Here is a 72,089-nt window from a genome sequence, read left to right on the forward strand (position 1 = left end):
GTTAATATACTTGGGTAGTGAGACCTATTGCTTCCTCCTGCAGCATGGGAGATGGCTGGTGCTGAGCATCTCAGAAAAAGGTCTGGAGGCTGGGCTTCAGATAGTGAATATCTCCTATTTGGGAGAATATCTCCTATTTATATACATATGAATTTCCCATACATTAAGGTTGGTGTGCTCTTGTTGAATTGAGTCAATTCCCAGGGCTGGGAAATGACTTAAAGATGTAAAACCTTTTAGTTAGGAAAAAAAAAAGGCTGAGAGTCCTGATCTCTGACAAGCAGTGCTACTGAGAGTGAAGTCTGCACTGTGCTGCCTATGTGGGTACAAGAGTCCTCACCTGGCATGGAGAACAGCAGTTGCTTGGAAGTGCCCAAGACTGGACTGGTTTCTTGTTTGGGGCAACCATACCTTTATGGTATGGTTTGGGGCAACCTTGGTACATTCCTACAGATGTATCAGCATTAGGAAGGGAAGCGGTGGTAATAATTAGCTGAAATAAGCCTCTTCTGGGCTGATAACCTCACCCACAATGCTAAACAGATAACCTTAATATTTCACTAAATATTGAAGCTATCTTCCACTCTCATGCTAATTCTCTCCAGAGCAGGGGGAGCAACTAATCAGAGTTGCAGCAATCAGTCAGGTTTTCCTTGACAGATGATGAATTTAATTATCTTACAGTTCACTTCACCTTCTCATTAGCTGCTGTGATGTTTATTCTGGGAGGCTTTTCTCCCTGAGGTAGTCCAAGGGTTTTAATTTCAGACAGGAGTTTACCAAGTTGTGTGTCTGGACTATTCTCCAGATTTCAAGGGTTTCTATGAAACCCTGGTTATCTTGATCAGGCTTTATCAGTCTCAGTTCCTTTCAGGGGGAAAGGAACTTGGATGAAAATAGCTTTGCATTTATTAGTGATTTGATTAAGCTGCTTGATTTAAAAGCAAAAGCTTTACCTGACTTGTCCAGAATGCTCCACTGTATCTCCTCTCCAGCAAAATGTCTAAACCTCATTCTAACTGAGCAGTTCATGATCTGCAGCTACAAGAAGGCAGTGATAAGGCAGGTGGTTGGTGGAACAGCTGCTGAGTGCATTGTTGCTGCAATGGCTCTTGTTCAGGTTCTGTGAAACCTCAGGTTTTGCCATGCCATGTTCAACACGTGCTGGTGGATCCCCACTGGCACAACTGTGCATAACTGGGAATTCAGAACACTTTCCTAGTGCAGTAGGAAGCTCTCTTTCACTCAACAGCCACTTAGCAGATTAACATTGGCTTAGACCTCATGCTTTAGAAGCAGTGATTTATAAATCAGTGTGAAAAGCTTGGCATGACTCTTTCAGGCCTCAGAAAGCTGAGAGGTTACTCTCTGGATGCTTTTCTGCCTGGTCACACCTGGTTAGAGCTGATGTTAACTTACCTTGATTCAATACTTGCAGTTACTTGAGCACATCTTAATAATATTTTCATATCTGGATTGCCAAAAATCTGCACCTTACAATCTCAAGGCCTGCAAATAATATAAAAATGATGCTGTGGGTTTTTTTTAATCTCTACTGTCAATCTACCTATTTCCTTTGAAAATACAAGAATTATTTTTATTGTTACAGGCAGGGCCCAGGGAATATGCAATTGATTAGTCAAACCTCATGGTCCTGCTGCTGCAGAGATTCATGTGGCTGTGGCTGACTTTGATTCCCTGATAACTGTCTCATGCTTCTGTCCCCTAATGCAGCTGATAACATTAAGTCATGCAGTTAATCAAGCAAAAGAAATTGCTTCTCCTTATCCAAAGAGTTGATGACTTTATTTGACAGGAAGCGACTCTAACAGAATGAGACAAGGATAAGTAGATGAGATAAGAAACATCCACAGGATTCAAAGTGCAGTGGAGTAAGTGCTTTTAAGGGCTTCAAATTTGGAATAGAAAATCATACTGAATAATCTGTTGATAAAAACAGCCCTCTGGCTGGCCCTTTGCTAGTGCATTTTTCTGTATTAAGAAGCTAAAGATCAAGAATAAATTAAGTGCAGGTGAAGTTACATTAAGCAGTTAATTTAAATGTGGTGTGAGCTCAGGTAGTCAGCAGACTGCTCAGGTGCTGGAGTACAGCACAGGGCACGGTGACTCCATAGAGGAGGCAGCTGGCAAAGGAGTGTAAAGTCCCATGTTAGCTGTGTGTGCATGGGCTTCCACATATTGATTCCAGCAGTGATAATGGGGAAATAAAACATAATTCACTGCTGCATGAAAAGATAGGTCTTCACAGACATGCACCTGGGTAATGGTTATCCTGATAAAATCAACTACAGGAGGGAGCATAATCATAAAATAGTTTGGATTGGAAAGAATCCTTAAAGGTCATCTAGTCCAACCCCTCCTGTGATGAGCAGGGACATCTTCAACTCGATCAGGTTGCTCAAAGCCTTGACCTTGAATGTTTCTAGGGATGGGACATTTACCACCTCTCTGGGAAACCAGGGACAGTTTTCACCACTCATAATAAAAAAATTTCTTCTTTATGTTGAAATCTCTCCTCTTTTATTTTATAACTAGTAGCTCTTGTCATATTGCAACAGGTCCTGTTTAAATGTTTGTTCCCATCTTATAAACCCTCTTTAAGTATTCAAAGCCTGAAGATAATCCCTTCTTCTTTTCTTGCCACCCTATTATAACAGTGATCTGTGCAAAATCAAGTTGACTATTACATTATTCCTACTAAAACAGACCAAATCTGTTTATGAGTATCCTTGTAGGATTTGCTGCAAGTAGATGCCCAAGTACTGCATGGCTTTCAGGGCTTTTGAGTTTAATTTGCATCCTCCCTATTACCTACCTACTTTGCTATATTAAACTCCTTTCTCTGACATACAGCTTCTACTTTACTGGAGAATGGCAGCAGGTAGAATGGGGCACACTCCCTACAAGGAAGGAATGAGTGTGCTCTTCTTAGACTTTAAAAGGTGATCCCATAAGAATCCTTACATGGGTGGCAGGAAGGTGGGTTACTGTGCCTGGTTTACATGAGTCAGGCCCCAGTCTGACCTCTGCTGTGCTCTCATGAATTTATGACAACCCGGACTCAGTGAAATGGTTCTAAGGTTTTGCTAGCAAGAATTCAGTAATCTCTCCCAGTGGGAGCAGAAGTGTTGCACAGGAGTTTGCCTCCTGCACCAGGGCTGTTTGAAGTTTATCTGTCTTTTAAAGGTCTGTTGTTTTTTTTCTCTGAGTTATGTGCAGGCAAATAAAAAAAGGCAAGAAATAGTGTGTTTTCAACAGATGGTGGGGTTCTTTGGAGTCCCTCAGGGAAGTGGAGAGAAAGAAATCACATTCCTTTTATGCATGCAGCACCACAGAAGGTGTAAAAACGTACAAGTGTTTTACATGCCCAGGATCATCTTTTTCTTTGGATTTCAGTGAACGTTATTGCTAGTGCTAAAAGTTAATGAAGATTGTGTGGAATAAAGGGCTGCAGGCTAACTATGGGCTAAAATATTGATAAATTAGATACTTAGGGGAAATTGCATAGCATTTTTTTCTGGCAGATGTTTATATATCTTCATCTCCATTTAGAGATTCTCTTACTTGCAGTCAGCTGATAAAGCCATTGCACGCCAGTCTGGAGTAACCAGCAGAGCTATTGTAAAAGCCACCAATTTAGGGATAATCTACTTGGTTTTACTTGGTGGTATAACTCTGGTCAAGGAAAGACAGACTTTTACCTCATGAAAAAAATATCCTGCTAGAGAAAAGAGTGCATATAATGCCCCATAGTTGGTGAGATACTAGTGAAATTATTGGATTTGAGTATCTGAAGCCTTGAATGGCAAGTTGTAGATTCAGCTGCTAAAGAGGCAGAAACAAGAACCATGAAATGCTTCTCATTAATGTGATCAAGTACCACACCAACGTGCATTGGGCCTCCAGCTTTTTTACATGTGTGGATGCCTCTGATAACTGTTGCTGTTTGGTTGTCAAATGCTTCTTAAAGCAAGAAGAAATGAGAATTTATCACAGCGTGTGACACCGTCAGCAGCTGGAACTGCTCAGTGCTGTGGGTGTCATGCAGGATGTTATGCCAGCATCCCAGAATTTATTACCCATCTTTTGTCACATGTTGCAAGTCAATCAAAGATGAGCTGGCACCATGTGAAATGGTGTGGACAGGTGATCTATTCAGCATGTATTAAAGTTGTGTGGGACTGATGGTCTGGCTGAACATCATACTCTGAATTTGCATGAGTTCCAGTTTGTTTAGTGAGAGATTGGTGTCTGCACTCTGTCATGTCTTATGTCCTCCTTGAAGGATTACCAGGCCCCACATTACCTTACTTGACAACCTGTGTTTCACTCTCTGCTGTGTTTGTTTTCTAACAAATTTCTTTCGTTTAGCCCACAATAAGCTCACGGTAAAATTGATGGCTTTGAAGCTCTCCAAGGTCAAGTGTTACTCTCTTCCATTGATGTTTCAGGCTCATCTCTCTCATTTGCTGCAAAAAGCAGTATATGATAATGGTTACCATTGGGAGTAACTAAGGGAAAAAAAAAAAGCAAACCACAGAAGGACATTGTAACAGTCTTTAGCTAGAAATGTGACAGGTCCTTGTGAAAAATTTTGCTGTGTTTGTAAATGTTCACGTTCTTCTTGCAGTTTCTCACTCCATGTTCACAGTGGCTTTCCAAGCCCTAGAGATGAGCCAAGGAACAGCAAATCCAGCCAGCTGCTGTGTCCCACAGAGTTTCTCCCAAAATCATTCCTCCCAGGCAGACTTGAAATGACTTTGATGCTGGGATTGTTACTGTTTGCCTGGTGGCAGGGACCTTTTATGCCCTTTCATTTCCAGTTCTGTTCAACTGCAAAAATGGCAAGGTTCAAATAATTGTATTGTTATGTTTTGTGGGGGGGCTGCTGTCTTGCTCCTGGGCAGTGAGCTCCTCATTTTAAAATTTGGATTATGCCCAGCATTCAAGGTAAGTGCTGCCTTTATCCAAATACAGTGGTTTAAGGGGCTTCCTGTGGGCAGTGTTCACTCCCTCCCTGTTGGACTGATCAAAGACTTTTCTTTCCTGGTATGAGTCCACTAATGTCACCCTCAAACGTTCTGACCTGGAGAACATAGAAATGACTGAAGGATTAGCTGGCTCTTATGCTGTGACTGTGATACACTTTGTCATCCTTCCTTTGCTGGTTGACTTCAGCCAAAAAGGCACAAGGGAGAAATTTGAAGCTTGCATAAAACACATCTTGGTGTTTCAGCACAACTCCTGGGTAGTGCTGGTTATAATTTTTGCAGTATTTGCTAGAAATGCTTTCATAATATTCTATGTTAACCATCTGATGTAGCAAATGGATGGTCACATTATTTAACTGATGCATAAAGAAAGTATTCATTGTCAATTCCCAGGGAAAACCATAATTTACTGCTAAAAATAGTAGTGTGACACCTCATGACTTACCAACTGGATCTAGGTCAGGGTGCATTACAGTGACTTCCAATGTGCTGCCTTTTAATTTTAGAGTCATAATCTATTTTTAGCCCTAGGAGAGTTTTGCAAACAGGAGGCTATGTTGCACTGTATCCACTGGGTAAATATATTAATAATAGAGAAAAATATCTTGTAACCAGATAGTTAGGAATTTACTTCAGAGTACCCAGCCTGGTCATCAGCTTGCTAAGAACTGTACCCCCCAGTCTGTGGGAATTCAGGGACAGTTTGAGAGAATTAAAAAAAAAAGGGAAAATACCTAGATAATAGGATATTATTAATATTAAATTTATTTATTGCAAAAAAAATATACATACCATGATAACAAGTTATCCTATATAATATCACAAATCCATCTATTCACATGCTATTTGGTGACTAAGTGGCTTTCTGTCCTCTGTCCAGGGAAAGACTCAGATAATTCATTTTCCTGAATCTTCCATCCACCATATTTATTAAGATAACTAAGGTGAAACTCAGTGTTGGCTTTTACAGTGACTACTCATACTTGTAAAGCTTTTACTGAGAGCATTGTTGTGTTAGTTATACTACCCTTTGCATCTCTGAAGGTTGTTGTATAGTATTTCTTTTATTACATAGCACACTGAAGCTAAGGCAGGTATCATCACACCCCTGTGCTAGGCCATCTGTCTGCTGCAGATTGTGTGTAACAAGCATTCAGTAAACTGCTAAACCAGCACAAGTCTCAAGCAAACCCTAAGAAAAGAAGAGGGGGAAAGGATGAATGTCAACCATACAACAGAGAGGAGGGGATCTCACCAGGTCAGCTCCATGTTCTAGGAGCAAAGCAATGGCTGCTCACCTGACAGACTTGGAGGTCATCTCTTTAAGGAAGGATGCTGGTCCAAAGGAGCTGACTCCATTCTCTGTCTGTCATTCCAGTCAAAACCATTCCTGCTCTTTGCTGTTAGCATTGCTGCCATTGTGCTGCTGCTGGGTCTTTCCATCTGAGGAGTAAGAATTCAGTCTAGATGCAACCTCTAACATATACAAATGCTTTTTGCTGTCATACAGATTCCAGACACAGAACAGAAATTTTCAAAGGGTTTTAGTCAAAACACCATCCTGAGGACACCTTTCAGCTCCAGTAAGTCTCCTGAAGATTGGTTTGCTTGAGGGTGATTGCATGGGCATTGATATAAGAAGCATCAGGATGAGTGAAAAATTAATACTAAATTGTTCCAGGAGTGGTGAAATTAGTGAACCCTGTCACTTCTGTATTGATTTATTTATCCTCACATCCATGCAGTACTCCCTAGTTATATATTGGTGTTTCTTAGACCCCTCTGTACAACATGAGCTCTCTCTATCTCCTCACATATCTCGTATTCCCTCTTTCTCCCTGTGCCCAGTCATACAACCTTTATATCCACCATCCATTTTGGTGAAATGAGGTGAATAGCTCTGACCCTCATTACCAGTGCCTTTCAAAGTGGGGGGCATTTGAGTCCTTCCTGGCCAGAGACTGTTCACAAAACAGGTATGACTTTAACATTTCTGAAACCACTATGTCTTCATTATTTAAATCGAAACTGGCCAGCAGGCTTAAAACTTATTAGAGTGGACAAACAGGCAGGCAGCCCAAGTACATTGACTTCACTGTCTTTGGAAAGAAGGCTAAAAATAATAGTATATTTATTTCTGGAAGAATGAAATTGGGTTTGATCTACCAATCTCTTTAACTAATAAGTGTAATGGAAATGAGGTTATACTCTCTGATTTATTGCTTCTGGTGGTTGTTAATTATTGGGTTTTTCTTTTGAGTAATTAAAGATTTTTTTCCTGCTCTAAGTGAGTGCACTAATCTCATTAATCTGAAGTTTTAATAATATATTCTTATCTTGGAACCCGTACGAAAATGCTACTTTTCCTTATGAATGTTCATTTTCAATGTAAGGCCATGAAGCTAATCTTACAAAGACTTCTTTGAAGCTTTCCATCTTTCTGTGAGTGTTTCAGTCCTCTTTATGACTTGGCTCTTCATTTGCATTGCAGTTCTGCCTTCCTCCCTTTTTCTCCTTTACAGACCTGGACTCCAGCAGAATCAGTCATGGCTAATTTTAAGCACACAGCTACAAAATGAAAACTGTATTTTTTTTTTTAACCACAGACTTCGGTTTCCCTAAGAAACCCTAAAAGGGAGGCACAGGAAGTTGTGGTGATGTAGGGTGGTAGCCCACTTTACTCTTTAGGCAGTTTTCTGCCATGGTGGAGCTGCTGTGTGTCCCTGTTGACATCGGTGTGCAGTCCAATAGCAGCAGAATGATGGCTTTTAAAAATAGGACTCCTTGCCATTATGTATACTTGTCAGTGTGTCACAAATGTCGTAAGGTCAGATTTGCTTTTCCCACCATTCTTCTTTTCTGGTTATTGCCTTCATCAAAAGAATAATCAAAATCAGAAGAATTTTGTTGGTGTGAGACTTCACCCTTGCAGTGACAGGAAAAGGAGTAAAACCTCTTGACTCTTTTGTGGTGGCTGTGGCTCCCTTAGGACAGCAGATTTGCATTCATACAGTGGCATTTGCAATGTGAATTATGGGGCTGAGGCTGAGCTCTGCAGAGCGTGGTGCTGAGTTTCTAATGCTCCTGTTATGAGGCATTTGACCTTTCCAAGGATAGAAACCTCAGCTGCCTGCAGCACTGCAGGACTGGACACAGGGCTTGGTGCTTCCCCCCCTCCCCTTTGCAGAGCACGGGTGCCTTCTGCTCAGGCTGCTGAGGTCCCCCCCAGCTGAGTGACCCCAGGTGTTCTTGTCCCTGGGGATCAGCACAGCTACAAAGAAAAGCAACGAATTCAACAGCTCGGAAAGATTGTTTTGACAGAAAACAAAGCCAAGCAAATCCTCTTCCCATGAAACTCAGACACACTGAGAAGCAATGTAAGGAGAAAACAGGGAGAAAGAACAAAATAAAGTTTGGCTTGGTCAAACCAATTGACTGAATTATTCAAGTTCCTCTTGTCAGCCTGCTCGGCTCTCCCCAAATTTGATTGCTGAAGTCTGTCACATAGAATCTCTGCAAAGTGCATGTCAGAGGGTTCTGGTGAGACTTTGGGAATGCTGCAGGGAAATCAAGCTGCCTCTACAACTTTCAGTACAATCCATGGCTGTGCTTGGCATTAGGAATGATCCTTGGTGCCCATAGAGCTTGTGCAGTGAGGGGCTGTGCTCATTCCCAGTGGTTTCCAGGTCACAGTATGCTGGGCTCTCAGCTGGCTGCATCCCCTAATGTTCATGAAGCAGGAGCTGTGCACAGAGTGGGTACTGGGGGCTGCACCTTCCTCATGCAGGTCACTGAGAGCATGAGGGGTCCCCCATGACCCCCGTCCACGTCAAAGTTTATTCAGCTGAAAAACTGGAATAGTAAAAGCTTAAACTTTGGGCTAAACCACCATCCGAGTCCAAGGAAGGCTTCTTTATTAGTTGTAGTAAACAAAAAATGTGTTTCTAAGGCTTTGTAATGAACCTTTTCACAAAGAGGAAAACAGTTTCTGTGGTCTCCTTGCAAAAGTTCTGCAAAATGTTTGCATGCTGTGTCTTGAATGGGCTAATATTTATTATCCTTTAATAAATCCTGTAGAGACTCTTCTAGGGCTGGCAGCAGGAGTGTCCAGCTCTGAGGAAGTGCCTGCAGGTACCATTTCCATGGCAACTCACCCTTCAACTAAAAAAAAAATTCCTTAAAAAAGGAGCAATCACCTGCTTGAGAAATGGGAACGACAGTTTAGGAATATCCCTTTTTGAAACAAAAAGAGGCAGGTTTCCAGAAGAGGGGAAAGAAAATATCTTTGCTGATTTCAACAGCTAATAAGGAAATCTCTTTTATAGCAAAAAAATCTATTCAGAACCAATACCAGCCCTCCAATTCTTAATGCCAGGATGTGGGTGATGTTCATCAGCCCCATTGAAGTATGTGATAGAGAATCCAGGAAATGAAGATACATTAGAAATTTGATCCTGTGGCAGAAAGTTCTGTGGAAAAGCATGTGCTCAAGTGTATTTATACTTTCCAGAGAAAAAACCAACTTTCTTTAAGGGCATTCTAACAAGCCGGGTCGTAGCAAAGAAATCAAATGTGTAATTACTCTGCATGCTGTCAGGCTGCCAAGATTAACAAGTTTTCCTAGGAAAAACTGAAAAATCAATGTGAAAGAAGGAACAAGATAAGTTTTAACAGTAAAAAAACCCCAAACCCTAAGATTTTCTCACGTGTCCATAACTTGATACTATTTTCCACAGAGAGTTTGCAGAGCTATCCAATGTGTCAGCACCTGAAGAGATGTAAATGTAGGTAAGCTGCTGAGCTGGGCTTCAGGGTTGGTGGGTGATGATTACACGGTGATATCCGCAGGAGTGAGCTAGAGAATATAAATCTGACTCTGTGTCATATGGAAACTCTTTGGAAAGTCCAGAATTTTGAATATTCTCCACCTTTTTTTAGATTAAAAGAATGACTTTTTTTCCAAAATGCCAATGTTGAAAATACCACATGATATCAGCCTTTATGTTAATAAAACTCTTCTTGGTGGATAGAAATCTTTGTTTTTAAACTTTTGATCAATTCTAGATGGTTTACCAGAATTATGGGACTAACTTAAAAATTCCCAAATTTAGAAACAAATGATGTTTTCTGGGTTTAATACCCGGTTATTGCTCTGGTAGTGGACATTCTCAAGGTTGTCTTCAGGATCAGAGGTGACAGTCATTGGGGCAAAAAGAAGACTTCTGCCAGTGCTGAGACATGGAATCAATATTGAAAATCATGCAGTATGTGATGCAGTCCTGGGAGCCGATGTTTTAATTTGTACCTGGCTGTGGCAGAATGGTTTTTTTTATCTTTGCAAATAAGTTGGAGTTGTACTTTGCACTTGTTTTGATTTATACATCATAAGGTTATGAATAATCAAGAACCATATGAATAACCAAATATCAAGAAGAAAAATCAAGAAAAACACACAATTGCTGCCAGACCTCAGTCCCAATATTACCCTATGAAGTAACTGGGAAATTTGCTATTGGTTTAAATAAAAATCACATTTTCACAAGCCCAGCTATAGTCACTGAGCATTATTGATTTTAAGCAATTTTAAAACTGGGCCAATAAAACACATGGCATGTTACCAGAACTATTCCTTGAGTACTAAAAAGCATTGGCATCTCTCAAACAGAATTACTGCTTTTGAAAAAGCAGAGAGATAAGAATGTAACCCTGCAAATTTAGCACTTTGAAAAGAATGGTTTCTTGAATAAGAATATTGTAAAACCTTTCAAAGAGAAGAATACTGCTTGGAGGATGATGTTGCATAAGGTGTCTGAGATAAAGATTTTACTGTTTTTCATATTCCCATAAAGTTTTTCTGCAATGGAAGATGTTTTTCTTTGTATCTCCTTTGTTATGAACGTGCTTTGCATGAAGAGATAAGAGCTACCTTTGCCTAAGCCTCATGGTCTGATTTGGATGCAGAGTTTGTATTGCTCTCCAGTTTTATTCAACCTGGGAGGAACATATCAGTGTTTTATTCCAGAAGAGTTGATGAATTTTCAAGTTCTCTCAGACATTAGAGAGATCTAATAATTTTAGCCCATGACTGAAAGAAATAGCAAATTTTATCTGCTTTAATATTTAAATATCTTCCAGTGTCACGACCCAGACTCTGATTTGCTTTTCAAAACAAATTAAAACTTTCCAAACTAAATTTTAAAAATTTTTTCAAATGCAATAATGACTATTTTTTTTGCTTTGCTTCAGCAAAACTGCTACGTGTTCTTTGCATTTCCAACTACCTTTTGAAGTGAATAGGAATTCTGTACAAGTTTCTTTTTTTAAGCCTGATTCTTCCAGTCCTACAATAGAGAAGTGTGTTCAGGGAGGTACATAGCCCAACAAGTCAGTGGTGTAAGGATGCTCTGTGCAGGAGTTTTATTACATTATGGATGTTTGGGGTTTAGTCCTCACATTGGACAAATATTTTGATTATCTTAAATGCAGCCACAAGAAGGTCTGGTGCTTCAGCAAAACTGGTGGTCCTACCAACAATTTTGCCTTTTGTTCTGTTTCTCTGTATGAAGTTCATGTTCCCAGCCTTTCACTGTGAGTAATTGTAAGGTTATTGTGTGAGTAATTGTAAGGTTATTGTTAGCTTTTCTTAACTGAAAGTGTTATCTTTAAAATAACATGGTTACTTAAGAGATTGCTATAGAACCATCCTTAAAGCTGAGAAGTACATACAAAGAGTGGTTGATGCAGAGTTATGCCTTGGAATTGTGAGTCAAAGAAATGAAGCCATTGCCATAGAGAATGTTTAATTTTTCCTGTGAGTCACGGAAGGTAATGCAAGTATTAGTCCCCAGCCTACAGTTATGTCACTCACTTTACAGTAGGTGTGACTGATACAAACAAAACAGACTCCTGAAGAGATTTTCGTAGGATAATGCAAAGAGTTGGGATGGAACTGATACAAACAACATGATCCATCCAAGCAGGTCTGCACAGTGCTGGGCTCTGGATACCACTGCCCACGCCACTGCTTTCTTTAGGAGCTTAGAGTAATAATTGTTCAGGCTAATAAGGCCTTTAGAAAAATAAGTGTTTATTTAAATCCAGTCCAATCAGGAAACTACTGATCTGTGTATTTAACTTTAATGATATGTTTAAAAAACATTAATTTTAATGGGACTGTAAGATGAGGTTTTAAATAGACTTTTAAATGCTTTCTGAAAGAGTGAAACCTCACTGTTTTAAAAGCTTCTGTGTGAGCTCAAAGCCAGCTTATTGCAGAAACATTTATCCCAGCACATTTATGCTTGGAAATACCTTCCACTGCTGCATGATTGTCAGCTGAAAATTGTGATAACAGAATCTTGCTGATTACACAGCAACTTTCAATTTATTACTTAAAAGTGGTGGACTCCCTCGTGTTTTATTAACCTAAGAGTTTTCCCAGCAAGAACTGAATTCAACCAGAGACATCATTACAACTTTCAACGTAATGATCAGGAGGGCTATCGAGTGTATCCCTTGAAACACTTTTACTTATTAGTCAACTAATCTGCATAAGGAACCACTTGGCAGCTGAATATAAACCACTATGGAAACCATTCTGCCCCTATTTTTGTGAAATTATCTTAAATCTTCGAGTCACAATTGAGAGTTCTCCTTCAGCTTTAACTAAATAAGTTTTCAGTGAGAGATGTGAAGGACAAGGGGTTTTGACTAACTGCAAACCTGGGAACAAAGTGACAGGCAGGAAGATAGAAACCTAAGGACTAAAGCCAAGATACAATTTAATTATAGATGCACTGAGTGATTTGGAGAGATAAACTTCGTGTGACCCTGGGAAGAGGAATGTTGCTGAATGCTCACTACTTCAAGTGAAGCCACTGGAGCATTCAGTACTTCAAACAAGAGTTCTCTTTAGGGCTAAAATGCAAATTTGTATCTCTTTAGTGAAGTCTGAACATACAGTTGAATTATCTGCACCTCATTTTTGTGGAGTCGTTTGGGTTTATAATGAAATAGTACACTGTGACTGATGTATTATTGCTGATTATGGCAGTGGAAGGGGGAAGTACCTTTGAGTACTTAAATCCCCTGAAATCCCAGGTTCTCCTTTGCTGAAGTGGATTGCTGTGGCTGTGGAATATTTGGCCAGCTGCATCAGAAAAACCTGGTCCTGCTGTTTGTGTTTCAGACAGGATCAGCTGAAGATGCTGAAGAACAACCGTGGGAAGACTCATGAATAATGTCAAATTTTCCTTCTGCATCTCCTTGTCTCATTTCTATTCCCTATCCACCTTCTTTGGAGGAATGTGAATCCCCACTTTGGGAATACTGCAAGTAAAGAACCATCTTTTATAATTAATAATTTACCTTAAAAGGTGGAAAAGACTAAGGAAGCAGTTTATAGATATTAATAACTTTCATATTTGGAGTTCTGTACATCTGTAGATTAAGAGATACTATTTATTACTTTTCCTTTGTAGAAGTCTGGGTATTTTATATAATCTCAGATTAACACTTGTCAATACAATTTTTCTCTGTGGTTCCCAACACCATGAAACACTTTAGTGATGTTACTGTTTATTACATTTAAAAAAACCTTTAAAAGAAGAGACATTAAGTCAATTTTGATGCAGCAATTCTGCACCCATTATTCAATTGTCTGAAATCCAACAAAAAAGTTTAGCATGATTTTATAAGATCTGGACTGTAGCAAGGACTTTTTTTTTCTTTTATCAAAAAATACTGGTACAAAGGCTTCATCATACCCAGAAATGTTGTTAAAGACTGAACCAAACAATCCTATGTATTGTATTTAGCTCTGGAACCCAAGGAAAATGTCTTTTTATGTGCCCTGGATAGACAATACATACTTTTGCTTTTTTCCCAAACAGGTCATGTATCTGCACTGTATTGTGTGCTTGCTGTGAACTCATCTGTGCCCTAGTATTTTTTCACAGAGTACTTGCACCTTGATTGCTTCAAGTGAATTAAAGTCTTTGAAATTTCACTTCTTTAGATAGGTCAGACTTATGGTATTGATCCCTTCTATACAGGAAGGCAAACATGCAGTTTCCAATCTCTGTGGCCTCTGGGACCACTTGGCAGTTTTTTAAACTATCCCTGCATGGAAGAGCAGCTGAATGCTGTTCCCTGAAACAGAAAGACTTCGTTCTCAGCTCTTAAGCTCTTGTTTCAACACAGGTGTAATTGCATTGGCATTGAAATAATTGTTTCTGACTTGTCCCAAGGTGCTGGGGATATCCAGCCTTTCAGTTTTAATTTAGAAGAGACTATGGGAAAATCTCATGCTGGATGCTCTCAGCTGCAGCCATCAGTACACAAAATTTTGCTGTACTGCTACTTTTGATGTTGGATGACAGAAGATGTCCTCTGAGGGGATTTGATAGGAGAATAGGAACTCCAGATAAGAAGGCAGAGTATCTCTGAGTCACTTATGTATGTCTTTGTCTCCTAATAAAGGACACATTAAGCCAGCCCTGGTTGTTTGCGTGCTTGTTGAGGTGACTGAAAGCTGTATGAATCTCATGGCAGTGACTGCAGCTCAGGTTGGTGGACCTCAGATAGGTGAAGTACTTGTTGGGATGAGATGTAACTCTACTGGACTCTGTAGACACTTCAACATGTCCAGGAAAGGTGTGGGTGAGGGTGGAGATCCTGCACAAACTGTTCTGTTATTGAATCATACTGGAAGGGAGCTCCTTGAAGGCAGGTGCACTGTATTCAGTGCATTATAACCTTACTGTGAGCTCCTTGCTGTCCTGGATTTTCTTTCCTCCAGCTTTCAGGAGCTCTGAATATATCAGCTGAGTTGCTCTTGGGTTTTATTTTTTTCTAATCTCTTTCAGACAGAGATTTCCCATACGTACATGGGGAAAATGCCAAGCTGGAGGCAGCAAGAATTTATAATCCTTTCAAGAATATGGACACCAGTCTTTAAAATATCTGTAAGTTATGTCATGAGCATTTTTTTGGAATCAAAGACAATTCCTATACAGAGTTTAAGTAGATTTCACACACCATGTAGTAGTGATGTTGCTGTTGCTGTTTGTCTGTTTTTAGCTAAGAAGGTCCTTGGGGACAAAGGCATGGGTTTTCCTCATTTGTTTGCTTCAGGAAATAATATGAAATGGTTATTCTTCTGCTTGTGTATCATGGAGGAGCCTTTTTCAGAGGTGTGATAACAGATCATATATTCAGAGCTTAATCAAGGCTGTTTCTCTGCTAGCCCACATAAAGGTAACTACTTAGCAAGCCTACTTATGTTCCATGCACCTCAGAGATCATGCAGTAATAAAAATAACTAAAGTAAATAACAAAAAAAATGGTTGTTCCTCTTCCCTTGTTTCAGGATAGCATATGCTTCAGGTGATATTTGGGCATGTCTGTAAGGACCAGCTCAGTTACCTGCCACCATCTGCTTCTGAAAATGAGCTATAGAGCTTATATGTGTATTTGTGATTAATGCTAATGTTTTTATTAAGCCTTAGCATTGTGACAATTATTTTAGTTTTGTTTAAATAATTCTTGTCAGTACTAGAAGGGAGGCTTAGACTAGATATTAGGAAGAATTTCTTTGCTGATAGAGTGGTTAAGCAGTGGAATGGGCTGCCTAGGGAGGTTGTGGGGTCACCACCCCTGAAGGTATTTAAAAACTTTGGAGAAGAGCCACCTCAGGATATGCTCTACTGTGTATGGTGATATAGATATAGATAAATAAATTGTATTTTAATGGGGAGGGATGTTAACGATTGGACATGGTGATCTTAGAGGTCTTTTCCAACCAGAAAAATTCTGTGAAGATTCTGTTCTGTAAAATGACTTTTATAGACTACAGCATGAACAAAGATTTTTGTTAGAAGTCTGAAGTCCACTGTGATCTTCAAGAAAAAAGAGCAGCCACCTCCCAAGTCACTGCTGAAGATTTCGTCCTGGGAACAAGTGTTGGAAGCTGGTCACCACCTGGGCTCTTGGAGGTAACATACAGCAGAAAGTCCTTTAAAACACAAGCACTTCATTCTTTCAGTGAAATGAGTGATCTTATTTAAACTTGATTTTCATGCCTATATATTGGTTGCTCCTATGCATTGATTCCTCTACTTAACTGCAAAGTTTTGATTGCTTCTGTTCAGACTGCAATTTATTCCATCTTCATAGAGAGCATTATGGCAGGACTCTGCAGTTTCTGGTGCCAGGATGGCAATCCACAGAAGGAAAAGGCCTTCTAGGTCCTTCAGGTTTCTTCCAAAAAAAATCTTCTTGAAATCTAATATCTTTCTTCCTTAGGAGCTTTAGGAGTCAGTTGTAGTGAACTGGAATAAGTTGTAAGATATGTGTGTGAACCTATTCCAAGAGTAACTCTTGCAATGCTCGTCATGATAAGTCTAGTAAGAAAAAATTAGTGTCCTTTTGGGAGAGATTAACATCTTTCCAGTAATTTTGCTTAATGACTGTGACCTTTTATGCCTAATGCTTCCTGGATTTTAGTGAAATAGCAGGGATTTGCTACAGACCTTTTTTTTTTTCCTATGCAGTAAACAGAAGAGCATTGGTGGAAACAAATTGCTAGACAGATTGCTGACCTCAGAGCAATATCTCTGCAAACAGAGGGCAGGACATGGTCTGGTAGTCTGTGTTGTCAGATCACTGTAGAAAGCAGATATGCAGATGACAGTGTTGTCTCAGAAGACATTAGAAAACAAGAGGCAGAGGTATCCTAGAGGGTTAAGAGCAATTGTCGTAGCTATACCAGGGCATGCAACATAACTGTGAGTCTCAAGAGAGTCCAGCACATCTGTTGTAAATGTGCAACAGTCAGGAAGATGATAGGTAGCATATGAATCAGACTTTGCAATATGTCTGTGGATGTTAATGACAAATCAATTCAAACCTCATGAGCTCCAGGACATGTTTTCTTTTGCCTAGTTTCAAGAAATCAAGATAATTTTCATGCAAAAGCCACGTGTCATATAATTTCTTTTACTAAGTAGGTCCAGATAGGAAACTTGTAGTATTTTTCTTTGTTAATAAGGTGTACTACCCAGTGAAGCCTGTGTTGCTACAGTTAAGGGCAGTGGTATCTTGACTCACTGTGCAGGGCAGATCTGTTTCCAACCGGTCTTTCACCTGAAAAACAAAACAGTGGAGCAGAAACAGAAAAGTCAGGAGTGAAGTTTAGGTATTTTAATGGTCTCTAGCCATTCTGCAAATTGGTGGATCTGCTCTAGTCTGAGTGTATTATACACCTTTGGGTGTTCTAATGGTACCCTGACAGCATGCCTGGGTTGGACAGCGAGTCCAAGTTTGTGTGTTTATAGTACAGGCAAATATAGCTGAAATGAATAAGCCCTTAAAGAAGCAGGGGGAACGCAGAGACCTTCTGGTCTGCATAAGTAAGGCTCCAGCACAAATCTGCTCATCGGTGAACCTGAATGGGGAAGGAAATTTTCTTTGACAGCTCAGGAACAGAAACTGGCAGCATAGCATGTGTAAATAGGCCAGGACAGAGGACAGATCTGTTGTGTAAGCTGATTAGGTTTTTGTATGTCCAAGTAATAGTAATGGAGAAGGGTTACAAATGTTCTTAACACCTTGACAGCATCCTCAGGTCTTCTGTGGAGAAACACACACAGCTGCTGTTTTCTTCATTAGTAACAAGCTTGGTTAATGCCTTTGCTTCATCACTGCTGTGTACCAATTACTGGGTAGGCAGTGTGGGCAGCACTGCAGAGACAATTTGCACTGTGACTGTATGAAGAGTCACAGCTTGTACAGGAGCTCAGATAAGGCAAGCATGCTAGAGTGATGAGTTGGGCTGCAAAATCCATCTCTGTGTGGTCAGGGAGTCACTGAGGGCTGTGTCACCAGTCACATGAACTGGGCAGGTATGTTCAGTGCCATTCTGTAAGCTTCTCTATCTCCTCTGGTCTGCCACAGTCATTATGATTTTGCTGTCATGTTCTTTTATATACACACACATAGGTTTTGTTTTGTTTTCTTTTTTCCTCTTTTCATTCTTTCACCAAGAAAATATGAATAAATTGGTGCTTCTGATAGAGTTTAAATGTGGAGCTTAATCAGAATGTGGCTTGAGAGCTCAGATCCAGAGGTGCAGAAAGCAGAAAGAGCAAGGAAGCCAGTGATGCAAAGGCTACATTTGCCTACAACAGCAGTGTCTGGAGTTCTCTTCTTGTCTTTCCCTTGTAATGCTGTGGTATAAAGTGAGCCCAGAGCAGCTATTAAAGATTAAGTTGAATACCTATAAAAAGTAATTGGCATTTCATATTTTAGCAAAGTGTACCTGCATTTGAAGTTGTGTATATTTTGTAGTGTCTCTCACCTACCAGCCTTTTTAATTTATATTTTAGGGTGGTAAAATAATTTTTTTTCATGCAAATTCTTATTGGACCAATTGCTGGGGCTCTAGTAAGGATGAGACCTTGGGCAGGGAATGCTGTTAACTATCTAAAGATTTTTAAAATCAGAAGTCAATGATCTGTCTTCTCTGACCACCTGAATGATAGACCACAAGTTGCAGCCAGTGTTTGCTACATTACATCTCAGAACTTGTGGCTGAGCTCTGTGAGTGCTAATTTAGAGACTTAATTGCCAATAAATGCACAATCCTCATGAGTGACCTTCCTGTTTTTTAGTTCCAAGATGGTCAGTTTTCATTTTCAGTGTGAATGTGTCTGAGCATTCTTCAGACTTGGATTCTGGTTCATCTTTCATTTTTGTTCAGAATTTCTAGTCTCAGAAATTTTTTTTCTGGGCTGATAATTATGGCTCACGAACAAGGTGTCTTCAATTCAGTATCTTCCTAGGCAGAAATCTTTCAGTTTCTTATAAAAATAATGGATCAAAGAAACTACAGAGTGCATGTGTATAATTAGCTCTGAGATGACTAAACAGTGGGAGTTGCAGCACATCAAGAGATACCCATGCTGGCCCCAACAAAAAGGAACAAAAGTGAGTGGGCCATATTTTTTGCACCATGTTCCTTTTTTTTGTTCTTGTTTATTGTTTTCATTTGCCTGTACTGAGAGGACTCTCAACTGTTCACCTTCAGTTCTCATAACTCAGCTGGTCATGCATGGATGGTATTCTCATCCTACTACAGTGAGCACTGGCATAGCACAAGGAGCTATGAGGGATGTGTATAAGAGGTGAAGAAAGATAGGGAGGTGGGAGTATAAAATGTGTTGTATTGTTTGCATTTTGTGTGTCAAGTTTATTTAGCACAGCACCATACTAAGAATACCATGTTCAGCAGCAATAATTAATAATCTTCCATAATTCAACAGAAAGGGGAAAAGGGCTGTGAGGACAAAAATGGATTCTAGTCAAATTGCCTCAAGCAACTGATGGGGTTTTTTTTGAGGATATTTTTAACTAAAGCTTTTGCTGGAGTCTCTTCTGTACACAATTACATCTGTCTTCTATGTTGTCTGCATTCCTCTCATTTATGATTCTACCATGTATCTTTAGTTGCAAGTTGGCCTGATTGGCCACTGCTGCTCATCTTCATGCTTCACTTTTCTCAGATGCCTACAGTAAGCCTCCAAGTGTGAAAAGAAAGGAGGAAAAGCCCTTAAGAAAAATTGACATCACATCAGCATGTCATGAAAATAAAGCTCGAGTCTCTAGACCTTTGTGTTTTGAAAATCAAATGTGAATATAAAGAAGACAACAGGGATATGATGGCCAAACATTTGTCTGTAGGTGATGGCATCTGTGAGACCAAACCATAAATTGTTTTACTTAGAGCAAGTTCTTCAGGAATAGTTCCCTTCTTAATTGGAAAGGGAAACTAGAGTTTCTGGGTCTGTACCTGCTGAGGCACTACCTGCTGAGTAAGCAGTGAGCATTTATGCCTCTGTGCTGGAAAGCCTTGAAGTGTAATGAGCACTGGAAAGATTATGGTTTTATGGCAGGGAGGCATAGCCAGCATCCTCTTGGCTTTTCATCCCCCAGTTAGTCCTGTGCTCACATCAAGGATCTCTAAAGGTGGATGAAATGCAGGGAGTTGATAGTTAAGCTGTCATGGGCTAGTAACTAGGATTACCTTTCTGTCCCCCCTCTATGGCTAGAAGACAACTTCTCTGAGGGCAATCATGGACTTTGAATTTCATTACTACTGTTACATTCTGTAATAGCTCCTGACAGTACTTTCTCAACTGATAATTTAGTTAAGCTCTCTGCTGCACATGCTAATACTTTCTTGTGGAGGCAGTGGAAAAATATTTAATAAAACTTAACGCTGCTTTCATTTCATGGTTGTTATTTTCAAATGTATGTCATTGCTGAGAGTCATTCCTTGAACAGTGCTTTCTTATCAGCTGTATGCATTTTGCTATCACCTCTTTGAAATGAAGCAGCATCTTGGGTGGTAAACGAAGAGAGCTTTCGTTTTATTCAGTTGTATATTGTGAAAGTGGGTCTGATCTCAATAAGCAGGAGTTATTGTCAGTTCTGTTTCTTCTGTAGTAGTTCAGCATAGAAGATGAAGGTTTAGTTGAAGTCTTATGAATGAACATCGTGACTGAAAAAATTACATGTGGTTCTGTTACGAATGAAATTTGTTTCTCACCAAAAATATATATAATTGATTCAGTCAAAGTTAAACTTTTTCTTGCTGCTGGGTCAGAAATACCCTCTTCTTCCTAATCTAAATGAATTTATAAGAGCTGGGAAGAACAGATCCAGATCTTGCAAAACTTTCTACACAAGTATGTATATGCAGATACTGATTCTGGTGGTTCTTCCACCTCTGTATAAACATACAAAAGATTTTCCAGACCAATAATGTTTCCATTGTGGCTTGCAAAGCCTGAATCATGCTCATTTTCTCCTTATATCAATTAGGTAGGGAAGATACATGCTATTAATATTACTTTGGCCAAAATCAATGCATTCCTGCTTCAGTTGTTCTGTTGGAAAAGACTTCCCTGTCTTGTACAGCCAGGCTGTGCTCTTGGGGTAGAAAAACATTGCATTTGTGTTAGAGACTAGATCTATGAAAGTAAGAACCTGCATACAGTTGTTAATGCTAGGGAGCTGTTTCATGATGTATCATACTTTGCCATGTTTTTCTTTTTTTTTTTTTTTTTTTTTTTTTTTTTTTAAATAATCTTCCATTCTGAAGGCTGCATTTTTCAGTCTGACAAAATCAAAGGGCCAGGTGCTTGATGCTTTTATATATTCCACCCAAATCACACCCAGCAGATGTGATTATGAATGTATAATTATATAAACATTCTTTTTTTTCTACAGACCAGATAACTTCTAAGGAGTTTGGAACCTGTTATGGTCTGATCTGTGTGATGATGCTGTCAGCTGCATTTTGCAGAAAGTGCCACTTATTGGTTGTTTGTATGGTTTGATTCACATTTTCATTCATTTTCATTTCACATTTTCACATTTTCATTCACATTCTCATTTTCATTTAAATTTCACTTTTGCTCTTGTACAAAGCCCATCCTGAATGGGGCTTTCTGAGGAAGTGTTTGTTGTTGTGATGATCAGCCACTTCAGAAAGCCAGTTAAACCTGCCTTTATCCCAGCTTTTCACTTTTCTCTTGGATGCAGTACCAACATAAACATGGAAACCTTTCATTTGCTTTCTACTGTGTGGGCATCTTCAGTAAACTCTCACTGTGGGTGACTGGGAAAGATGTTTTCTTATTTCTTATTTCTAATGTTTTCTTTCCTTACAGAACCAATTATGCCTCTGCATAAAGGGGAATGTCTTCTCTATGTAAATCAAGAATTTCAGGATGTTCAGTGGACTTGCTGAGAAGGCAATAAACTTAGCTAAAAACAAAAAGAAATCTTGTTATTTCCAAGGTCATCCCCACTCAAACTTGATTTAACTATGACTTCTTTGCTAAATAATAAAAACTTCCACAGAAGTATCACTGACTCCTGAGGCAGAATTTTGTCCACCTGACAAAACTGGTCCTCCCCAAATATTTATCCAAGATGTATTGTCACTTCATGAGTCATGTAGCAAACCTGATGTTATAAGAAAACTATATCTCCTCTCATGCATTTTCAGTTAATTTCTATTTGAAGCAAGATGTGTGGAAAGCAATAATATCTTTTATTGTCACATTTAGAAAGAATAGGCAAACTCCTGTAAGTGTGACTCTCTATAACTCTCTGAAAGGAGGCTGGAGCTGGGGAGGGTCAGGCTCTTCTCCCAAGTAGCTACCAGTAAGACAAGAGGGCATGGACTTAAGCTCTGCCAGGGGAGGCTTAGCTGAGATATTAGGAAAAAATTCTTTACAGAGAGGGTGATCAGGCACTGGAATGGGCTGCCCAGGGAGGTGGTGGATTCTCCCTCCCTGGACATTTTTAAAAAGAGACAATGTGGCACTGAGTGCCATGGTCTGGGAACCACAATGGTAGTGGATTAAGGGTTGGACTTGATGATCTCAAAGGTCCATTCCAACCCAGATGATTCTGTGAGACCTTTAGAAATTAATTTTTGTTTAGAGTGATTCAAATATTCAGAGATATTTTTTGAGTTATGCTGGTTTCCATGGCTAAGATCCTGCCTCTCCCTTGCACCTTGCAGGCAGATAGAGCCCATCAGCTTGCACACTGGAGATCCTGGCTTCCTAGCAGGCAGTCTCTGTATCTTATGGAGCTGTGGGATCCCTCGGGGTAAGTAGAGATCTATAGATGTGAAATGTGGTTACTGCAATATTATATTAAAGGTCAGCCTGCCACATCTGCACAACAGGGCTGAATGACTGTCTGCCCTGGATGATTTATGTGGATCAGGATTATGACCGAATATTAATAGTGTTAGTTAAATAAGGCTGGGGAAAGTATTCTATCTCTGCAAATATTGAAATTCTTATTCTATTTATAATCCTATAATTAAAGTAAAATTTAGTAGGAAAAATGGGAACATATTCAATGTTATAGAATTATAGGAGTTTTAACAATTTCAAAGCAAAAATGCACTCTCATGGAGTCAGGAGTAAGGAGTAAGGCCAGGCTGTGTTTTTTGACCAATGTAACACAAAGACAAATAACCTGAAGATTTAAAATTCAGGCATCTGAAATATAACCCAGACTGAATGAACACCAAAACTATTAGAAGGATTCAGTTTCTTGAAGAGCCAAAAACATTTACAGTATTTTGGGGGGGGATAGTAGGAGGGAGGATCCTCATAGAGGGTTAAAAAGCACCATGTAGGATTTTCACTTATCTGCTTCAGAACTACGTATTCAACAGTGAGTATCAGGGCTGGATTATTTATATAGGTCTGAAATCCCATTAAGGCAGACATCACATATTACAAAATTCCCTTGTAGATATGGATCAGCAAACCACAAGAACACCAGTAAATCATCAACAGACCATAGGAAAAGGGAAGGATTAAACTCATCCATCAGTAACTAACACATCTGCAGCAAATCTAGAGACAGGAAAAATAAAAGGGAGGGAAAGATAAACATTTTTATCATCTTGTACTTGTTTCCTCATTTATTGCTGAGCGTGTGAAGGGCAAGTATCAGTACAATATCACAGCTGGAAGTAGAGAGGAATGACAAAGCAAAGGGCAGCCTTTTCTTCTTTTTGAAATGGATCTCAGGCTTGTCAGGGAACTTGAGATATGCTTCTTAGAGAACTTGGGATGTGCCAACTGCCCTGTGCAGCCCCAGGGTGCTCAGCAGGGAGTCAGGAGGTTGAGCTCAACCTGCTGCTGTGCATTCACAAGATCTCTATTCATTCTGGGCTCTGTCAGTGTTATGGCCAGAGGACTTTTTCTTGTCTGAATTATTTTGTACTGTGCATCCTCGACAGCATCCATCTCTCAGTAGCAAAGTCAACACCAGCATCTTCTTATCTTTATTGCCTTGCATACCACTCACCAGCCTGGGTACAGAGAGCACAGGGCTGCAGCTCTGCCCAGGGCTGAGCCATGACAGAATGCCTCCTAGATTCCTCTCTGATGAAAGCATTGCTCCTGCTGTTGGCTCTGTGATGGTGCAGCCATCACCTGAGCTTAATGGTCTTTTCCTGCACCTAGTGTCATATTTGCTGCTAGACCAGATCCTTAGAGCAATAGACTAAAGGCTAACTGGAAGAGAAAAATTATGCTACTGGGTTGCAGGAGGATGAATATCACTGCAGAGGATGCTCCTTCCTCATGCAGGTGGCTTGACTGCTGCCTATTGCCACCTGTGCATGGAGATGGCTTTCTTAAACAGAGAGGACTAAGTGAAGATTTGTGAAGCAACACCAAATGTAATTTCATTAATCTGTCCTCTTATAAAATTCAATACAACTCATTTGTCTCAGGGTATGTTTTCATAGACATAATCTTTACCACTGTAGCAATGTTGCCCTTCTTACATACTATGAAATCCCTCTTTACTAGGACTTCATGATATGTTTTTTTTCCCTTCACTAAGCATCCCCTCATAAGTATGGCAGCATATTGCAAAGTATTCTTCTAAATAACCAGACCTGTAGCCACCCCAGTAAATGAACTAGGGATGCTTTATGGTGCAAATTATTATTTTCATTGTGTTTTTCCAATTACTTTGTAATTCACAAGGTTCAGTAGCTCACAATGGGTCTCCCAGCCATTACTGCAAATTTGCACAGTTCTGCTTTAGGTAAAATAACAGGATAGAGAACTCCAGTCAGAAAAGTAGCTACTTCACTTTCCCCCAAGCTTTCCTTCCCTTTGACTTTATCTTGCCTCTCTGAAGGACATGTGTGCTCTTTGTTCTTCTCTTCCTATAAGGAACAAGTTTTCAGATACTGCTGTTGGATAATTCAGGGAACTTGATGGAAAACCAAAGTGAGATGGGACTGGAAATACCTTCTCTCTGATCGCTGAGAGTCCTTTCCAGCTACTGGTAGGAGGAACAGCCCTGCAGCTTCTCATGGGTCTTTGAGAAACAGCAGCCTTTAGTGTTGCTGCTCCAGTAGGAGAGGAGACTGACAACTCTGGATCTTAATGGTGCTGGATTTATCAGAAGCTGGGATAATATGCTTCAATCCTTTCTGGGAAACTGAATGTCTAGGAGAAACAAGAAGCCTGTTCATCTTTATCCTTCTCTTCTTTCTTCCCTGTGCTCCCTATTGCCTCTCCCCCTTGCCCTCTCCTCTCTTTTCGGTCTCCTCCTCTGAGCTGTGTGTGCTGGGGAATGAGCTGTCTGAATGCTCCTCCTGCTGCTCCTGCACTGATTGTTAACAAGAAGAAGTAGCCTTGTGGTGAGACCATCAGGAGGCACTTTATTTGCCAGAGGTAGATTACCCCAGTGTAGCAAGGAAGCAAAAGTTTATTTGGAGGAGCAAACAGTCTTTATTTGGAGGAGGAGCAAACAGTCCTCCTTATTTGGAGGAGCAAACAACTTTTACAAACAAGCTCAGCTTTGCTGATTCCTATAGAAAAAGGAGTGAAACCCCATGAGACCCTTTTCCCATACCCAAACACTGTGGTCTTTTAAGAGTTCAGGTCTGAAATACAGATTTGGACTTTGCTTCTCTAGAGTCTATGTGTGTCTGCCCATCCCTTCTAATAGCTTCTGACACTGTCAGCTGATTTCAGCAATGTTTGTTTGAGGGATAGGGGCTCAAAGGTATGGTTCCTGTAAGATTCACAGTGATAGATGGACAGTGAAAACCCTCCTCCTGCCTAAGGTGAGGGAAAGATGGCATAGAGCCAGTTCTCAGTTTGATGCTGGAAAATCTGGGTGGACTTTGTTAGTGCCCCAGGCATAGGGGAAGCTTCCATTGAAGTTTGTACCTTCCCAGACCTTGGAGAATTCGGTAAACATTTACAGACTTTGGAAACTTGACCAGAAGTTGATGATGAACCAAAATAAAAGCAGGGGAAGCTGAGTAAACATAAAACAACTGTCTTAAATGTCAGATTCTGAAGGGCCATAAAATCTATTTTGGAAAGTTTAGCTGTAAGTTTAAGCATCAAAATAGTTTTAAGTAACTCAGCTTATTTTTCATGTGTTTCAAAGCAGCCTTGTAAAGAGCAGAAGGATTGCTCAAGTTGCTAAAAATCTCTAGGACATAAGGCACTGACTGTCTCCTGTGCCAGCTTTGGAATGTACCATTAATATCACAGCACTAAGCTGCTTTATAGCCTAAAGGAGAAGGTACAGGTTCACCCATGGCTGATGGTTAACACAACAGTGAGTTGGCTGCTGGTCTCTAGAGAAGTCCATGTGATGTGGGATAAGGGCTCTGTAGCCTCTATTTCTCTCTCTATATAAACACAAAATTCTGAGCCAAGAATGAAGCTCACCTGATAACCTTATTTTTTCCTCTTAGATTTTCAGTTCTCACTCTTCATTCTCCACTCCTTAGAGAGAGATATGTGTATTTACAAAAAACCCCTATGTCTCTTAATCAAAACAGATCAACTACTGGTAGTAAATACCTGTACTCAAGAGCTGTTATGATTACTTCCCACAGGCTTATTGATAATTAATTTTTTGTATAATAATAATAAGAATTAGAGGCACTGACTCCCTTTTTGGTATAGTGACAACTAACAGTTCAATGTTATAGGATATGAACAGTTGTTCATATTACATGAAGCTGAGTTGGAGTACCACTTCTGATGAATCACATTTATTTTAAGATAAGGCAGTTTTTCACTCAGCAGTTTAACTAATTATCTTGAATATATGCCCCATACTGTCACCCCAAAAGGTTAAATCCTCACTCCTACTTACTTTTCCCTCAGGGAATGTCAGCACTGAGATGCAATGTTTCATTAGAATCCATTCCTGAGCTAGCTGTTTAAATCCTCCTGCGTACTTGGGATATGTGATATTTGTTTCTAAAGGCCAGATCCTGAAATGTGACAGCATTTCTAGGGTGGGGCATGTCTGAAAGGAAGCAGCTATCTTGTTGGGTGTTGTCCCAATGTCTAGCTCAATATAACACAAGCAGAATTCTCAGGGCTTCCTAAAGAAGTTCATCTGCTGTTCATCATCATGTAATTGCAACAAGGGAGGAGGAAAATGGAAAATTCATTAGGGAGAGGCAATATTTTATGAAACTCCTGTAAAAGAGGAGATTCCATATATAGGATGTATTCTTGCAGAAATCTAGACCAGGAAGCTAGCTTTTGGGACACCCACCCCATGGCTTAGAAACAGCCTTTGCAAACACTGCAATGGACATTTCCTTTTGGATATAAATGAATTATTGAAGATTCATGGATATGTCATTGACTATCTATACAGTCACCACAATACATGCAAGTGTTAAAGTGCCTATATCTCAGGATGCTATATAAGCAGAAATAGAGTGATATAGCTCACTGCATTTGCAGAAGTGTCTTGTGAAATGCAATATGGATGGCTGAAAGAAATATTCTTACTTGAGGAAAAAAAATGACTCCAATGTGTGCCATAAATTTTGTTAACAGAATTTTAAATAGGCATACTGGTTATAAATTTCAAGTCCCCTCTCTAGATCAGCAACTAAATCTTCCTTTCTTTTCAGTAAAGTCATGTTAAAAATACTCCATTCCAACACTAATCTGACATTCTGATTCCTGTTCTTGTACTGACATGACCAGACAATTTTCAAGGTCATTATCAGTTGGTATTTTGGTTTTCCTTGTTCTTTATTAGTGTTGTAAGGGAGGCAGAGTGTCAGAGTAAAACAGCCTGACACCTGGGTGTCTGCATTCAGAAATCTTATGAGACATTTATTTATTTTTTTCATGAAGGCACAGAGAAGATGCTACCAAAACTTCTAGGAGCTGTCTTCGAAGATAGACAAAGACCTCAACAAGCTTGAGGAACAGGCTAACAGGAAACTCATGATGTTCAGTGAGGACAAACACAGCAAGTTGTGCCTCTAGGATGCATCAGCATTAGGGGCTGTTGGCAGCTCTGCAGAAAGGACTTGAGGGTCCTGGTGGACTGTAAGCCCAATGTCAGCAGCATGTTTGAGGTGATGAAGGCTGACAGTGTGCTGGGCTCTTTGGGTAGGAGTGTAGCCAACAAATCAATCTTTCCCTCCAGCTCAGCATTTGAAAGGTTATGTTCACAGTTGAAAAAATGTTTTTGGGGTTCCTCAGCACCAGAGAGAGGGCAAGAAGTAGGAGCAAGTCCAGCAGGTGGTCAAAGGGATGTTCAGGAGACTGCAGCACTTGGGATATCAGGAGAGGCTGTGAGTGCTGGGTTTGTTTAACCTGGAGAAGGTAAGCAAAGGGAGCAGCTAATTGCTGTCTTTCAGTAATGACAAGGGATAGTACAGAGGATGGAGTCAGACTCTCTGCAGCAGTGTACTGCAAAGTAAAGAGGCAGAACATGAATTGCAGCAAGCGAAATATCCTTCAGTATACGGGAAAAAAAAAAATCATAATAAGGGTTTTGCAGCTCAGGAACAGATCTCCTGGAGAGGCTTTGGACTCTCCATTCTTGAAATTTGTCAGAACTGAGCTAGCCAAGGCTGTCACTGACTTCCCTTAGCATCAAAGTTGTCCATACATTGAACAGATGGCTGGACTGGAGGCTTTCAGAAATCTCTTCTTACCTCAGTTATTCTCTAATTTTATTTCAGAAATTTGCTAGTACCTGTGAACTATGATCCTACTGTGAAAAAAAGGCTGTTAGCATGGCACTCAGTCCTCCAGAAAATATGTTCCATGTGAGTATTTATAGTCCTGCCTGCTACTTGCAGCGAGAACAAAAAGTTCTCACTCTCCCATAAGCTCCATACAGCTGCCAGCAGGGTTGGTGAAAGCCTTTCCTTGCATCACCTACAGCATCACTCTGAGGATGTTTATTGGCTCCAGCTCTACAGGCCCTGTAATATCTATGGATTTCTAAGTGTCTGAATGGATCTAATTTTAAAGGAGAACTGTCTCTTCCAGGCAGTGCTTGTATCTGTGGGTGAGTTTGGTTGGCTTTCAGATCTTGTCTTGATTTCAGGAACAAGAATAAAAACAGGGAAAAAAAAGAAGTCCCCCATCTGCTCTCCCCATTTGGCTCCTCCTGTCCTTAGGGACACTCATGTGTCTCGTGTGCTGGGGCCTCTCAGACAGCAATATCCAGGTGGTTGCCTGGGCTCTGAACACCAGAAGATTTGGGGTGAACATGCACTCCCTGCCAGCAGCCCCTTCCCAGTGATTCTGGTATTCAGACTGGAGCAGGTATCCTAAATGCCTGAGGCAGCTTGTGTGTTGGGGAGCTGGCTCAGCCAGCTGCATCCTGGTAGCCTTTGGGGTAAAATAAAAGGGAATTGTTTAGACACTGAAGGCTTCCTGCAGGTGTACCTGGGAGTTGTGAGAACTCTTCCCTGATTATGCTTCTGGGTACAGAGTAGAATTTCTCAGGGTGGTTTGATTTCAGTGGGAATGACTTTTTCCCCTGCCAGCATCTCAGCTATATTCTCTCTAATGAAATTGCCTATTCGGTGTTGGGTTTCTAATCTAAAGTGAGTGCTATAGATTAACAGTTGTTGCTGCTTTATTATTGAAATGAGAGTCATGGGATCAACTTAACTGTTCCTTGCTTCATTATTTGCTTAAGACAATAGAGTCATCGCTGCAAATTCTATTGCTTTGTGGGTATTTTTAGCTTAATTATCATAGATATTAGCAACAATCAACAAAGATTTCCTAGGTGCATGCACTTGTTCCTTGGAACACTAGCTTTTTACAGGCTTTATCTTTTAACTTGCCTTCCCCTACTCAGTCAGGTAAGCTCGATCTCAGAAAAAAGCAACCAAAAACCCCAATCAAACTTATTTTGCAAAAATATCAGTGCTTTCCAAGTAGTTTTTTTAAGAATTAGAGACAGAATGATGGTTGTGCCTTTTGTTATACATGTATCTAAAGATTCTGGCAATTTAGCCTGTGTAGGTATGATGAAGACTTCAGGGTTTTGGGTTTTTTTGGGAGCTATTTAAAATAGTTCAGAAAAAATCAAAAGCTTGCTTTGAAATGAGCTTTCAGTAAGGCCTTCCTAATCCCAGCTATAACTTTTTTTTTGCAACATATCAGAAGCTAAAGACAGAGAGATTACAAAAATATCTGCACCCAGCTGCAGCTGGTTTGTTCCCTCCTGCCTGGCCAGGCAATGGTCCCAGCTCCTCAGAGGTGACTGCCTCCAGTAAAGGGAATCAGACCTGTGCTGACATGAAATTCTAGCCTACAGTATTTCCAACATAATTTAAAGAAAAAATCCTTCCATACAATTTACTGGTCTCCTAAACCAGTAAGTCAAATATTGCTGATTTCAAACGAGTATCCCCCAGCTGGCTTAGCATGGGGGGAGTCAGTGGAGCCAGAGGAAAACTCCCATTGCTCACTGAGTACATGGAATTAAGAACCCTGGCATGAGTTCATGCAAGGTTTGCTGAACAACTTTATGCAGAATATGTAAACAAAAGTCTGTCTGATGAGGTGGAACATAGCCGGATACCCCAGCAGAACAAAGAAATCAGGCTGCAATTTTTATGCTACCTACCTTACATTTGAAATGTATTAGGAAAAAGATATTAAGAAATGTTAATAAGAGAAACTAGGCAATTTCTTGGATTTGAGGTACTGAAAAGCAATTTCAATACCTAGTTTAATACAACATAAACATTCCTAGCTTCCAGTCAAATTTTACCAACCATTTAGATTACTTGTATATACTTTAAACATAATCACTGGAAATCTCTTAAACTTCTTTCAAAGTTCCTTGCCCACAAGATAATATGCTAAGAAGAAAAATTAAAAATTTTGAAGGTAGGCAAAATTATCCTTTCAGTGTCACTGTTCCCACGCAAAGGCTGCAGTCAAGCGCTCAGCCTCTCTCCAATGTCTTTCACTGCTCATTTGCACATTTCTCCATAATTTTGCCTGCAGTACAGAGTGTTTCTTCTGGAAAATAACAACAGCCAAGATTTAATAAGGAGATTTAGCTTTTCCTTTGGTAAAACTGTGGCTGTAATGGAGTTTGCTTGCCTGTGTGTTCCCAATGGTGCAGGCAGAAACTCCAATATATTTGCTTCTTTAGAATTATTTGACCAGCTAAAAATTCAAGCCAAGGATTTTTTTATTGGAAAAGTGCAAACATTTTTTTTCTCATTGTTAGAACAAAAGGATACACATATACCTGTAGGTGGTATGGAAATGAGTGTGTGCTACTGTATAGCTGTGGGAAATAACTAGCTTCCAAATGATTATTATTTTTTTTCTATGCCAGTCTAAACAAATCACAATTCTGAGAGATGCTAGAAAAACTTTTCAAGCAGAATCTTTCATATAGGCAGTGGCTTCTGCACAAAATAACTGCAAATGAGAAAATGGAAAAAATACGTATGTTAGTAAACATTGCCTCATCTTGCCAAGACCTCAGGAAACTGGTACCCACCCTACCTGAGGCAGCTGGTAGCTCCCAAACCTTCTGCTAATGAAATCCACAGGCTATTCATATCTCCTGAAGGCTGTTTCTTTGCTGTATTGGGCATGAGCATTGCCCTGGAGCAGAAACATTTATTGTGTCTCCATTGTGCATCCCTCTTTACTTCAGTGTTTTTGCTGTAGCTGTGACTTTCCTTCTGAAAATAAGCTCTCTGCAAGTTATTAACCTGTCTTCCATAATCCAAAGAGAGATTTTTCAACTAGACTCTGTGAGTTTGTCTAAAAGGAACACTCCAGCAGTAAGAATTTTTGGGACCAATACTAACTCATTCATGTCTTGGTTGAATTAACATTGATTAAGGAGGTAACAGAAACCAAGGACTTTCTCTTACAGCCATTAATTCAAACTGAATTACATTTACTGTTTGGATAAAAATCTTTGCTTTTTGTAGTAAATGCTCCTGTGTAAGAACCTGTCATTCAATTAGGAAGTCATTTGCTTAGAGCTCTAACTTCAATCCAGAGTCTGAGTTTAAAATGGATATTTTCTGTACAGTCCATTTTACCTGTTACAAGTACAGACCCCTCAGGTGTCCTTTCTACAAACTCTAGTTAGCTTCTTTCTTACAGTGCCTACCAGTAAACTCAACAGTTTCCTCATGATGGTGTTTTTAATACCACATTTTTATACAGCACATAGATTAGGACTGTACAATGCAATATGTTGGTGCCCCTATGCCACATTTGATCAGTATGGATTTTTTCCTTCCCTGCCTCTGTGTATGGATTTTGTGAACTAAAAGGTGCCTGCAGCAGGAACTTGACGTGCAGTTGCTGTCCCACATGGCCAGAAATAACAGAGACTGAAGTCAATAACCCAGAGAAATCACACAAACTGGGTGCTAACATGGCTCCTCTGGAGGAATGGGATAACTGGGGAAAAATAGATTTTGCCTCCTGTTAGCAATGCTTTTCTGCAGAGCCTCCTCCACTCTTGCAGTCTTCTCTGGTTGTTTTGGGATGGCCAATTTTACCTGTAGCTCATTGATGGAGTAGGGGAAGATGATGCCTACTTGCTGATGTGGGTGTAGGTGGTGTAAGATTATAGTATGGGAGAGCTGGGGTGGAAAGCAAGTATGATCACTGTCCAGTAGCCAAGCACACCTTGTACTGGATGAGAGGAACTGCTGCATGGCTCCTGCCTGAGCTAAGGAAAACTGATCTGTCCTTCTAGTCTGGATAGGTGAGAAGAATGTTTGTAACTGCTGTTCAGCTAAGGAATGTTTTAGAAAGCAATTGCTGTCTGTCTGCTATCTGAGGAGGGAGAGAACCAATAGATTCTGGTAATAATGTAATGACCACAATTTCAAGTCACAAGTTTTCATCCAAAATTGATTCAGCTGAGAAAAACATTAGGGACTGTTTAACATGGCAATAATGCTAATTACAGCATCTTCAATATTTGAGTGAATCCAATGGCTGTCCTGCATTCCTCCCTTAGCAGCATCATCACCAAGATGATCTCTGCTCTCCCCGCTTTCCTGCAGTGAGAACCTCTGTGTCCTCAGTGATGCATGGATGGATCTGTCTTCTACGGGACAGAAGTTTTACTGTTGTGATTTATCCTTCCTAGACCAGTGCCAATCACTACAGTGTCAAGGCTGCTTCTGTAAGGAGAAATGACTTGGCCTTTGGTATCATAAATGCACTTGCTCACTGGAACTGGTTTATTATCCCATAAAATCTTTCATCCTATTAATGAAGAGAGCATGAAGCTTATCAAACTGGCAGTAATTAGTGTAAGAAAGTTGGAACCTGCAATCTGGCCTGGTAAGGAATGTTCTAGCCTACTTAATTTTCAGAACTATCATCGTAACAAATATTTATGGGTAGGTGGGGTTTTCCTACTATTCCTAAGTCTGAGGAGTTGGTGGCTGGTACAGGCTTACCCATTTGTTTTCAAATAATTATTCATCATGGATGGAGTGGGGATGGCTTTCTCAAAGGTATGTGGAAACCTCCTTGTTTTGGGACTGCAGAGAAAGAAAAGGAAAAAACAGCATGTTTGTTTTTGTCTGACTCATGAACTGCTTACAGATTGACTGTGCTTTGGTGAAGGGAAGGTGAATTTAATGCAAGGCAGCAGAGAAATCTACTGAGAGAAAGACAGAAGAATCTGAAGCAGTCACAGGAAGTGGAATAACTCTTGGTGTGAATATGAAGAGGAAATGCATGTGAGGCTTAATGACATCTTGCCTTTCTTTTTGAAAAGTCATTTTCAGTCACCAGCTGGGAGCAGGTACAAGAATGCAGCCTGATGCCTCTAACTATCAGGAGAGACAAATTCCAAAGATTCAACACTGAGGAGTCCTTCAAAGGGTTCAGGGTGGACCCAGCTACTCCAGTGCCTGCTGCACTGCTTCTACCTTACAGATTAGCTTTGACAGAGGTCTAATCAGTGGAGAAAAGCTTGGGTCTTCTCAGGGTGGTGTGTGCTCATTTGAATTTTTTCCAAGTTTTGAAAACCAAAAGACATATCTCTTGACAAGAGGATGGAGAAACACAAATGTTTCTCTAAGTTTTTTATTGAGACCCTTATGCCAGTGCCCACTGCCAGCATCCTAGTGCTTGTCTTTCCTCATACTCACAGTTGCTTCCTGCATGTCAGTGACAATCTGTGCATGCTCCTGACTGCCACTCTCCTGCACGCTGCCCATCCAGTGTCCATCAGCAGCTATTTACATATTGCAGAAAAATTATTCCTACAAGAATGACTATAGGATCAGATCAGTACACCGTGATCTATAAAACTGTAGATTTAATACTTTATTCCTGTAGGAGGTCTGGTCCTCTGACCTGAGCTGTTCAGATGCTTCATGATCAAAACCAGTGATTTTGCTGTAGTGGAAAAGTACAATGGCAGCAAATATCAGAACCATATGAAGTGACAAAGAGCTGTAGTTCATTGCAAAATTTTCTGTTGTAGATCATAAAACACAAGTGAAGAAATGCTTTCTCAAGTGATCACTCAGTTTCTGCTGCTTATCTTTAATATTAAGAGCCTTCTTTGCCATGCTTAATAATGTTGAATGATGTGCTATTCCATGCAATAGGATAAGCCACAACAAATTTAAGGACTTAGTGTAAACTGAAAAGTGGAGGAAAAGAGCTGAGCCAGCTGGTACTTTACAGATCTACCTTATTAATTCCTGACTCTCTTACTTCTCTGAGGAATCAGTTCTGTTTTTCCATCCTGAGGGAGAAAGAAAACTCCAGTTGACTGTTAGTGTGGATTGGCCAAACTGCAAAGAAAGGAAAATTGTGTAAGGGTCCATAAGAGAGCAAGAGCAGCTCTCATTCTGCATCTTAATGGCAGCATAAATTGAGCAGCACTTTGCAGCAGAATACAGGGTCACATCTCCCATTACCAGGGAGCCATGGAGTGTGCAAAAGGCAGAGTACATAGCTACAGATACCATGGTGGTGTCTTCTACGTCTCAAAATACTTCTCCTGTGGTTAGATAAAACTCTGAGGTGCTTTGGCTGTGCTTTTCCTATCTGCTTTCACTGCTTTTTTTTTATTATTTAATTTTTTTTTTAAATAGCAATGGAATATACTGAGCTGCAAGTGCTCTTTCTTGCTGCATTCTCCTCATCCCTGGAGTTATATGTTCATTTCCAGCTTGTAAAAATAGCTTGTTTATTCCATTTCTAAGTCCTGCATGAGATAGTTCTTATTTTCCCTGTGCTGGCTCCCTGTAGTTTCATCACATCTGGCTGCTCTCCTATCTACTCTGCCTCAGCTATGAAGCTTTCCTTCTCTAGAAAATTGCAGGGCAATTCTCTCCAGAAGCAGCAAAATGATGGGCAGTGCAAAAGTCTCTTTGAACTAAATTAATTACAAGCCTCGTTATTAATTTCAGAGAAATCATCATAGCGCCTTAACTTACTATGGGTAATTCAGAAAACCATTTTTTCTCTGGATGTCTCCAGCCAGTCAAAATAGAAGGTCATATGCTCTCTCCTCTCACCTCCCCACTCCAGCTCTCTGTGCTCTCTGCAGCCTCTGCCAGGCTGGTTTCTCCTCCAAAGAGGCTGCAGCCTGTGCCTGCCACACCTCTGGGGACATTTCATCAGGAATCAGCTTGGTTACCATGCCAAAAGGGACTGAGCAAAAGTGGTGGACTTCAGTTGTAGCAAAGCAGTCTGTGGATGGAAGTGAAGAAAAATACACGTTCCCATAAAAAGGACAGTGAAGCCCTGGGATATGTTGTTAAGGGGAGGGTGGAATTTTTTTATAGGCTGGACAGACATCTCTCAGGCCCACTGTGACCATAGGTGATGTTGTCTTGGAGAGCAGGAGAGGGCTGGCTGCCCTGACTTGGCCAGCTTCTTGCTTTACGTCTCCATAGCTGTACAATTATTTGATTTCTAAAGGAACTGTCACTGTATCAATAGGTTTACCATCATTACTTTACTATTTTCCATTCAGTGATCGTAAAATTGAATTACTAACCTCTTCCTAACTCCACCACTGGACTCTCACACAGCTCTCTTCTCTTCTGAACCCATCCTGAACCATCTACTTTCAGTCAGATGTGTGTCATTGGATCTCTGGAGCATCTGTAATTTACATTTAGGAGTATATATCTATAATGTGGAAGGTTACAAACAGAGAAGCAACACAAATGTGACCTGCCTACTGCATTCATATCTAATACAAGACCAAGAAACATTTCTAGCAGACTGGAAAGCTCTTCAGCCCCCACTAACCTTCCCCAAGATGAATTATATACTGCCTAGCATCTAACAGAGAAGTGTGAGCCTATCCAACACTGTCTCTCTTTCATCCATTTTTAATCCTTTCTCCTTTAATTCACAAAGGTCTTAATCAGGATTGATCAAAATACTGAATGAGAAACTAGCCAGCACAAGGGATTTATTTTTGACCTAAATTATGAACTATTTCTTCACATGTACACTGATAGAAAACTGCATGCTTGGCTTTGACAGCCTCTATATGACACATGCAGAAATGTTTCCTGACTCTAATGTATTCCAAAACCTCCCAGCTGCTGGGCTGTCAGATACCACATTCACTTCAGTTACTTGCTATGCACAGTGCAGGACTTGCCCACACAAGGAGGATAAGTGGCACGGTTTCTCTCTGACCTGCAGGACTATCTAATGAAAATGTCACTCCTTCCACAGGACCTGCTGGAACCCTCCCCATCAACCCCATCAGGAGCTGCACAAGGGGACAGCTGCCATCCCAGCCAACAGTGGCAGCACAGCAGACTTGGTCTGGACACTTAGAGGCACCAAAGTGGTTGCAAGCCTCAGCTTGGATATTAAGTCAGGAAAAACAGATGTGTAGCTCCTGGGATTGCTTTGAATAACCCATTTTTTTTTCTTTTTTCTTTTTTTTTCCCCTCTTTCCCTTTCCCTTCCTTTTTCCTTCCCTTCCCTTTTTTCTTTTCTTTTCTTTTCTTTTCTTTTCTTTTCTTTTCTTTTCTTTTCTTTTCTTTTCTTTTCTTTTCTTTTCTTTTCTTTTCTTTTCTTTCTTTTCTTTTCTTTTCTTTTCTTTTCTTTCTTTCTTTCTTTTCTTTTCTTTTCTTTTCTTTTCTTTTCTTTTCTTTTCTTTTCTTTTTTTTGTTTTTTTCTTTTTTCCTTCTCCGCCGCCCCCCCCCTCCCCCTTTTTTTTTTTTTTCCCCTTTCTTTCTGTAAAATTTGTGGAAGTATTTCTGTTACTTGACTGAAGTATTTTCACTTTCATTCATTTGCAATACCAAGACATTTTTCCCTAACCCATCACTAAGCACAGCCTCCCCAGCCCAGGCTCCGAGGCCAAACCCTCCCACAGGCTGAAGGCATGAAGTCCCAGTGACACATCTTTACAGTGGCCAGCTGGCTATTAATGCAACTCAACACAGTAACTTTTCTATCTCTGATACCCATTTCTATGCTGCTCTGGCAGTGACTGAAACACAAGGTTAACCTGTTTGTGTTCAGTTAGATTCAAAGGTTCAGTCTGGATGTTTATCTAGCAGTTCCTCTTTAGTCTGGAAACTGATGCTATAGTGAACAGAGACAACCTAACAAGATAAATGAATTTATGTTGTTTCACAGGACTTCCCTCAACAGGAGAGGTGTCTGTGCTTGTGGTGCAGGACACACATTTTGCTCCTTACATGGTGCTTCATCTTATGCTTGCTTCAATCCAGAGCTATGTTTCTTGTTCACTGTTTACTTCTCTCAGCTCTAATGAAGTCATTCAGATGGAAATCACTTGTTTGGCTTTCTGGGAAAAAGATCAGAATCCTCTTGGGAAATTTCCATCTGTTAGTAGTCTTGGAGGAAAATGTACAGAGGAATTTATTGCATTGTAACTTTCTAATAACCTTTCCACAAAACTCAGAGGTTGAATTTGGCCCAAGTTTTAGAAAGTATTAATGCTAGAGCTTATTACATGCAGATTGTTTCTTTTCCCTTTAAACCAAGGTGAAAAAATGAAGAAGTTGAAGTTTCAGTTCTAAAAACAGCTCAGCACTTTTGAGCACTAGTGGCTCTGCTGCAAGACCTCTGTTATGTCCTCCCTTCCTACCTGGAATGCCTTGAGACAGCTCATCCAGAGAGTCTTTGAGGAAATTTTACAAAGAACAAGTGTTATGGAAGCCTTAGCTCATATTGTACCCACAAATTATTCAAGGCTTTGTGACAGCAAAATTAAACACACTCCAGTGTGTTTAGGCTGTATTCATGGAAAGCAAAACGTATAGGAAATGTATCATCCCTCTTCAAAAGGAATTCTATTTTTTCCCCACATCTCATGAAGTCATTGCTGCTTCAGAATTTCCCAAATGAATCCAGAATAAAAGTGATGCCTTCCAAGGGAGTTTGACACTGTTTTCACCACATTTGACGCAAAAGCTCCTGTTTTACACAATAAAACCCTAGAGGGAATGTGCCAGCCAAGAGAGATTAAACATTCTTTCTACTGTTTAACAAAAAGTGTTGCAAGATTGATTACAGTAAAAGCTTTCCAAAGTGACAGCATTAGGTTCCTTATTCTTCTTTCCCCTTAAGCTGTTGCATAGTTATACAAAGTGCATTTCAGTAAGGTGCATGGGCATTCAGTGTTCAGGAGCTGGGTAAAAGGTACATTCATTTTTCATGAGTAGAGAGCTTTCCTTGTTGGTCCCTGGGAATGAGTCCTGGAGCTGAATCTCTCACAGGAGACTATGCTGCTGTATTGCAAATGGAAAAAATTTTCTTTACAATACCTTGATATTGTTTTGAGATTGGCCAGGCTTCTGTGATACTTTCTAGTCTCTCCAGGAAGCAGTTCCATTAATGTCACAGCAATTCAGTATGGGTTATATGACTTGTTTGTGGCTTTTACTGGATTTTTTGTAACACCCCTAATTTAAAGTCAGACCAGAGAAATTTCCTTGTTGTAATCCCAAATTTACTCATTGCAGTGTGAAAGTCTTCCAAATACCTCCTTGCAGATAGTCAGTCAAAGCTCTGCTGCGAGATCTGACAAATCCACCTGGCCAAGCAGACAGCCTGTCTGGGGACAACACCTTGTTTAACTGGGACAGACTGGTGAGATTGGACCCCATCTCACGTTAGAATATTTAGTGTGGTGGAAGTGTGGAGATGAATGGCACAGACTGCTCTTTCCTTTTATCTGCATTTTGATTCAAGAAATTTAATGAGATTTGGTTTTTGTTTTGTTGTGAATTCAAAGTAAAATCAGAAAATATAAATTAAAACAGGAGTCTGCCCCACTGAAAAGAAATCCATGACCTATAGTTCCCACCCATCATCTGAACAGTGTGGGTTGATGCAGTTCTGCATTCAGACAGTTAGGACCAGAATGGAGCAGTAAATAACATCTCATCAAGCTGGTTGACCAGGAAATACTCAATCTGATTTTTTTTAACTGAAAACCAATCAAAGTGATACCAAAGCTTTCCTGCTTTTGTGATAGCTTTGTTTCTTGAGAGCAAACCATCCTGATAGAATTCTCTCTGGTATCTTTTTCAGGAATAATTAGGTCATCATGATGCACTCCCTTGAAGAGAGACTGCAAAGATTAGCCATGTTTGCTTTGGGAAGATTTGCCCCTCTTGATTTGGACAGGAGGGTTAGTGATACAAACAATGACTGCTTTACCTAACACATATCAGAAATATCTAATTATGTTTTTATACAAGAATAGGAAGATATTTATTTTAAAAAAATTACAAGTTCAGACTCATAAAAGGAAATGCAGATAAAAAAGATTTGAGACTTGTATGAATACCAGGAATAAACAGAAATGACAAAGGTGGATCTGAACATCCCCAAGCCTCACTCAGGAGCTGAAATGTTATCAGTTTGAAAGAAATGTTGACCAAACCTCTCAGTGTGCAAATGCCATAAAAGTAATGAAACGCCCTAAGCCTGTGGGCTTTTTGTAATGCTTTCTTTTTGGATGTGTTGAGCACAACAAGTGATGACTCTGGGGTTTGTCCTGGTTTGGTACTTTTTTTTGGCTGGTAATCTGCACAGTGCATCCTGGAGTCCTTCTAACCCCTCAAAACTAGAGAGCCAGCAGTACCTGCTCTGCAGCCCTCTGCTCTGGGTGGTGGTGGGAAGGAGCAAAGACAGTTGAATACAGTTTTAAGTCTCTTACTCATTCTACTTAAATTTAGCATAGTTTCAACTTAGACTGTGGTTGGGAACGGTTATGTCTCCAAATTGTATTATTGCATTCCAATGATTTTTGAGGTTGAGTCTCTGACCTAATTCTTCATGCAGGGCAGCTGGTACAAAGACTTCTATTGATTTCACCTGTGTAAGCTCAGGCTCTTCCTTCAGTCTATCCTGATTCCTGTGAAAAAAACCTTAATTATCCTCTCAGAGAGCATGTGGTCCCTTCCTGGCTGCTGTACTGTGTTCCTTGGGGAGGGGGGGGCAGGGTTGGGGGGCAAGCACAGCTGAACCTGCTCAGGGCCAAAGTTGCCTTGCTGGAAGCAAAGGGAGGGAGCACATGAGCAATGCTGAACTCATGGGAGGCTTCTGAGGAGGGAAGTCAAGTAAGTCAGCTCCTGCAGTGAACCCTGGTAGACATTTTACCAAGAGATAGAAGGTAAATTCTTATTGTTTAAGGTTATATAGGTCTATTTTAAGGAAGGAAAGTAGATGGAAGCTTAGCTCATTGTCATGTGTCATGGAGTGAGTACTCTGGCAAGGTGGCTGTAATGGCTGGGTGCACAAAAGCCAGACTTTAGGATGTGTTCGCAGGCTTTTTTTCTGACTTACTTTACGTTTTCAACCCTTGCTGCTAGAGACAGTCTTCATGCTTCTGAGAGCTGCTCTGAGCACTTGGCACTTGTGCACTATGGTCTGTGTTGTCCCATCCATGCTATGGCAAACTGTGTTCGCAAAATAAAAGTTTTTGTGGTTTTTTTCCTGCAAATATCACTTTCCTGTTTTATTACTACTTGAAAAAGTATTTATCCTTGAATATTTCCATCATCAGTTCTCTGCAGATGAATCCAAGCTGCACAGTCAATGCACAACTGCCAAGGTATTTATCTGCTTCTCATGGGAGCTTTGGCAGGGTTTCCTTTGTGATATTCCAGTGAAGCAAAGAACACATGTAATTCTGTTTCAGTCCAGCAAAGTCTATCAGTAGCATACTTCTGCAGATTTTCCTTACTGGTGCAAGCACTGCCTGGTTCCCTATGGAGCTGGGATGGGTCCAGGATAGAATCCCTGTGGTGGTTTTAAAATGCTTCCTGTAAATATTTGCCTTATGTGATTGCAAAGTCCTGCTGTCTCTGTTAGAGTGTAATTTTGCAAGCTTCTGCTTTGGAGGCAGAGTACTCTTTCCCAAGCACTTGATCCTAACCCTGTGGCACACCTCTGGATGTGAACTGTGCTTGGAGTTCATCTGGCTGAAAAAATAAACTGCTGGAAGAAGTGACCACTTCTAAATCCCTGTCTTTAATCTGTTGCCCAGCTTGTTCAGCATGCATCTGAAGAAGCAGCAGGAGAGCAGTGTGCAGGAGGAATTGTTTCCAAGCAAGGCTGCCAGCAAAAGAACCTCTCAGAAAATTGTAGCTTAGCTGCAGTAGATTCAGTCCTAAATATATGGAAGCTAAAGAAAGATTTAATTTTCTTTTCTTTTTAGATCTGTTTCTAAACCTTTGGAGAGCATAGACACTTGACACATAATAGTGATGGAGAAAGAGAAGGCTCTAGGCTTGCAGGAAGATTGTCAGCAGAATCCCTTAATAATACTGCCTGCAAGGTATTGTGGCATATTGAAAAGTTGGTCTTCCTGTGTTTCTTTTAAATAGATGAAGATCTTTACTCTGAATATGGCTATAGGGTATATTTGTGAAAAATTAATTACTGAGTGTCTAATTTCAGGTCGAAGTGTGCTGAGTTTTCTGAAGATCCTTAGAGACATAACCCATGGTTTTCATATTACACTGTTTTAATTTTTTTACTGTGATTGTCCCTTTCTTCCTCTGTGGTGGAACTCTATTGTTGCAGGTTTGATGTTGCCTCAGTGTCTGGGTGCAGGCTGTGTTCAAAGGATGGAAAATCTGTGAGCAGGCAAGAGCTTTGTGTAAAACTGCTTTCACGTGATCTGGGCTGCTTAACAGTGGTGCCCTGTGCAATATCTCCCTAACTTTGTGAGGCCCCAAACATCCCTGTGGAAGAAGGGAAATCATATGCTCTTGTTCCCCATGGGATGGCCATCAAGGAGATCTTCATTCCCTATAGAATTGCTGTCCAGATTCAGGAGGTATGAATGTGTCTCCTGCTACACCAACCTATTCAGTTTCTCCAGTCACAAACTCACTTCCACAGCCTCTGTTGTCACCCAAGTCATCCAATGAATTAGCATTCACCTTCTCTGGTACTTTTCAGGTGAAACACATTTTCTTTAGCAAGCCAGCAAGCAATCCTGGTTATGATGGATGGAGGCATAAATATAATGGTCCATGCATGCTGACAATTACTCAGTGAGTCTGGCCACTCAAAACCCCTAAATGGCCCAAATGGCAGCCATTCACATCAGCACAACCCAGTTGTGCTGTCAGATATTGTGTCCTCAAGATCACCCAGGTAGCTGTTGCCTTCAAAGCAAGTTTACTGATGATCAGACTCCTCTCCCTCACTGTTTCTGAAATTAGCTTTATGCATTTTTATCACACTTGCTTGTGAGTGAGGCTTTCCATAAATTTGCCTGGAGGGTGTTTTGATCTTATTTGTCATGAGACATCATCTGCTTGGTGAAATCCTAGATGGCAACAAGATGGCAACAAATCAAGCACTTCTGATGGAGAACTATTTGAATGGTCTTGTATCTTTAATCTTTAAACTGAATAAGGTTTTTATTTAGTGACTGCATAGATAACTGTAGATAGAAATGTTTGTTTTGAGGGAAAGCTTGAGTTGGTAGAGGTGGAATGCTTTGGCTGATCTATGTCCTAAGTGCTGTGTAAGTGCTCTGAACACCTGGAGGAGTTGTTATTAGAGGCTGGCCGCTGTATATAAGCTAAAATTAAGGCACTACTCTGCTGTACCTGTGTGGGGTCATTACTGTGTATTACTCTTCCAAAGTGTTTTTCAGTTGGAAAGCTGGATTCAGATCCCTGTCCTGCTTAACTCATGCTTGCACGTAACCTGAGAGCTGGAGACGTGCATGTCTGCAGCTGCAGCCTGGGAGCTGTGCAGCTCTGCCTGCAGCTACAGAACCTGCTCTCCCTTACCAGCATCATATTAAGGGGCTTTATCCCCTGGGGCTGAGTGTGAGAGGAAAAAAATACAAGGTTGAAAATATTTTTATATAGTTTGTAATGAAAAAAAACAAATGACAAACCAATAACCTCAACAATGCCTTATGATTTTTAAGAGATTGGATAACCTGGGGGATGTGGGGCAGCCCTTAGAGAGCAGATTATTAGGTGTTAGAAATAACTTCTCTCCTGTGGTCCAAGCCTTGAACATGACAGCAGTTCCTCAAGAGCTCAGGGTGATTAAAAAAGAGTATTGATAATCTTCATCAATAGAGTTCAAGTGCCTTCATGAACAGCTTAGGATAGAACAGTTTCATGTTTTCTGCTCCATGTCTCCAATTTACAATGAATCTGGCTTCAGGTGGTGTGTGTTCTGTTCACCAAATAAGTAAAAATAAGCTAAGTTATTATACGTGCAGTGAATGTACAATGACTTATTGCTATATGTAAAATAAGATGATAGTAATACTGTGCTAAGATATAGGCTTTGGAATGCTGGTGTCATATGTACACTGGTATGAAATTACAAGATGTTTAACATGAGATGAAGTACAGGATGCTATGACTTATATTTGAACTCTCATAATTACTATATAAGTTTCAGATGAGTTGATTCTCAATTTTTTATTAAATCTGGAAGATTTCCCTCACTGTTTTCTTTTTTTACATTTTGCAGTTGATATGGACATCCAAGATAATCTCAGGATATACCTGAGATTCATGTAGTGAATGCAAACCCATTTCTCTGTGGTTCTGACTCCCAAGTTTTTCTGTGGCACCTCTGCCTGTAGTCTCAGTCCATACTGATGGAAAGCCCCAGAGAATTTGGATAACTTGACCTCTTGTAAGGGTCTGAGGAGCAGCATATGAGCAGAATATGAGAAAGATTTATAACACACAGAATCATATGTCCTGCTGAATTCACAGCTCTCTCCTGTGAATCTAGGTATAGGCTATAAATGAATTCTAGCTGTGAGATACAGTATCTCTATGCAGAGTGCCAGGCTTTATGTCCCCTGGGGGGATACCTTACCTGCTTCTGAGAGAGATCACACATAAAAGAAAGCATTGCCTCCTCCCCTGCAGCACAGTCTGACCCTGAGCCTTTCTCCTAGCAAGTGTACTGTGGCTCTGAAAGAAAGGAAGAAAAAGCTAACTATTTTTTTCTAATCCCTTAATCCCTTTTGCCTTAAATATAAAATCTTAATTTAATGTTCAGATAACTTATTAAAAATGTTGTTTCCATTCCAAATCTCTCGATAAGCACGGATAAAGGAAATGAGATGGAGAATGTGTATGGTATTTGTAAGCAGAACTCCGTGCTTCAGTCGTGCCTGAAGATTGAGCTCTTATTTTAGATGGCTTTTTTCTTATTCTGTAAGGAAGAATTGTTAAATCATTACAGGCCTTGTCATTGCAGTTCTAACTACAGGTACAGGTGATTTCAGAGGAATCAAAGTGTCGCTGTCAGGTTAGAATTAACATTCCAGTGAACTGAAGTTAAGAAAAACTGTAAAATTTATAGCAGCAATAAGCCCGGGCACCTGTGGGTGGCAATATTGCCCTTCTTTTTACATTGCTCGGCAAGGAAGCAATTACCAAACCGCAGAAGCAAGTATTGGTTCAAATAGAATTGAATGATGCATAGAAGTTGAGGTTCTGACAAATTTCTTTCATTGCAACACAAGGATTTTGCTGAGAAAAAGACTGGAAAAAGACTGGTTGTGACTGCTCTCTACTTCAGCCTCTGAGATGCATGAGCAGGGACAGCAGCCTGGGCTGTGCTCATGAAAGCTGCACTGGCACAAAGCAGTGAAATACCTGTATCAATAAAGAGTATACCTAGGTGGCTTTAAAACCCATCTAGATCTAAAATAGATCTCAAAGGTTATATTATCCAAGCTGTGTTCCTATGATCAAATAAATTTAAACCACAGAAAGCCACAGACCTGGCTCACAGGCCACTTTAATCCCCTGCTATTTTGGGCACCCAGCTCCCAGAGCCCTTCTCGCCCTCCTCCCATCACTCCAAGCGGCTTCCCCCAGTCTTTTTTCCTGCCTATTGCTCTCTTTGGCTCAGACCTTGTGTCTAAGTAACACTATTTGCAAGCATAAATTCCACTCCATCTCTCACTATTTCTCCATTTCTCCATTCTCTCTCCATTTCTCATGATTTGCTCCATGAATAAGAGAATATCTAAGTTTCTTTGACACATTTTTAGAGCTACCTAGCTTCCAGTTCTGGCTTCATGCAGCTACAGACAGATTAATTTTCACTCTTGCTCTGCTGCTGCTTTATCAGACCAGCATGGATGAAACCTGATCAGTTACACTGAAATGCTCTTCCTGACCAATGCTTTTCTGTAGTTGCTTTTTTGACCAGTGTCTAAGCCTTGATGATTCCTGCTGCAAAACATTTTTTTTCTTTTTCCCTCCCACAATCATGTGCATAAACAAAGCCTGAAATGCAGCTCTTGTGCCCCATTTCAATTACTATAGCAACTGGTTTCCCATCTTGATTTGATAATTGTGGTCTTCCTTTCTTGTAGCTGTAGGGAAGCCTCTAGAAAGGTCTCTCCTTAGCCTGTCCCTTCCACCATGTCACCAGCTCTCTTTTTATCTTTCCTTTTTAGTCACACCTGGAATAAGCTGGCTGTTCTCATTTGCAGGACTGCTCATGGCCTCTTCTACCTTAATCTCCTACTCAATATTGGTTTTATTACTCTGGAGTTACCAGCTCTTGCTTGGCCCTGCTAAAACCCTTAATAGCACAGCTACTAATTGCTGAGAGAGGTGCCTCGAAAGTTTTCTTGCCCTCAGCAGGAGATCTTTATAACCAAAGCTGCCTCCCAACCTTTTCTCTAGTTCCTCCATAGAAGATTTCTTTTTGCAGTGAGGGGGACAGATGCTGTATGAGGGCTCACTCTCCCCCTGATCTCTACAGACATCATTCCCTGTCTGTCTGGGCTACAGCAGCTGCCCTGTTCCACAAGGGGTTCAGTACTTGCCCTGCTATGCTATTTTTATGATCTCTATTTATTTGTCACTTTGAAGAATGGGATTCTGGTTCAGATATAAGGTTTTCAGGCCCTGCAGTAATACAGATAATTAACTGTAGTTATATATTAACTGTGGCTCTATCTGTCTGATCCTGTCTGTAGATGGTAGTTTTCATTTTACTGATGTATTCCTTAATACACTGCTGGGGTCAAAGTCTGCTCTATGCCTTGTGCATGTGACCTATTGATTTCAGTGATAGCAAGGGACTGTTAGCAAGAGTTCTGCAGTCTTGTTGTTATTTCACTATCAAGGCAATATATGGTGTGAGATAATAAGAGTAGACAGGTTTTAGCTCTGTTTACAATGACTGCATGTAAGAGTATCTCAAAGTTGGCACTGCTGACAAAAGGCATTTAGAAAAAAAAATTTTAAAATCAAGTGGATTGTTTGTGAAGGGGAATGTGATTTCATCTCTTTTGTTGACATTAAACTTGAAAAAAATATAGGTTCTCTTGCCAATGGTTGAAACTATCAGTTAATATTTTTCTTGGCATGCTATTTATTTTTTAAAGTTTTAAAGCTGATATTCAGATCTTGAGCTGGTAGTTAAGAAGGAGAAAGGTGGTTGCTGAAAACTCTTATGTCCTACCAGGGGGTATCAAAAAGCTTTTGCTTTGATAAACAGACATAACAATCTTAACCAAAAATTCTTAGATATGTAATTTAAAAAAAAAAAAAAAGGAATAAGGAATTTAAGTGCTTAAGACTGTGTTCAACTTTTTTATTACCAAAATAGGATGAAGTTAAATCCTGAGCCAGAGCCTATAGAAATCTATTATTATTTCCAGTGGCCACAAGGGTCTTTGAAAGACTCTTACTGAGGATTTGTTCCAAGCTTTAAATGCTTAACTGAGGTGCTTGAACTTGGAGTGCACTTAGCCTGTGCTCCTCTACAGATACCAAGATGTAGGTTTCAGGAGGGTTCATGTCCTGAATTACCCTCTGGAGATGCCAGTCTCTGTTCATTGATAAACTCTACTCAGTGATTATGCTCTTTATGTCCCTGAAGTTGAATGGTATGAATGTGAAACTAGGGTGCGAAGCACCCAGACTGAAGAGTTCTGCTTCAGAGTAGTTACACATTTAACTCATAAAGGCTTTTAAAGCAATGAAGCTTCTGCTAATGTGGACTTTTCAAATTAGGTTTAGTGTGAATATGAATGTTGCAGATTTCCTTGTGTCTTCTTGCCTGCAGGTTTGACTCAATATTTGAAACAAAACTGTTCAGAAGCTTCTCCATCCACTCATATCTCCCACTTCAGACTCTTTCTTTTAACACCAACAGACCCAGTGATGAGTACAAGCCTTGTGATTATTTTGAGAGGAGAGCAGAATCAGGTTTTATTAATCTGTTAACTTCCCTTTTATTTTTTTGGTGCCTGAACACAGTTTTGAGTTCCTGTGATAACTCTGCATAGGCTTTCCAGTACCATACCATTACTTTTCTCTACCGCCCAGCAAAGATCAAATATCTGGAATCAATCAGAAGCATTGCATCTCACTGGTGGGGGGAAATCAGTCTTGAACATCTCTTATTTGTGCTGCTTCCTGATCCTGAGCTTGGAATACCTTCTGCTTTGGAGGAGGCAAGTAAAGGCTGCATTACAGCTTCCCTACTGCTTTTTTGACAAATGTTTAACTTTTCTTTCCTACGTTTCAAGGTTGGAAAAAAATGAGCTCTGAAGTATAAATCAAAGTCTTAAGCTCACACCCTTAGGAAAGAAAAACACAATAATAAACAAAGCTATTTGATATAAAAGACTGTAGGATGCTCAGAGCTCTGTCATTCCTCCTATAAAACCTTCTTTACTCCTGTGACTCCTACATGGACTCTCTACTCTGTTTTTCCTCATTGCTTCAATGCTCGTTGTATTTCCTTAAGTCTCTTCCCCTCAGTCTTGGGGCTCAATTTGTCATTGTCCTTGCATTGTCTTCACAGCAATGATTTCTCATTTTGATTTATTTAGTTCTTTGCAAACCTTTCCATTAGAACAAAATAATGAAGTAACTGCAAGGTGATGATAAATTGGATTATTTTTCTTCTGAGTCTCAGCTCAGTAAGCTGACATGGCTTCATGGCAGTAAATGCTGTCATTGCCATGTCCTGTTTTCCAAATCTGCAAGAAGCAGTGCTTGGGAATACTAGGTGTAGTAATTCCACTGGAGAACAGCTCTGTGCTTTGCATGAACCCTGGTTCTGGAGCACAGAGTATCCTTATCAAACCTTTGAGAGAAAGCTGAAATCATTCTCTGCTATGAAGATAATGCAAGAGCCTCTTTTGGAGCCTACAGTCTGGGGCATGGACTTCCCTAAAATCAAACAGAAACAGCCAGTGGTGCCGGAAACAAAATAATAATGTGATTTCACATCCAACATAAACCCTGTAGCAAATCTCTATTTATGTAAATCTCACCTGCACATGTGCCAGGGCCCCAGGACAGAATCCTTGTGGCTGCCAGGACTCTGCCTGTGTCTGGAGGGTGCTCCCTGCAAATGCTCTGCAGTCTGTTTTGTGGATGAGATTTAATGGCTGAGTGTCTGTGGTGTTAATGACTGAATCATTTCTGCTCCAGCACTTTATTTTATGCTATTTTATGACTTTCCAGTTGGATAGCTCCAGTATCAGGGAAGTGCAACATATCAAGCACATCAGGAATCTCCTGTGTAACTGCTTCAGACCCACTGAAGCCATATATATCTGTGTTTATTGAACTTTCCAGTTGAGACCTCAGAGGTAAAAGTGACTGCTAAGATGTAAGTAGCTCAATAAGCTATGGAACACACAGGCTTTAAATTGCTAATAAAAGAGCAGCATCCCCTTCCAGTATTGCAGGGGCTCACTTCTTGAGACCACAGCTTGTTGGCTGATGCCCAGAAGAAGTAATTAATAAAATGCACAGAGCCCAATGCTTCTGGTCATTTGGCACCTTACAGTCTCAACTTCAGCAAGACATTATTCTGCAAATGCAAATTTTTAACTATTCTTCTCTTCTTATTAAAGTGATTAAGTTAATGTCTTTGCATCTGCAGTGGAAACATGGATTGTGGTTTTTTCTGATTCCACTTGAATAAAGTGGCATAAGGTACTGGGTAGTGGTACCCCCATGGGTAAAGTGGAGACACTAAAACCAGATAGTTAAGCCTGAGGCAATTCCCAAGTGATTAAAATAACACTCTCATCTTAAAAAGTTAATTTTTGTTGAAATGTTTAATTAAACCTAGAATAGTCAGACTCTGCACTTAAAATCTGTCTTGAATAGGTATCCTAATAATAGAGGAAATAGAACAAAATTTTAGTCTAATATAGATACATAAATAATAAAAAGATTAATAACACTACACTCCAGTGATGGGAGCAAGGTAGATTAATTTCTCTTCATCATTTTCTCACAAGGTTTGTTGTATTTTTCTGGCCAGTTTCTTCTTGTCTGTATTTTCCTCTCTGCTTTGTCAGTGCAAGATCTCAAGGGCAAAGAGGACTCCTTTCCTTGCAGTTTCTTTGCCGGGGTGCTTTTTAGAAGGGATAACTTTCTCCTTGGCCAAGTGATATGCCCAGTTGCTAAAGCACAGACAGGTAGTTACTTTACCACAGGTGAAGATCTGGTATCTGACTGACAGTGGATGTCAGCAACCTCTCTGGAACTGATGCTGTTTATTTAGACTCAGTAATTTTTAAAATCCCTACTGAAAGCAGTAAGGTTGCAGAGGTTGCAGACATGGTTTAAACAGAGGAGAGAGACAAGTAATTCCATCTGGCAGGAGACTGAGCATATTCTGTTCATCAAAACGTTTTATCTGCTCCAGGAGACTGAACTTGTACATTCTTAAGAATCTTGCATCTAAAGGTCAGAAGAAGATGAATACCATTTTTAATTTTCAGAAAGTTCTATTGGTTTCTGTTCTAACCTTTTTCTTTTTCTGCATTGTTATCAGGCAGCATTTCAGTGGATTTTCCTTTACAGTAGGTGAACCTGACTTTTAGCACCAGTTGCAGTTCATGCATGCTGCATACATCTCAGTGGCTGCAGCTGCAGAGAGATTCTCTCAAAACCAAAACAAACAGAACAGTGAATAATAAGAAATATTGTTTCCTATCTGGGATGGTAATAATAGCAACTTTCTTACCACATATATATTTTTTTCACTAGCAGAGCCTGAGAATGGCCTGGCAAAAAACCCCAAACAACCAACCAAAAAAAAGAGGCTGGAGGAGGAAAACAGTCTAAGGAAAGCTGGAGAATGAGAGGTAGAAATATAACTTAAAGTTAGTCTGTGGTCAGTGCCCTGACACTCACAGGTCTGGAAAATCAGGAAGGGCTACATGAAGGGCAGGTGCTGACTGTGTAACTCATTCCTGTCAAAGAGTTCTCTCCTGAAATCCTGGTGGGTTTGTGAGTACTCCTGTTATATCAGAATACTTAGATGAGCTGCTTTCAGCTGCTGTTTTCATACACAGTGTAATTAAACATCTCTTCTGTTTGCTAAATGGCTGTACTAAAGAAGAAGCCAGAGGCCTTTCTGTAATATCTTTATACTTTACAGCAAAACCCCTCCCACATTTCCACTCAAAACAAAATTCAAGTTAGATCAGATTGTTCAGGGCCTTGTGGCCTTTCAGTGAGCTCTTTCCAGTTTGTCAATACCTGTCTCTTTCTACAGGGTCCAAAACTGGACACAGGTTTATAGATGTTGCCTTTAAAGTGCCACACGGAGTGAAACAATCCCATCCCTTGCCCTGCTGGCTGTGTTCTTGCTGATGAGATCTGAATTGTAGCTGATCATCATTAGTGTGTTCCCCAAGGGCATGTTGCTGACTCACATTCAAACTATGTAACCAGTCTGGGTTTCTGAAATTGTCTCTCACCAGGGACTTGAAAGCAAAACTCTATTGCTTCTACCTCTTCAGTGTACCTGTGACATTTCTGCAAGCTCTCTCCTAGAAATATTCTGCCTGGGTCTTAGGTGACCCTAGACCATACCCTTTAGTACTGAGCTCCAGTGGAGAAGCTGACTTTTTCTGCTTCTTATCTTTCTTCTAGAGTAGCTGAAAAAGTCTACAGCCTTCACTTCATTTTGTGTTTCAGTGATTTAAAATGCTGGGGTAAAAAATGGGTGAAAGTTAGGAGACTACTCCTGAGGATGTGCTTTATTTCACCATGGAGTGGTTTTTGATACATTGTGAATTTCACACCCAAGAACACATCAAGAAATGTTTGCTTTTATGTGAAACTGGTCACTTGAGATGAAGTTGCTGCTTTGGGAAATGCTAATGATAAAACAAATTTTTCTGTAAACTGTTCAGTGCCTCTTGTATAACAAGGAGAACTGAGGGCTTCATTGGCATTACTTTCATTGTAAGTGTGAAGGAGATTTGCTGAACTGTGTGCTGTGTGGTTGCTTTGTTTTGCTTTTAAAATGGGCACATGTCTAACTGTCCACTCTCCTGTCACACTGTAGCACAGGCAGCAGCACGACATTCCTGGGCTTGATCTACTGCATCTCGCCACGTTACCTCAGTGTGGTATTGCATGACTAAATCTCTTAAAATTTCCTTTACCAGTAGCTTGCCATCTCTAGTTTTCGACTCTTGTATTCTTTGGAAGTTGAACTTTATCAAGGAGATTCAAAACACTTTGTGGTCCCAGAATACAGGTTAGCACTGAAATGTCATCTTGTTAGAAGAGTGAGCAAGGTGAGGAAAGGACATATCTCAGAAACTCCAACTGCCTTTATTGTTAAATATTAAGTCTGTTAAATATTACAGATTACAGGCATTTTACAGCAGAGAGAATTCACCATCTCCAAGGAGATAAAAAAATTGAATTTGTTTTCACTGCCAGGTACCCTGGCTAGCTTCTATCCAGCTAAATTTCAAATCAAACAAAAGTGTAGGTCAACATTCAAATGTATGACAGAATGCAGAAGATTAAATTCTGGTGTATCTGATAGCCTGGTTATCTTTTCTTCTGCATCTATTTCTTGTGCAAATAAGTTTCTCAGGTCTCTGTGCTAGCAAAGGTGTGAAGTCAAGTTCTGATGAACTTTTAAGCATTCTTGCTCTTGGCTTTATTCATGAACAAATGTCTTTTTTTGTACACAGTCTTTGCCCATCGTGTATTCCTGCCTTGGAAATATTACTGCATGTTTAATCTTATTTTACATTAAGGGAAACAAAAGTAAACATGTAATCTAGTAGAGCTGCCCACTGTACGTAGTGCCTGTCTGCAGGATGTGAGGATGTAGATGTAGTGACAATACTTTGATCTTGATAAGAATGGCTTATATGGAGCCAGTGGATTTTTCAGTGTCATCTCTAAATAATAAACCCTAGGTGGTTTCAGCAAGAGAACAAAATGAGACATTGTCTCTTATTTCCAGGTTAAAGTGGTATTGATTGTCAAGTGAAGGATTCAATCTGCCCATTAAAACCAGTTTCTGACACAGATCAGTAAATCCAGCACACCGTGGCAGTGGGAGCCATCCAAGCTGTTATGCTCAGAAGTTAAATGACTCTCTTTTCAGCTCTTGTGGCCAGACTGGCAACACACTGCCAGCCACAGGCTGACTCTGCATATTTTCCTTTAATTTTACTGGCATGGAACTCAGCATTATCATGTTGGTGCCTTATTGATGATTCTGTTTACATTGTGTTGGGATCTTTTAAAGGTGATCTCAATGCTATTTAGTAAATGATTTTAGTTTCTGCTAGATACAACAAAGCACTGAGGGAGAGAAATGTCCCTCTTCAGAAACTGAATACAAAACATCTTCCAGCTCAATGCTTTTATGAAAGGCTAAATGTTGCCATGATATCTTGATGGTCCTATATTTTCACCCTAGGGGAATTAATGCTTTAAAAATTATTTTCAATCATTTGTCCCTGTAAATGAGGAGTGACAATTTATCCTTCTACCCTAAATACAGGACAGCAGAAAAACCATGCAAATGTTTTGCTATGAATGATTTTAGGTAAGTGGACAGGTAGTAGAGGTGCTGGCTGAGAACTCTATCAGGTATTTAATGACTAAAGGCTATCACTGCAATGAGTTGATACTTTCCTTTGCAACCTTGGTGTTTGCAGATAATGTACCCTCAGATCAGTGACAACTGGGGATGAAGAGTGGGGCAGGGGAGGTACCTTGGCTATTACCTTGGCCATTGGGCTGGGGGTTAGAAGAGGTAAGGGTAAAGGTACTGCATTTAAAGCAGGTGATTGCATTAGTGGAGGGATGAAGGGATGATTTTAACTTTTCTGTATAAAAGTAGAAAAAAAAAAGAATTGTCCTAGATCTCTTATCTCAACTAATCTGAGCAATAAGCACTGATGCACTTTGAACTCTGTGTAGTCTGAATTATTACCTGCTGCTGCTATTGGAATTAGGATGGGCTGGCTGCACAAACATTTGTCATCCTTTCACTCGACCTTCTTGGATGTATAATACATTGAGGTTTTCTAACACAGATCATTCAATGTGAAGGGAGCAGCTCTGCTTCCCACAGAAACCAAGAAATTCTCTTTTTGACAGGATTGCCTACGGCAGTTGTTTAGAGAAGCAGTAGAGAAAGTTATAAAGCTGATTGCATGATCCTTCTTTTAAAGCATTATCTTCTGATAAATAAAAAGAACATAGTATTTTATCAAGCTGCATTTTCCAAATCCCACTAGGAACAGCTACATAGAAAAAAATCCTAAGCAAACTAAAGCACCACCTATAAATATCAATAGGATTTAAGCCATACTTTCTAAAGTATTAGAATTTTGTCTCACTTTTGGCAATGAGATCTGGCAGGATTGTAGCATCCTTGTTTTTAACCGGAATGAAAATTATATATCTAGATAGAAATCTAAAAATGTGACTTGCATTTTATATTTCCCTTAACTAACTTACAGCATTAGGAGGTTGCTCTCATCTATTGATCTATAAAAGCAGATGGAATTGCTGTTGGGCATTTGGTGTGTCTCTTAACAGATACTATTTGATGGTATAACTGGACAGAAATTAATATAATCTTAAAAAAAAGAAATCTTAATTTCAAATGATCATGCAAAGCCATAGTGTTGCTTATGAGCAGGAACTACAGACTTTGGTTTTTTCAAAGAAGTCAAAAGCTCTTACATTTCTCTTAAAGTAGGAAAAGTAATGGGGCCTTAGCTTTTAAGTGCCTTTAGATTTTTTTTTTTAGTGTCTGCTGAAGCCTCTGCATTCTTAACATAATCATGCCAAAGAAAGCCTGTGCACAAGCTCTTCGTTTTTTTTCTTTAATTGGGAATTCCAAAATCATTATTCACATTTATATTCCTAAGAAAAATGTATGGCAAAAACTGCCCAGACCTGCCTGCTGAAAATGATGGCACCAGAGTGCACAGGGAAGAAAACTGACCCTGGGTACCATCTTAGTGACAGAGATGCAGATCTTCAGGTGGTTTGAGCAGGGTCAGGGAAGAATGCTCTGCCAGCCCTTGTAGAGGGCTCAGACTTACTGCACCCTGCATAATGTGTGTCTAATTAGGCTCTATAGTTGGGTGACAATCTCAATAGCAAGACATCCAAGTGACTGACCCTCACAAAGTAAGCACTGTGTAGGTGCTATAGCAGGCAGAAGTGTATCAGGTGCAGCATACCTGATACTTGTCTTTTCTAACTTGCCATAACGGGAACGAAGTGGATAAGATCTCACATCCTAATTACTGTGTAAGATCTACAGCACAGGTGATGACACTGAGAGCCTTTCACTGAGTCACCTTTGTTTGATACAAGTGAAGCAAGCTGTTTGCAACAACTCTCTTCTGCTCTGAGGTTGGGAGGTAGGTAGTCTGGATGTTACAGTGCAGTAAGGAAGCACACCAGCCAATAGACACTGCAGTGGGACCTGTTTGTCCCTTTCAGGCCTCTTGCTTGTGGAGTTGTGCAAATCAGATCTAGACTTCAGCTTCACAAGATCACATGATATCTATGTGTGTCTTTGAAAGAGAACTTGGCATAGATGTCTGTGTATTCAGGCCATGAAGATCCAAGTTATCACAAAATCTCAGCAAAAGCCCCTCCCCAAATGTGCTGAGATTTAAATTAAACCTCTTCTTTCTTTACTCCTGGCTGCAAGGCAGTCAGAAGCAATGGAACACTTTCCAGGACAGGGAAAGGAAGAAACCTCTTTTCTACAGTTTCAGCTTTAAGAAATTGCTTATTCAGAATTGGGACTACAATCTACCACTATAGATATTTGCCAAAAATTAAGTTAATTTTTGCAAAACTTCTTGTGATGTGGAAAGCAGAGCCAGGAAAAGCTGGCTCAGTGTCAGCAAGTCATGCACAGCATTTGGTTGTATGCAGCACAGTGGTGCTGAGCTGGTGACTACTTTGCAGATTGACTGCACTTATATGTTTTGAAAGTGGCATGTGCAATCCCAAATGAACTTGAACCTCAAGCCAAAGTTCACAGCAGTGTCTGCAACTTTGCAAATGAGTAGTGCTGAAATTTGAGAAACAGTGAATGTCTGTAGACATGTTCAAACTGTGGAAAAAACATAGCAGCAATTTTTATTTACTTGCATTTTATAAAACTGACCTCTTTATCCCAGGGCTACGACTTGCATTTCGTCCGCTCTCTCTCAGTTAAACATTGCCAGCCATGTGAAACAGTGGCTCAGTTCTGGGGTAATTACTGTGAGCACCATGAGACTGCAACTGTTCCACAACTGTTATAAAACTCTTAATGGTAAATCTCTGCAATGATAAAGACTCTGTAAAAAGCCATATAATAAGCACAGCTTTCAATTATTTACCATACTAGTAAAAAAATCTTTTAAAATGTCACTGAGACCAGCTACAAAATTTTGTGGTACTAATTTAATGCTGTGATAAAATCTGTAACATGTATTTTGGGTTGTAGAGAGGGAATTTCCTATGGAAAAATTTTGTGCAGGAAATTTTTTTTCTCTTCTGCTGCTCTTGGACCTGAAAATCCTGTATGGAATTATGAGAATCAGGGCTTCAGCACAGTGTTAACATTTATACATTTTATGTGGCAAGGACAATACAGTAGATACTGTGTCACCAAATATGGAGTTATGCTTTTGATATAAAAAGAAACCTGCTGTATTTTAAGTAGAAAAGTATTAACTTGAAAGCTAGAGCTAGCTTTTGGATTTGATTAATGTACTTATATTAGAGAGAGGTGGTTGCTGTGCAGGTGAGGCAAACCTCTTTGTCCACTGACTTGGTAACAACATCAGGCTTTCATCCAATGACTCAGAAATGAGTTAACATCATAGTGTCTACCTATCATCTTGTCCTGTCATCCAGACCCCATAAAGACTTTCTGAAAATATTGATACTAGGTTGTATCTCTTAAAAAACTCCTGGTTCCAGGATCTCTTTCTACCGTTGACCCCTCAGCTAGAACTTGGGCATCATGGTCTCCTGCATTTCCCTTGAGATGGAGACCTGGAGGTTTGAGGGAGCTACAAGGTACTCAAAGCTTGGAGATATCTTGTGCTGCTTTTGTCATGGACAAAGGTGGGGAGGGCCCAGCAGTTCATATGCCAGCTCTGATCACAGACTTGGACTGTGGTGGCTTTCCTACCTGCTGGGATTTGTTAGAGCCTACTGAATGTAGAGTTTTGTAATTGTTTTATAATCATTAAAAAAAAAAAAAAAAATAAAAATCTGTTCTGTATAGTGTCCAAGGATTTATGTCCTAAGGATTTCACAGGTCAATGTAGCGAAAATTCTATCTTTCACATTACAAATTAGTACATAGCAAGATGATACAGGATTTCTTCATTTGTATCCAGTTGGTCTGCAACTTGGATGGTATCTCGTAATACATAGTAACAATACAACTCTGAAAACAACTCATGCTAGCTGTGGTTCTGCCTTAAGATGCCATGTAATTTAAAGGATAATTAGGGCTAAAATTTCCATGGAAGATAGATGTTGCAATAATGTCACCTTGTACTTGTAGAGCAGCTTTCATCTTAGAGACTTCCAGCTAGCTTTGAGAACTATGCTCCCAGATAAATGTGGCCACTGTTCTGCTGGGAACAGGCAGTCAGCTGCAAAACTCTCTCTGCTTTCTGTAAATGGAAGATTTCATAATACTGCTAAGAGGACTAATCTTAATTTTCTCGTGTACACATTTTGTTTCATGAATTATGATATATATTTAGAGCAGACATATCTATTAATGTTAATGTTAAGACGTCTACTTGTTTTCTGGTACCTAATTAAAAAATAATCAAGTAGCTAATGGGTGACAGTATAGCCCATTGATGTCCCCTGAATCTTGTGCTCTGAGTCAGCTGAAAAATTATTTGTCTCAGTTAATATTCTCTCAGCGAGATTCCTTTTGTAACTGAGGAAGAAGTAGGCAGATATAGGGTGCTAGTAATTTCTTTAACTAGGCATTTCACACAGATCAGAAAATGTTGGGAATGTGCCAGTTTCATTCAATTGGCCATACCAAGAGTGAGCAGGCAATTGGGTGGGAAAGGCTAAAGTGAATCCCACTGGTATAATCATAATAGGTACTTCAGTCTGTCAATATAGATAGTGGTAAGTTTTGAAAACTAATGTATTACTGGGAGAAACATTTCTAGGAACTTTCAGTAAGGTGATCTTCACTCATGAGTAGTTCTGCAAGAGGGAAAGTTTCCTTACCATCTGATTTATTTGTCCTTTGTACAGCTAAGCTTCTTGGCATGGTTTGATTGATTTCAAATCCATGTTTCACATAGGATTGGAGGCAGAAACATTTCATGGCACAGACTAACAGTCAGTCATTGAGAATACTCAAGAGTTACAATCTGCTTGAGGTTCTGGGGACAGAGACCCTCTCTGATTCTCATAACTGACAGTGACTGTGACTTGGCTATGTCTGTACTATTCCCAGATAGATACATATATATATATATATATATATATATGTATATATCTTTCTATATGCTATATATTGTATAGATAGATAGATATTTACTTACTTGGCTGTATTTCCTATACCACATTCATTCTTACATGTCAAGGTCAGCCTTTTGGGACACACACAAATATAATTTTCTTCTCATCCAGTTCCCATATAGAAAATGAGAGAACCTACTAGTTGCACTTTACCATATTGTTGTGTCTCCTGAATGGCAGAAAACATATAGGCAAATCAGATAGATTTGGAGTTTTAGCTGGGGTCTGAACACTGCACACAGAGGCAAGATTTTATTGCTGGCTGTATTTGACATATAGATCTGGCTGTCCTCCACAGCTGCTGCTCCTCACATCATGCCAGTTTATCGGAATTGTTCCCATTCAAACCTGTTCTGAGTGACTGAGGAGATTGACTGCAAAGTAGATTTTTATTTCAAACATTTGAAGTGTTTATCCCTGGTCACATTTCAGAGCAGACAAGAGTGTAATGGAATTTCAGAGAGTGATACCAATAAAACAGTCAGCAGGGCAGTAGATGAAAGCAAAGCTTTAGGTTGTTTATGAGTCTTTGAGCTGTTGTTTTCCCTTTTACTAGTGATCACTTTTGAAGAAAGATCTAATAGGGCCTAAAGGAGGCCTCTTTATTTTAAAGGTTGCAAACACACCTGAATGTATCTAGAGTTACCCATATTTAGACACTCAACTTCCCCCCTTTTTCCTACACCCTGCTTGTAGCTTTTCAGTCTCATTACACACTAATATGTCTGTGCAAAGCTGGGCAGGAGGTTCTTATGTAGCCTCAGTCCCTGAGAAAAGCTCTCTTCAGTGCTTTTAGCAGCAACAGGAGGGTGATGGCTCCCAAGCAAAGCGAGATACTTACTGTGGAAAAAGCCTTATGGAGGACTCCTGCTGCACTGCAGGGAATGCCCAGGATTGGACATTTTTCTGGAGACCACATTGCTTTTCTGGCTGACCATTTTTTTTTTTTTGCCAAGAATGGTTGGACCAGATGATCCCTGAGGTCTCTTCCAAGCTGCTACTCTCTGATTCTGTGAAGTTTTCTCTTTTGTTTGTTTTTATTTTTCCCCGAGATAACTTTTACTCATAGAGCTGATGTATGCTATGAGTTATAAACTCTGCAAATAAATCTTTGCATGTGAACCTTTCTCAACATCCTTCATGCAAAAAACAAATAAATTACTGCACAGATGATGGTTCATATATAGAATAGGTGTATGAGCCTTTATACACAGAATAAATATCAGCCTTAGCTTTCAGTTCTTCTTCTTCAGCTCTTTGACATCACTTGTCAAGTGTTTAGAGAATGTTTTATTATTCAATAAACGCCATTGAACTAGGCCTTTGCTTGACTACGATGCATTTCTGTAAGCTAGAGAAAACATCTCTCAGAGATAGAACAAGATTCTAGGGAAGCAGCTACTCAACAGGAGATAAAGGCTGCCTCTGAGTCCCATCATGGAAATCTGAAGAGATTTCCATGTTGGAAATTCTGTTGTACAACTGTTACTTACAATAAATTATAGGAACCTCCTCATTTGTTCTTCACGAACAAGAACTGGTTTGTTTTTGGCTATCATTAAGTCCTAGTTCAGGAAGTGACTTCCTTAATTTATTAATCAAGAAGTATGCAAGATACAGACCATAGGAGATGAAATGGCTGGAATGAATCCTCCCCCCTTCCCCACCAGCAGAAATGTGTGTGATACCATATTGCAGAAAGAACACATAGACACATTCCAGAAACAACAGATACTCAGTCTTAGAGTCCCACTGGCTTGTATATTTAAAAGTGCTCAAATAACTGAGTTTCCTGGGTAAATAAATGCTGCAGAGGGCAACAACAATATAATATACACACACCTTCTCTCTCTTAGTTTCTCTGTTTAGTTTCTAGCTATTACAGATAACAAAGACTTGAGTTTTATAATAAGAATGCTTTGTTATACAGCAGGGAACCACAGCAAATCTGTCTTGCAAAAAAGGCTTCTGAAGGTGAAAATACAATATAGCTGTTTTCACTTTTCATCTTTAACCTTGTCAGAAGCTTTTGGCTTTGGAATCTTCTGAAGCACCGTGGGACTGTCCTCATTAGTTCGAGCTCTTATATTTTAAGAATACTGGGGATGAATGAAAAAGGAAAATTAACACAAAAGAACCTAGAAGGGATTATAAACAGATCACCAGCCAATTCCATTTCCAGAAGAGCACCTCTAATAACGTGTCTAAACTGGAAGCTGAAAAGGTTGATTAATGAATGTAGAACCATTTCTTACTAAATTTGTGTCTAGAGAAGCATTTATTTTATAGCACTCTAGGCTTAATTCTTACTTATATAAAGCCAATTTAGGACACTTTGGTCCTACTGCAGGTCATTTACATCCAATTTAAATCATTAGACCAGACAAAATATAAGAGAAAAGTCTTTCAATAGTGAATAAAAGGAACTGTATTTCAAATTATAAAGTAATAGTATTTCTGATGTTCCCTCTATGTCAAAATGAAATTGTGTGTGTGCCAATAACTGAGCTGTGATTTGAAGGATGCTGATAGAGAAAGCAAAGGGTTAGGAAGCTTTGCTCCTCCTTTCAGAAGGGAATGGTTGTGAATGATCTCCATTTCTGTGGTTTGCCTGTCCCTGTTTGTACCTTGTCTTGTGCTTTATTTAGATTTTATTGTGGTTCAGAATATAAGATGGAATACAAGCTTTGTACTGGGTGGCCTGGCAAACACAGTGTAGAGGGATTCTTCCAAAAGACATTGTATGAATCAGATGAGGACAACCTCCATTTGAGGCTGGAATCTCTCTCTTAGTGAGTGACTCTCTCTTAACTCTTCAGTGCTGCTTTGAGTGAAGAGAACAGGAGGAAACAAGTGAGAAGGAAGGCAAACGTGGTTTTATATATATATATATGGACAAAGGAATACTTGCAACACTATTGATTAGCAGTCAAGGAGAGAGGTTAATATTCCCTTAGCTCTTTCTGTGTAGACTCACATTAGCTGAAGTAAGCCTTTTTCAGGCAGCTCAAGGATAAGGGATGGGTACTGAGGCTCCAATGCTATTTCTCACTGTGAATCTGGAAACATTTTAAGCATACTAAGTTCTAATTTTGACTAGGCTTCTTGTGGAACTTGGTTATTCCTGTCTATGTGTATTCCTAAGAAGTCAAATACAAACAATCCAAATAAATACAGCTACATCTTTCACTGTAAATCATGCAAATCAGCACATGGCAGCTGCTACAATTTGGCCAGAAGATACAGCCTTTCACTTGCTCTTACTAGGTTTATATACCACTGGCTTTCACCCTTCAAATTCTCTTGAAGGTCAAAGATAAGAGATCTGAGCACATGTGAAATCTGAGATGCTGTTGGTAGTAATGTTAAACATATTCTGAATTAGGACATGTACTATCTATTTTTAGCTGTAATCTTGACTGAGTGGCAGAGTTAATACACTGGTTAGAATTTGAATAATACATGAGATTTGTGCTATGAGAACAATAACTTAGCTATAATCTGATGCATGAAGTAATGAATGGTAATTTTCTCTTGAGATGCAGTAAGTCACCATGTGCCTTTGTACACTGGGGTAAATGGTTTGGCAAGCACATGGTATTCATAATGGACTCAGCCTCTTGTTGAAATCACAAGAGTAATGGCAGGGTCTCAGTGCCTTGCAGAGGATTTGCAGCTGGAAAGAAGAATGAAGCATCCACCAGTAAATAAAACATGTTTATTTGAGAAAGTATTTGGGAACAGTTGTTTCTGGACTTTATGGAAAAGTAGTCACTTAGACACAAACTATAGTATTTGCAACAGATTCAGGTTTTACTAAAAATTCTTTGATTGCACAAGTTTTGTTTGTTCTCCCTGGCAATTGACCTTTCCCTCAGCACAAGTAATGTCTTGCCCTGATTAATTTCCTATGGGTTGTCTGACAAAAGAAAATTTAACCCAAAATATAGTTTTACAATGTTTACAAGATAGGTATTGAAAGGAGAACAGAGACAAATATCACCTGTTTAAATGGATAAACTGTAGTCTTGAGGTAAGGTGCACCCCAAATCCTTAGTCTGCTCATTTTCTGTGCTGACTTCATTTGTAGAATGTGAATGAGGTCGTTGTACCTCAAGTGTCCTCTGACCTTCCAGTGCTCCAACACTTCTTGCATTTGGTGAAGGAACTAACATGATTTTGAGAGTGATATATACATACAGAATAATAGACAGTAATACAGAAATCCTTCAGCTCTCAATATCTAGATGATAGTTGCTTATTCTCAAACCAGAATTTCAAAGAAATTCAGCATGTGTGATGGGTTTACTTTAAAGTGGTTTCAGAACTCTTATCTCAAATTCTTCATTTCTGCCCAATTCCCAGTACATTCCAAAGTCTTGCTTCCTGTATTCCATGCTTCAGGCATCAGCGTGCAAGGCCCCATTGGAAAGCTTGGTCAGCTCTGAGTTGTCACAAAGAGAGAGACAAAGGAGACCCTGAAGATTTGTAGAGAAATAAAGCTGTGCAGTTAGGTCAATACATGCAGTTGTTTCTAAAATCCTCCTGAGGTGTAAGCACTGAGCTCAGCTTTTTTCATAGCTCATTTAATGTTGCAGTGATTGAGTAAAGGTGAACTGAAAACATCCTTTGCTGGATGTGGAGAAAACAAGATACCACTCCACTTGTCTTAATTTTTATGTAAGAGAGGAAGTCTAGATTTCTCCTGAGTTGTAAAAAAATAAGTTAAGTGCAACTGAAGTGTTCAGTTCAATCAGGCCCATTGCTCTTGTCACTATACAGCTGACTGACTTTACACTTTCCACCTCTTCTTTATGGAGGATTGTAAAATAGATTTATTTTATTATATGCACTTTGTTACTCTCAAACTAGTTGTAAGATTCTATAAATCTGACTATTAGATCTGAGTTTCACTGAAATATAACTTCAGAATCTTTTGGTTAAGTTAAATAGGAAAATTGTGTTTTAATAACATGACATTTTTGTCATCCCATTAAAAATCTGTTTTGTTTTTGCTCTTTCATGGAACAGTGCAAAAGAGGGAGGGTTCAAAATTTGTGGTCACATCAGAAATTAGAAGTTAATTGCTTTTCATCATCCTCTTAGTGCACATTCCTTTGCCAGTGGCAAATGTATGGTGTCATACTTGAAAAAGAATTGTCAATATTAAATTTTATACTTCTGCAATTCGAAAATTTAGGGAAAGTTACTACTAATAAATAAATTATTTCCTTATGAATTATTCAGTTACCTCTAGAGATAAGGATTGTGTTCCCTGTGTGCTGGAAAGAGCCCCAGGGAGTGGGGGGAGGCCCACAGAAGCCAGAAAACATGAAGAGATGTCCTTGGCAAAGCCAATATCTGACCAAAGCTCAAATTGGGAATGAGACATGGAAACAACATAAAGCTCTTTGCTCGTTTGGTCTGCCTCCAGTGAAAGTTGCAAAGCTTTATCTTGGCTTTTGTTCCTTTGAAGTTCCCTTTAGCTTTTTTTTTTTTAATTATTTTAAGTGCCAGAGCTCAAGAACTGTTCCTCTGACCTTTGTTATTTCAGTTTCTAGAATATAAAATTTTTGATAACTATACTATATTCATCTCACAGAAACTGAGTGATATAAAACAAGTCTTTCAGCTTTAAAATATGTGTATGTAAACAACAAATTACTCATAATAGTTTCTCAGGAGAGGAGAATAATGAAGGCTGAAAGCTTCAAGACTCAATTGTTCTATGTACAGAGCAGCACAGGTCCCATGCTCAGTGGAAGCACAATATGAAAGAACAGAAAATAACCAAAGGAAACAGTTTATGGCCTAACTTAATGGTAAATAACATAGAGCATATCTGTAACTATAGCTCAGTGTGGGCTAAGGCACAATTCATGTTGATACAGCTCCATAACAAACTTTAAACAGCTCTACTTTGTGTCAGATAAACAGCTTTTAAAATAATCTCTGTTTTAATCAGAGATTTCCACTCCTGTACTGATGTGGTCCAGGATGAGTGCTGTGAAATCCTTCCCTGTATTGCTGGGGCAGAGCAATATCTGGATAAGTTTTGCAGTCCTGGTGCAACCACATCTACACCAGCACTACATCACCTCTGCTCCTTTATGCTACAAGACAGCAGTGATGGAGAACAGACCATTTCTAATCACTCCACAGTGATAATATTTTGTTTGACCATGCAAAGGTAGTTAAGTATAATTTATCCCTAGTGCAACTGTATGTATTCAATGGAGTTACACAGAGGAGAAGCTGGTGTGCAGTATGTATAATGGAAGCAATTAGCACTGAAGCCCAGCTGTTTATAGCAGACTTCACGGTGCCTCATTTTTAATTATTTTACAGCTTATGCACCAGTTTAATTATATAGTAGAGATTAAGCTGTATAAAAGTGACATTGTTATGATACAGTCACTTGAGATTCTGGCTTTTATATCTTACAGGTCAAAAAAACATCTTCAGAGAGCTCCTGTTGCCATTAGAGCTGATAATGTTTGGCATCCTCTAGGAGCTTGATCTTGGCTTCTTACAGGATTTTTCCAGTATTTGTTGTCATCAAAAACATGATAAAATAAAAACCTGGTGATAAACTAAAAATATAATAACATAATCACAAAACCTGACATAACATGTTCATTGAATCTATCCCTCTACTTCTATGTATGTTTTAAGCAAACCGATATGTTCCCCCCTGTATCTCTATTTGCATACTGCAACCTAAACACAACCTTTTAGGATTTTCATTAACCCCAACTACTTATTGCATCCAGCAGCTCCATGCACCAATGAAGAGCATAGAAATCTAGATGAAGATAAGGAGCTGAGAGAGATTCAAGGGTGAAACCTTTAAGCTAAGAAAAAAAGGTATTTTTCTAGTAAAGCATTTTGACTGGAAAAGACACCTTAGCTTTATTATGTTTCTGTAATTGGTTTCTAGAAAGGGTAAGGAAGAACTGAATAAATTTTTGTCTCTATCTTTCTGATGTATAATTCACTGTGGGACCATCTCAGTGGTCAGTGTGTCTTCCTTATGAGAGGGATGTTGAATATCTAAGATGCAGTTAATAGGTAATATGCTAGATTTAATTAATGTCCTACTTAAGTGAGGAGTATGACTGAACAGATTTAGAGAAGTTGAGTTTTTATCATCAGTTTCCTAGGCGGGCATGAAACAAGATTTCTTCTGGGACTGAGTAAATTAACAATTTCTAATAGTTTCTCAAATCTGCTATAATTCATCCAATTTGCTGTAGTTGAGCTTTCTGTAGACCATTCTATCTGAAATTCTGACTTAACCAATGTTCTTACTAACAAATTCTTCTTGTCCTATCCAAAGCAAGAAAGCATCCACTATTTTGTGACTGAAGACCTGTGTCTATCTGCCTTCATGCTGAATCTCATGCCCTGTTGCAATGGATAACAGCAAAATGCTCCTGACCCCACTGAAGGGACCTGGTGCAGCTTCCACTGGGCTGGAAGCAGTGAAGTGGCTGAGTAGCATGACACTTGCATGAGCACGTGAGAGATATCAGCCAGCATGGCTTCACCTGTGCAGTGCTGCTCATTCCTGGAGTGTGTCCTGACCAGGTGATCCTCTCCTTGGGAGTCAAGAAGCTGGCTGGGTAGTCATGGCCAGGAGAGACTTCTTTCTTTTCTGGAAACAGAGGCAGCTTCTCTGGTGCTGTGTGTCAGGGACTTGAGCTTGTGCAAGGTGAAGGGAATGAAGCTCTCCAACTTTACTTGCTTTTATTTTTTCCATTGGAACAATGAATTAAGTCTATAAAGTACAATTAAGAAAAGCTTGTCCCCTGTATCCAAACAGTAGTACCCATCCCTCCTGTGAATGAAAACATGGAGACTACCAAGAGGGTTCCTACCATTTAGGTCACTTATCCTATTTCTCTACATGGAGAGAACTTCTTATCTTTTTGCCTTTGCCCGTTCCCTTACCAGTGAGGTTTGTTTATCAAAACTATGACAAATATCTATTAAACAACACATCATGTTAAGTCTCAGCTGGTGTGTTTTCCTCTGTCAAACTTAATGATAGTCCAAGAGACAACACAACACCACATAGGTGACAAAAATTGACAGGACATGTCACAGCAAAATGAGTCAGCCCAGAATACCCAGAAGGCTGTTCCCTGATAAAAGAAGTGATCCTACCCATCCCTTAGCTCCTCTCTCAGCTTCTCTCCTACACAGATGAGTTCAGAGTTTTCAGTCTGACTTGCAACATATCTGAAAAATTGTTTTCTTTTCCTGATTGCCTATCAAGTCAGAAGTCCTGTATATAATTTACTAAATATCCTTTTTTTGTATAGTATGGTTATACAGGGCAATCCCTGGTGCCTTGTTTGCATCTGGCCTTGTTCTAACACCTTCTCATTCCTGTCTAGCTTGTAGCTCCCTATATCAAATGATATTCTGCAGTCAGACATCACAACTGCTGTTCCTTGTTACAATAAAACCAAAAGGAAATATAATTAAATCCAGATAATGCATCACCAGCCTCATGCAGCCATTGAGCCTAGCTACATCTAAACACTGCTGCTGGGCAGAATTTACAGGTTTGTCTTTGGTAAGACAGGAGTCTCTTCTGAATAACTGATTGAAGTGATAAGGGGAAAGTACAGCAAATGTATTTGCCTTACAATTATTGAACTGAAACTGATGCTGACTTTTTTTTTTTTTAATTTTTTTTTTTTTTAGTTCGGAACAGATCGTCAGGTATTGTTAGGTAAATTCTTTAAAGTTATAAGATGGAAATCTGCAAAAATGCATGTAAGAAAAGGTAATTGTGAATAAGAGTAGATAACAGACCTGTTTTGATCTGGACACTTCAAAAAGAAATGGAGGCACCTGGAGTAAGCTCAGTGAACCCAAGGAGTGTGTGCCTGTGCATAACTCAGAAGCACAGCCCCAAGGAGTGCTTAGAGAACAGCAGTGCAGTTGGTCATTTTGACTGCTGGAGCCTGGAAGTCAATGTAAGAGAAATAAGAAACAAATAAGAAAAAATGAACTTGGGCTTCAGATCTGCTTGATTTATTCCAATGCTTCATTTCCCTTGTCCCCAGCTAGACCATAATTGCTGCAAAGATTTTTCCCTTCTCTTTCAGGTAGTTTCTCCTCTCCTGAAGGAATATACACACTTTTAAAGAGGGAAAATTTCTTGTCCCACAGTGCTCCCAGTATGTCCTTTAGAGCTCCTCTTTCCTTTCTAATCTTCTGGTCATTCTCCCTGAAAGCTATAGATTCTCCCCAGAGAATAATTTTGCTGCTCGAGATGGACAACTCTTCCTCCCAGAAGATCTTGTCCTTCATCCAGCAAGCCACAGAGTCATTCTCAAAACCCCTGTTCTTTTCCAGCAGAGATTTATTCTTTCTCTGCAGGATTTTGTTCTTCTCATACATGGCTTTATTCTTTTCTTGGATATCTTGATTTTTTTTGAGGAAAGCTCTGGCTGCTTCCTGACCAGCCTTATTTTTTTCTTCAAGAATTTTAATCTTCTCCTTAGCAGCCATAATTATTTTACAGAATTCTGTAATCTTTTCCTCAATGTTATCAATTTGTTCCTCAAAACCTTTTTTGTTTGTTTGGAAGTCCCTAATCTTCCATAGGAGGCTGTTGGTCTCTTCTAAAAAATTCTTGATCTCTTCCATACGAGCTTTGTTATTGTCCTGGAAGATCTTTATTTCTTTTCTTAAAGCTTTGGCTTTGGTCTCCTGAAAGCCTTTGATCTCTTCATGGAAATTCTTATTTGCTTTGTGGAAGGCTTTAATTTCTTTCTTGAAGTCTCTTTTCTCTTTCAAAATCCTGCAAAGCTGCTTTTCCTGGAAGCTGGACATTTTGCTGGACATTTTATTCTCTGTCTTTGGATAGTAGAAGGCAGGTATTTCACTGCATGGTTTTTTGTGCTCCATCCTTTCATTGGGTTTTTATTTTCTTTCACTTGGCTGACAACTGACACTATAGAAACCGGATGCTTGGATCTGACAGGGTGAAGCAGCAAACTCAGTGCAGTACAAATGCTGGCTGCTGGGTGCTGGCTGCTCCTCCCAGTGAAACAGGGAAGGTGTTTGTTCAGACACTGTTAGGATCTCTAAAACAAACCCAAAAGGTACAAAACCATGTGGTTTTAGCTATAAATTCCATGAACTACAATTAAGCTACATTAAGAAACTCTCAGCTAAAACTAATCAGGTCATTCCTTAAATGAAGTATGAGTCAGGTCATTAAAAATTAATGGTAAAAGATTTTTCCAAAGTGACAAATTATTTAGGTACCTCCATTTTCAGAATCGAATGTGACATACTTAAAAGAAGTTTGCCTTACAGAGTGGGACTCAGAGTCACCAGTCACAATCACTTTGGGATTGTTGTATAACCACTAATTTTTACCAGATAGCTTACAGCTGTGCTGCTGTTTGCATCAGCAAATTCATTCAGCAGTTACTGGTCAGTGTGTGCCTTAATTTTAAAGGAAATTGTAAGTAACACAAATACTTGTCTTCTACATCTGTACTTCTAGTTGAATAGTGTCATGTGTGTAATATAAAGTGGAGAACAGTTTGTCTCAGGAATGATGCCCTGTGAAAACATATGAATTCTTTGTATGGGTGTTTAAATAGGCTTTGTAATTTCTTATTATTCTTTTGGGAAGTTTTTTTTATTCTTTTCTGCTTGGAACTTCATTTTGTAAGAACTTAGGAATGAATGAATCCATGAAATACACTGAACTCTTGCAGCCAATGACTTTTTTTTGCTCCACAGACTAGTTTTGTTAGCATATGTGAGTGCAGGTGTTTTTTGGATATACAAGGCAAGTTTTATTTGCTATAATAGCATGGTAAATGTAATAGTAATATAGAGGTGCAATCTCATGAAATTTACACTTCAGCTACTTTGTTTTGTACTGTGTTGTTTGGAAAATGGATTACACAGATCCCTAAGTTTTCCATTGTTTTCAAGGGATAAGAAAAAAATCGTAATTTAAAATAATTTATGACAATGGCTGTGAGGAAAATCTGGCTTTGCTATTGAGGCATGAAGAGCTCCCGTACGTCTGTGAAGTCACCTTCTGGGAAAAGAGGGTGAGCACCAGGCAGACCCAGTACTGAAGTTTGGCCCATTCAGATCTAGATATTGCAACTGTCTTTCAGAGTCCATTTTCCTAAGAACATGCCATGAGACCTTTCCCCAAAAGACCTTGTCCAGAATGGATGAAGTGGTTAGCAGGTTCCTTTTTGTACTCAGTATCTCTCACTACCTTGCAATGCTACATTTAATTTTAAAAACATATTAGATACTTAGGATCCTTTTTTTTTTCAGTCTGATTTGCTTACTCTTCTTATGAATCAAATCTTCAGTATTATATGATGAGTACATATTTTTTTGTATTGTTACTAACCTGCTTCTCTTCTGTCACACTGAAAACTTCTGAACTGGTTTTGTTAGCAGAGCTCAGGAACCATAACAGCAGTTCCAGAATGCAGAGTAGCTCTTACTCATCATTCCCAATTGTGAGGCCACTCCATATAGGTTTGACTTCTCATTTGTTGGCCCTCACCACCTCTTGGAACTGGATCCAGCATATCTTGAAGTAAAAATCATCACACAAAAGCAGTATTTGAACCTAAATACAGAGTTTGGAAGTTGTGGTATTTATTTATTGTATTTTCCACTTCAGAAAATCAAAGGTAGACTATTAAACTAGTTCAATATTAACCACAACATGAGGGGTGAATTTCAGCATGATAAAACCTGAAAAATTGTCTGTGATGATCTTGGAGAATCTTCTTAGTATTTAATCTTACTTTGATACTTCTCTCAAGATACCATATCACTATTTCTAGTGTAAGCCTGATTTTGAAGTTGGTCCTGCTTTAAACATCAGGCTGGGGCAGATGACCTCCAAAGTCCCCAACCAAAATTGTTTAATGATTCTAATGTTGGTTTTAAAATATTCTACATGTTTCTACAAAATATTTTTGTGCTTATCAAAGATGATGATCCTAAAAATGTTGCTGCTTTGGCAGCTGATTAGCATGGAGGACTCAGAGCATCTTTTGGATTAAGTCATTAAGCTTGACATCTGCATCACCTCGGGCTAACATGAAAGAACAAACACTAAAAAAGCAATTGTTTACTTTCTCACTGAAAGCAGAATGTCATGGAATTATCCCAAAGAGAGACACAGCATATGCATGAAAAAAAGGGCTGTTGTATATCTGTGATGATTACTCTGGAAACTCCAGTGTTGGTCCTTTATTATCTGAGGTCATTTTGGGTACAAGGAAGGGAGAATTAGACAGCTGTATTCCTTTCTTAGAAGAATAAATATGATTTCAAGGGAATATGCAATGCAGTTACATGAAGCTGTGAGCATTCCTCTGCAGTCAGCTCAGCTTTACCATAGAGTTGTTTCTGCAGGTCATTTATATTTATCAGATTGCCTTGACTTTTTCTCCTCTCCTCTGCTCTATCCCTCCTAAAACAATTTGTTCTGCTGACATTCCCTAGTTATGACATAGTAGGAAAGTGGACTCATATACCTGATTTCTCTAACTTCCTTGAAAAAGAAGTAAGTATGTAGTATAAATGAGTATTTTGGTCACTTCTAGAGAATGTAAGTAAATTAAAATTAAAATTAAATCCATGTCAAACAAATAAGCCTCCCGAGATGCCACAGACATTTCTTTTGTGCAAGCTATCTGTAAAAAACCTGACAAAAATGTTCCTTGATCTGAATAAAGTTTGTACACACTGTGATCTGGAGCTGGGCATATAAACGATTTTGAAATTGGTGGTAGAAACAGAAAAGAAAGCAAACCAGCCCAGACCTTTGAGAGGTGCTGGCTGCAAAAAACTAGAAAATAGATATTCTCCTTCAAAGGGAATTTTCTCTCCAAAGTACACTGTTTTGCCTCTGTTTTCAGGTACTGCTGTCCTGATTTATATTCCCTTTCTCTGTGAGTCACTCTTTGCCTGTCATACCAGTAGCTTCTTCCCTAAGATTACTTACAGTCCCTGTGACAAAAAAGTCAATAACAGAGAAAACATGTCCTTTTTGTTTTGCTTTTAGCATACCTTGGATCCCCTAAAAGCCAGAGGAACACACAAGTACTTCTCCCCCCGTCCCATTTACTCTCATTTTTCTGCTCTCAAATCTCAGTCCCATGCTTATCTTAGCATCTCTGTTTCTGTTCCACGAGACCATTTTACTGCATATGCTTGTAGTGACCTTTAGGATGGGGCAGAGGTGTAAGAGCAGCTCCAGGGAAAGCTGACAGTCCCATCTTGCAGCTCTTTCTGTTGATGTAGGCACTGCTGGAAGGCATCTTGTTAGGCTTGAAACTTTTAGGTTGGTTAGATGCATAATTTTCATCCTTGCTGTTGTGGGCCTTAAAGTCTGATGAGGATTTTCCCAGGGGACTGGAGTAACTGAAAGTCTGTTTCTTCTGACATAACCTGCAGCTTGATCACAAGTGACCTTAGTTGGCTGTCTTCTGCCTTACCCCATTTTTGGATGCTGAGGTGATTTCCCTGTATCATGTGGCTATGTTAAAGAAGAGATATACAACCTGCAAACTCTGATATGATTGCACTTCTTTTAGAACCTGTGGGCAATGGCACAGAGTGTCAAGGATGCCTTTAGAGCAAGGAAGATAATAAAATAGATGTAGGAAAACTTAGTACAATCTGTTTCATTTGAAAGTTCTCACCACAAACATGGCATTGCCACTCATTTGCTATGCCACAAAGCCATTGCCTCTTGGCACTGCCCTTCAAGATGATCATAGCCTGCAGGTCTGTGCTTCTCTGACTCCATTTCTGACCTCAGAGAGGACATAGGGACCTGTTCATTC

Source organism: Calypte anna, chromosome 14, assembly GCF_003957555.1.
Source record: "Calypte anna isolate BGI_N300 chromosome 14, bCalAnn1_v1.p, whole genome shotgun sequence".
Lineage (NCBI taxonomy): Eukaryota > Metazoa > Chordata > Aves > Apodiformes > Trochilidae > Calypte > Calypte anna.